This window comes from Parambassis ranga, chromosome 21 (assembly GCF_900634625.1).
Source record: "Parambassis ranga chromosome 21, fParRan2.1, whole genome shotgun sequence".
NCBI classification, from domain to species: domain Eukaryota; kingdom Metazoa; phylum Chordata; class Actinopteri; family Ambassidae; genus Parambassis; species Parambassis ranga.
Genome location: NC_041041.1, coordinates 6,956,956 through 7,028,838, shown reverse-complemented (window position 1 = coordinate 7,028,838; position 71,883 = coordinate 6,956,956). Strand labels below are relative to the sequence as shown.

General features: G+C 42.4%; 5 protein-coding genes and 1 pseudogene across 5 annotated transcripts; all 6 read right to left on the bottom strand.

Annotated features, from left to right (window-relative positions):
* Nucleotides 1-20,369: 20,369 nt before the first annotated feature.
* LOC114426170 (trace amine-associated receptor 13c-like) lies at nt 20,370-21,504 on the bottom strand. The gene is made up of 2 exons (XM_028393382.1): nt 21,341-21,504; nt 20,370-21,174 (listed from the first exon to the last, which is right to left on the bottom strand). The coding sequence occupies exons 1-2, from the start codon at nt 21,502-21,504 to the stop codon at nt 20,370-20,372; spliced, it is 969 nt and encodes a 322-aa protein (XP_028249183.1).
* Nucleotides 21,505-37,733: 16,229 nt separating this feature from the next.
* Nucleotides 37,734-46,253, bottom strand: LOC114426911 (trace amine-associated receptor 13c-like). Its single transcript, XM_028394593.1, has 3 exons — nt 45,878-46,253; nt 38,678-38,879; nt 37,734-38,538 (listed from the first exon to the last, which is right to left on the bottom strand). Exons 1-3 carry the CDS (start codon nt 46,251-46,253, stop codon nt 37,734-37,736), a joined length of 1,383 nt encoding a protein of 460 aa, XP_028250394.1.
* A 243-nt stretch (nt 46,254-46,496) lies between these two features.
* Nucleotides 46,497-47,434, bottom strand: LOC114426910 (trace amine-associated receptor 13c-like; annotated as a pseudogene).
* A 6,343-nt stretch (nt 47,435-53,777) lies between these two features.
* LOC114426169 (trace amine-associated receptor 13c-like) lies at nt 53,778-54,915 on the bottom strand. The gene is made up of 2 exons (XM_028393381.1): nt 54,752-54,915; nt 53,778-54,582 (listed from the first exon to the last, which is right to left on the bottom strand). The coding sequence occupies exons 1-2, from the start codon at nt 54,913-54,915 to the stop codon at nt 53,778-53,780; spliced, it is 969 nt and encodes a 322-aa protein (XP_028249182.1).
* A 6,611-nt stretch (nt 54,916-61,526) lies between these two features.
* On the bottom strand, nt 61,527-62,659 carry LOC114426171 (trace amine-associated receptor 13c-like). The gene is made up of 2 exons (XM_028393384.1): nt 62,496-62,659; nt 61,527-62,328 (listed from the first exon to the last, which is right to left on the bottom strand). Exons 1-2 carry the CDS (start codon nt 62,657-62,659, stop codon nt 61,527-61,529), a joined length of 966 nt encoding a protein of 321 aa, XP_028249185.1.
* A 7,475-nt stretch (nt 62,660-70,134) lies between these two features.
* LOC114426166 (trace amine-associated receptor 13c-like) lies at nt 70,135-71,264 on the bottom strand. The gene is made up of 2 exons (XM_028393379.1): nt 71,101-71,264; nt 70,135-70,939 (listed from the first exon to the last, which is right to left on the bottom strand). The coding sequence occupies exons 1-2, from the start codon at nt 71,262-71,264 to the stop codon at nt 70,135-70,137; spliced, it is 969 nt and encodes a 322-aa protein (XP_028249180.1).
* Nucleotides 71,265-71,883: the final 619 nt, after the last annotated feature.

Genomic DNA, 71,883 nt, shown 5'->3' with positions numbered 1-71,883 from the left:
TCTGTGACAGCCAGAGAGAGGAGGAAGATGTTAGTGGGTGTTTGGAGCTTCCTGCAGGGAGACAGAGAAACCAAAATGTCCACATGTCCAAATGACAAATAAATCAGTGTCATTTAAAGCAATTTATCTATTATAGTCATGGATAAAGTTAGTAAATTAATATATTCGACTAAGACTTCAGAAAACAGATCTGATGAAACATTAATCTCCACCTGAAGTGTGAGACTGAGATGATGACGAGCAGGTTGAGAGCTGTAGTGATCAGAGAGATGAAGGAAAACAGCATATTCACAAACACAGCATCAGCCCAGTGAAGTGTCGGCTTCTTGCAGGAAGCATTGAGGAGTTCTGGAAAGCAGAGTTCCTGATTCTCCATCATCAGAGAGAGGAGCTGCAGCACTGACAGCTCTCTGTCTGAAACGCATCTCAAACAACTAATTTATCTTTTTTTATTGAGTGCATTTTATCCTCCTCCTCCTCTGTGTCCCAGTTGGACCAAGATGTTCTCATGCAGTACCTCTTCATGGACAGGAGCAGGAGCTGGTCTAATAATTTAGAGGCCTCACAGACCCTCAAGCAGAAATTCAATCAGTGTTTACCCTGGTTGAGAACATTTCTTTATGACCTCTCACCACTACACCGGGCAGAGATGTTCACAAGTCATTTTTCAAGTCAAGTCTCAAGTTTGAAATGAGTGAAATGAACATTCTCTCATTAGACCTCATTAGACCATTAGGATCCTGTACCATCATCTATTATTATATAGTAGGGGTGTGTGATTTGAAAATATAGCTATCCTTCTGCTCATTCAACTCCACTCATCTCTCTCTGTCCCTCTCATTCTCATTCACACACGCTCGAGCACACAGGCACACGTGCATGCTCACACACTGACAGCTGATTCGCCGTTTCCTCTTCTCTAACCACAGTGCTTGATGCCTATAAACTATTGAAGGAAAACTAGAATGGACAGTAGGCAATATCTAGAGTTCAACGTAACAATTGAACATCCTCCACCCTAATTCAGCATAGACAGAGTGGGTAACAGAGCAAACAATGTAAGTAGTAGGCTATGTAAGGTGAAATGCGGTTATGGCTGAGATAAACTATGGTATATGCCCATAGTCAAATAAAGAGCTGTTTTTGCAATCCATTCTTTAATAAGTAAGCAAAAAATCTACTTTAATTTGGTGAGTAATTCATAAAACATGACATTTAAAAGACAGGCCTTCCTCCAATCTAAAATCCAGGTATTTGTATGAGCAAACTAATTCTACTGGCCTGCCTTGTAATGTATGGAGTTCCGGTGGGGGAAGGTCCAGGCAGGGTAGTAAAAGTATTTGTTTGTGATAAGTCAAATAAATATATAGAAATAGCTTAGAGAATTGAGATTGAACTGGATGCATTCAAACTACTTCTTGTAGCTTCAAAATGGTCATTAGATAAGCATACAGATCTATATTTAACCTATAGTGTAAATAAACAGTGTAACATATGTTCTAAACCAGGGGTAGAACAGTGCATAGCTCAGCACATTACGACCAGGCACAGTAAACATGTCACAAATTATGTGTCTCCAGTGGGAGATTTTCTTTGTGATTGAAAGTGGAAGCAGAGGTGCTTTTTGCTTATGACTAGCCTTGTGCAAAATCGTATCGTGTGCAATTAAGAAAAACTGTCACCGATTAACATCTGCCACTTATCGATTACGGCGATTAGTGCCTCGCCATGATGATGCATTTTTGTGTGCGACTTACTCTCACCATCACCCACATATGCACACGTGTGAGCCCACAATAACAATAATGGCGGAAGGCAGTGGTATTCAGTTACATGATGTGGAGCAGCACGTTCCTAAGACATCTGTCACCATAAACCGGAGTATGAAGAAACCCAAAGAAAACGCAACAAGGCCACAACGCCTGCTTAATCGGCATACGCGACATGCATTAGGTGTGAAGTGTTGGTTGTTGCCGTAGTAACTTAATGTTTGCTTGTATCAAAATGTGGCGACATGCTGGCGAGGTGACCAGCTTAATTACACGTCCAACGTACCAACAACGCCACCTCGGGAGAGGAGTGGTGAGAAGGGGACGGGAAGGGTCCAATCAAAGCAAAGATATATAAATGAGTTCACCCCACACACACGTGCCACTCACCCCAAAGTAATGTGCAAAACCTTAAGCCCGGGTCACACAGCACACCAAGAGGACACCACCGCCCAGGGCACCACTGCCACCACAGTCAGCCGCCAACGCTACTAAAACAAAAGGGAGAAAGAGAGCCAACCGTCAGGAGGGTCGTGAAAAGAACACAAGAACGGAAAAACAACAAATTATCAATAAAGAAAATGTAAAAATAAACCAAAATCAACTCATAAACTCCTGTTAGCGGTGACACCAACAGTACACCAGCCGCTAACAAATTATGATTACTTAGAACCAATAGAAATGCTGAGATAACAAAATAAGGAAACTAATAAAAACAAAAATAACCAAACAAAACCAATAGTTGCGTCCAAGCAGATATAATCAAATAAAAGAGACAAAATAATGAAAAGAAAGAAAAGAAAATTAAACCTAAGCAACAGAATCAATAAACCCACAAACAATACAGCCTAAACGACCCCCTGTACTTTAGGCCCCGTTTCCCCACATACACACACGCACGCACACACAGGCTTACTCACAGACACCGACACACGTCCACACTCCGACACACACACAGGACATGTGCGCACAATGCCCGCAACCGGGAGGACTGGGAGCCGAGTTAACGGACACCCGCTGGGCAGAGTAGCGAGCAACAGCAGTCTGTTCACACAGAGCGGGTCCGGCTGCGCGGCTAACCACTCAAACGATCAGTCTCCATTCACACACTGTCCCCGAATCAGGACAATCACAGAGCAAGCAGTCCTCGCGGTAAGCGAAGCAGGATCTTCGCAGTCGGCGAAGTAGCAGTGTTCCCACACGTATCACGTCTCATCACCTGTCTGTATCCCCTCAGGGCTAGCGTCTGACATTCAGTGCAATGAGCACCGCTATCAATCCCTCAGTGAGGAAGCCAGCCGCAACCATCAGAGCTGAACTAACAGATAACAGAGTTAGTGTCCAGTCTAAGGGAGAATTGAGAGTGCCACAGAGCCACCATGCACCTACCTGCACTCAGACGGGAAACCGGACACTACAACCAGGAAGTGACCGAGCCGTCATGCCAGGAAGTGAGAGACCCAAAGAGGAAACTACCCTCCTTTTATCCCCACTCCCCGCCCTCTAATTGGGTAAGCGCCCAGAGCAGCAAAACAGACTCACCTGAGGCCGCAGCAGAGCGCGCCGCTACAAAAAGAAAGAACTCCAACTGGAGAAGCTGCCTCCCAATCTTTACGAACTCCACAGCAAGATAAGAAAACATTACAAGCAGATATCCTCCAGCAGATACTGGAAAGAATACCACTCAGCCGAGAATCCACAATACGTTTAGTCATTGTGCTCCTTACGACCAAACTAAGCACTGGAAGAACGTAACGCAGGTTGCTTTGCACAGACATACAATTAAATGTGGAATTGTAAGGTTTGTTTGTCATGTTTTTTTTTTTCTGCTGCTGCTCTACAGTATGAGTGAAAACATGCACTAGTGTGTGACATGTTCCAGTCACAGGTTAATTTGCACAGACACACATTTTTTAACTTGAAATAATCACTGATGTGACTTTTCTGAATTGATTTGTCCTGTTTAATTTGAATGTTTCTGTCCATTACCATGGCAACCGAGAACAACAGCGAACGCTGACTTCTCGTGCCCCGCGATCCGTATTGATACCGTGCTGGTCCCCGTTCTCTCCACAGTTTGGTTCACGGGTATGTCGAAAGTGAGGGGGGACTTCATCCATGCAGTAGACGCCGAGCTGGCCAGCTTTTCTTTGTAATCCGCTGGAAGTTGCTGCGCCTGTACCATAGCATTCAGCTGATTGGTGAATTGCTGCCAGCGTACGTAGTGTACGTATTATGTAATATCCATCTGATTGGTTCATCGCTGCTAGCGTACGTAGTGTATGTATGACGTAGTGTTCAGCTGATTGGTGAATTGCTGCCAGCATACGTAGTCCGCGTCCCTGTGTCTGGTACTCAACCCATACACAAGACGCACTAAATTATTAGGCGCACGGCCGACTTTTGAGAAAATTTTAAACTTTTAGGTGTGCCTTACAGTTGTGAAAATACGGTAGTTAACTTGACTGATGAGTTGTCAGTATCGTTTTACAACAATGTGGCGGTTTAGAGTCAAAAACATCTAGGTGCATTTGTCATCGATTAACCGTTAACGGCTAAATGCCACAATTAATCGTGATTCATTTTTTTGTCCATTTTTTTTAGTCTTTTACTGCATGGCCTCTGTCACATTGTAGGAATCTGTGCAATCTTGCAATGAAATGCCACAGGTAATATTTTCCTATGTTGTCTTTTGTTATGAAAATGTTCTTCGAAAGCCATATGAAAATATACCTCAGTGTGATGTGCCATGAATGTGGTTTTGGTGATAAGCTTAGTTTTTAAGATTTATTTAGTGTGGTAAAATTTCCCTATACTTTTTACATCTGCTATCACAAAACCTTACAAAGACCAAAGACTCAAGTGTTAGATGCCACTCAATATATTTTGTTAATTTCTGCAGTTCATATTGGTTTTTGTAATATAACAGCTGATAAATCACACAGCATAACCAATACTATATCTATAGAAGTTATTCATATCCTTCATATTTGTTCCGCATGACCTCACATTATCTCAGCATGATGTGGCATGAATATGGTTTTGGTGCTAAGCTTGGTTTTTAAGTTATGTATTTTAAAGTACTTAATGGTCAATATAACCAAGACTCATTGATATTAATCAACAAGAAAATGCACACACAAAGTAAATAGTAGGATTATTTGTTCCATTTATTCCCAACATCACAATAAGATATAATATAGAATACTGATGAACACTATGTTATATTGCAGTGATTGGTAAGTACACACACATACAGCATTATGACAGAACTCGGGATATCAGCTGCAGTCCCAGTTACTTATAAGTCCTAACCACCTCCACCTCCACACCCTCGATGGAGGGCGATTTCTGACTGCTCTAAAAAACTTTTCATGCCCAGCATACTTCTTCCAATTGATCTGAAATTCACTGTGTCCACTTAAGACACCATAGGGAATAGACAAATTCCAAAACTCTTTCAAAAATATTACGATGTGGCCAGGTCACTGCCACAAAGTGCAAACTTTCACCATTACACAGAAAGTTACTGCATTTTTTGCATCTTACAGGACTGCTGTGCATCTGAGTCTGAACAAATTGACATGCTGATATGATGACACAGTCATAGTGCCACCTACTGGCAGCAGGAAATGTCTCCTGCATACATGTGTTTTGGTGTACATCTCTGGAATGAGGGGAGACGGGAGCATAGGAGAGGAGACTGTGGTGGTCCCACTGCTTGCAGCTTTAATTGTGACTTCTATAATGTCTGACATTCAAACTTAAATTTTATATATGCATTTATCTGTTTATTAAGTCCAGTCTTTACCAGTTGTGTCTTCAGTGTCTTGCCTTAAGCTGAGAGAGTTGTTGAGGTGAGGGTCTGCTGACAGGTCTGTGTGTCTTCCTTTGTTCTCAAACATTTCCTTGTGAGTAGCAGGCCAGAAGAAACCTACTACAGGAAGTGGGGTTCAGGAAGTCCAGCAGTCAATACATTCCCCCACTGCCCCCTGCAGGTTCGGAGGCTTTGTGTGAGACACTTTAATGTCTTGAGTTGGAAACTGACATGACACCTCCCACTTGACCTCCTGATTTTTAATCCAGGGAGGTCACAAGAGCTGTGGATGTGTATCATCATTCTTGATGTCTTTGTTTTGCTCTTCTGCAGGTAGTAGGACGATGACATTTCTGATGTCTTTATGCAGAACTGTAGCAGGGATCTTTGTAGGGAGTTTCTTTTCTTTCTTCTTTTGGCCCTGTTTCAGTTGGGACTGGATAACTGGGGAAGGTTCGGACCTGCACATCCCTGACGATTCCCTTTTTGTCAGCATTGACACTGACTACTCTGCCAAGTTTATATTGACCCCTCAAAGTATTTTGGTCAGCCAACCAAACAACATCTCCCACCGCCACATTTCTGTGTGCTGTGTGCCATTTACTTCTGATGAACAGATTTGGTCCAGCTTTTTAGCAGCCATGTAGAGAAAGGTTTGGAACTCACTCCATGTGAAGCATCCATCTCCTCCCAAGTTATGCAGAGCATGTTTCACTGTGCAAACAGCTGCTTCTGCAGCTCCATTCCTGTGAGGGGAATCAGCAGGGTGAATTTTCCAACTCCATTCTGTTCCATGTCTGGATGCTTCATCTTCAACTTCTGATCCTTGCAGTTGGTTTAGAAATAGATAGGTCTCTGAGAGCAGGTCTGGCCCCCACAAAGTTCTTCCCAAGATCTGACCACAGTTTCTTCGGATGCCCTCTCAGTGCTGTAAATCTCTTATAGGCCAGCAGGAAACTTTCAGATGATTGGTCACTGACAACATCTGCATGTAGAGCTCGGGATGCCATACAGCAGAAGATGATCCCCCACACCTTCAGCTTTACCTTTTTCCTCACCTAATCCTTCACTTCATAAGGGCCAAATAAATCCACAGTTGTGTATTCAATTTTTTTTGCTCTGGCTTTCCTGCAGGTCACACAGTTGTCTACAATCTTCTGAGCTAATTTCCGGCCTTTTATTACCCAGGCTTTTTTCCTTGCCCGCAGCACTGTGCCTGCGATCTCTTCATGGTTTGCACTGTGGGCTTCTTGCATTAGAAGAGTGGATAACCATGCATCATAAGGTAAGATTGGTACTGTGTTCCTCTCATCATTGAAGATCTGAAACCTTCCTCCACAGACCAAGAGTCCTGTTTCTGCATCTCTGTACACAGCAAGCCTGTTGAGGGTGGTGTCTTGAAGGGTTGAACCTTCTTGGGCTGCAAGAAAGAGATCTCTTTCTGCATTCTCACACTCCCTAAGCACAGCTGGTTTGGTTGTGGATTTTACCTCAGTGGACATTTCCTCCCACTTTAGCTTATTTGAAGCTATGGTTGAGTTCATCAGTACCATTTTCCACTTGTTTGCAGCTCTCCATACCCAGGCAATAACTCTGACCAACTTGGTTAAGCTGCTGAATTTCTTTACATCAATGAGTTTTGTCACTGCAGAGCCAGCTGGTGGTCTTTGGATCTGAATCCTGGATTCACCTCCTCCTGGACTGTGTTGCAGCACACGGGATTTGGCCCAGCTCTGTCAGATGGCACATCACCCTGATTTTTTCTAACCTGTGATCTGGTCAGTGCTGCTGACCAGAATGATTTTCTTTGGAGCTTGTCTATGCCTTCCTTGGCATAGGCTGCAACTTCTTTGGCAGACTTTTTCTGCCACTTTTCCACAGGTTGCTTTAGAAACTCTGGTCCATTCTGCCACACAGAATTCTCCTGTAAGTCCCCTGGAATTCACCACCAGTCATCAACAGATGCAGAGTTTTGAATTTCTCCAACTCTGTTTGCAAAGAAGGTTTGATAACAATAACTGTCTCTTTGGATTGCTCCCAACACAGTTTGACTGTCCAGCAGATGGAGCCATTTCTCAATTTCCATCCGACTGTGCTTTTCAATGTATCTTCTGAGGCCAACTGCGTAGACAGCTCCACAGATCTCAGCCTTGACCGGTTCACCCTTCTGATCGAGTGGTGTGACTTTGCTTTAGACTTGACCAGTCTGACTTCAACACCTTGCACTGAGGTACACAACAGCTCCATAACTCTGGTCACTTCCATCAGAGAATGTTACTCCCCATGGCTTTCTGATCCAGTCAACTGGTGTGAGGCTTCTGTGAAAGGTGATTTGGCTGAGACATGTGTACTCCTCAAACAGCTGGATGGCTTCCTCCCTCAATTTCTCAGACAGCGGTTTGTCCCAGGTGTCTCTGGTTGCATTGCCTCCAGCCTCTTGGAATGCTCTCCTGACTAGAATGGCACCCTTTTGTTTGACAGGTGTAACAAGACCTATTGGGCCATACAGACTAGCTACTTGTCTAGCAGTTGTCTCCTAGTTAGTGGGTTAGGAGTGTTGTTTTTTACCTCTTCTCCAAGGAGATTTTGGCCAACTCTCATTTTCGTTTTCCTCTTTGAGAAGTTTATTGAAGTCATTGGGTACAGTTTGTCACTTCCAACAATGTAGCCAACTCCTAAGGCTTTGTTGTCTTCTTCCCTCCTTTGGTTTGGGAGGATGAGTACTTTATCTGGTGATGCTTCTGGCACGGCCTCCTTCCTCCCACTTTGGCCTGACCGAACCCAGGGCCTAAGGAAGAACCCACCTGCCTCCAGGATCTCCCCAACTCTTTTAGTGGTCTCATCCAACTTTTTCAGGTTATTGTGGGAAGTAAGGACATCGTCAACATAAGAATCCTCTTCTAGGATCCTGCATTCTTCCTTTAAGTGAGCAAACATAGGCAGTTTGGCAGTCTCCCTCATGGCCAGCTGTGCAATGCACCCTGCTGGTCGATCGCCAATGTTAACTCGGGTGATGGCATATTCCTCAATCTCACCATCTTCTGTGTCTCTCCAGAGAAATCTGTGAAGATGCATTTCCAGTTCTTCCAACCACACAGAATTGTACATTTTCCTGATGTCCCCGAGTGCTGCTGATTTAGGACATCAGGTCCTTTCAGCAGGAGGTCGTTCATGCTGCGTCCTTTAAATTTCTGGCTGCTATTCCATACCAGGCGCACAGGTGTTGTGACAGAATGGGGATTTGGCGCCACCAAGTGACTAACATACCACACAGGCCCTTTCCAGTTGGAAATAGTCTCTTTGGTGAGCTTCTTTGCTGCTCCTCTTTCCACCATTTCATGGACCTGAGCCCCATATGCCGCTTTCCATTCTGGCTCTCTCTTGAGACGCTTCTCTGTTCTTAAGAAAGGTGGCCTCCACTCCACTTCTGTTGTTGGGTAGGGAGGCTGGATCTTCTATCCATGGATACTTTGTATCCCAGTGTGGTTTACTGCTGTGAGCATCTGCTTTGACATAGGTGAGACCTTTTCTGATTATTTCCAGCTCTCTTTCCTCACTTAATGTCATTTCCTTGCCTCCAGACTGACAGTTACCGCACCTGCACCCTCCACACTTTGGTTCGCATGCCGCTACAATGCTGTCCCATCTCCACCAGTCAAGAAATACTCTGCCAGCAAGTGTGTTCTTGGTTTCAGCTTTGAGTTCTTCAGTTTCAGTGAGCTCTTGGTATTTTACTGCTGTGGTTCTCATAGATCGGGCAAAGTGTGTTTCAGATGTGCATGCAGTCATGTCAACTTCCTCAAAGAGATCTGGATGTGCTCCACCAACAGTCTTCCCCAGTGGGCCCTCCCATAGGACAAGGTCTCCAATCACCTTCACTCTCTGTGGAGCCAGTCTTCCTTCACGGTGACTGATCAGCAGTTCAATGTGTGTTGGTCTGCGCAGGTCCTCCAGGCTGATTTCTGGGAAGAATTTTTGGAGTTGCTTTGGTTTGTGCTTTGTGCACCTTTGCAATATCATCCAAGCCATAGCAGACGAGCTCATGAGCTCTTTCTGTACCTGTGGGTGTCTTGACCCTCACCCTGAGCAGATACCTTCTGGTCCTCACCTTCATAGCCATTGCACCGACCCCATGGACGACCAGAGTAATCTTCTCACTGCGTAGATTTAATCTTCTGGCTGCTCTGTGGGTGATGTAGTTAGTGTCTGATGCCAAGTCTATGAGTGTTCCAATTTTCTGTCCTGCATTGGCAGTTACCTCCAGCAGCATCAGAATGACTGGTAGCTCACTTAGCTCCATCACATCAAGCCGGTTCTTCTCAGTGCAGTGTGTTTTCCCAGTGATGTTAGTGAAAGCTCTTCAAAATCTTTCTGCCATCTCTGGGGAGAGTTCAGACATAAATTCTTCCTGCTCTTCTGTAAGTTTGTGCTTACTCACACTTGATTTCGGTGCTCTGTCCGTTTCACTCTTCTTAGAGTCCCCTCTCCGGCAAAGAAAGAAATGGTGTGCAGGACCTCCTTTCCTACAGTTTCGATTTCTACACAGGTAAGTATCTGTACACTCGTCATCATCTTCATGACATAATAGGCACCTTTTGCATGCTCCCAGTTTCTCCACAGCATCCAGCTTTTCACTAGGCTTAAGTTCTTTGAACCGCTTGCAAAAGAAAATCTTGTCTCTGTGCTTTTCATCTCCACAGACAACACATCCGCCTTTTCTTGTGGAACGAGTTGAAGCAAACTTCTTCTCTGTGTAAGCAGGTTTTTTATCATTCTTCTCACCCACTCCAAGCTGCTCTAATTTTTCCAGAATTCCTTCTTGAGTTTTCAGGAACGTGAGGAGGCTATCAAAGTGATTGGTGTGACACCATTTGCTGAGTTAACCATGAATACAAGCCAGTCCTTTTTCAGGTTGTCTGGTAGCTTGCTCTCTATAGCTTTGATGACCAGAGGGTTCTTGAGGGCTCCTGAATTTCCAAGTTCTGTGAGATCACTGAGGGCCTTCTCTACAGATTGGGTTAGGGTTAGGTCAAATGTCTTCCTTGGCTGGTTTGAATTCAGGACAGGAATTCTCTCCAAATCCTCGATTATCTCCAAGGTAATTGCAGATTTGTTCCCATATCTGTTCTCGAGCACCCTGAACATGTCTTCAGCAATATTATAGGTGGACAACCGCAGGTCTCTACTTATCTTCTCTTCAACACTGTCTAAGATCTTCTTTGCTTCAGCTGAGCCAGTGGGCTCCCCCTGCCTTTGCAGACTCTCCCAGTCTCTCTTCCATCGATGGAAGTTCCTTCTGAATCCATGGAATTTGGGAAGGCTGATAGGCCGGATTTTTAGTAGTGCTTGCTGAACTGGCTGCCCAACTTGTGAAGGTGACTCAGGGATTGTTTCTCGTCTCTCCCCTTCTGCAACTCTTTGTGCTATGAGGAATTCTGCCTTTCTGGCCTCAAGCTTATTATAGCATGTCTTCAGCCCCTTTACTCTGCCATCCAGACTTGCCCTCTCCTCCTCTGAAATCCATATTTCCCAAACTGTAAGGCATGCAGTTGCATCTTGGACCAGTTTCTTCGCACCATCCGGACGTAGCTCATAGCCGTCTTTGTTCACAGCAGAAACTGGAATTACATGAGCTCTTTCACGGGCTGATTCTGCTTCCTGGATAGCAGACTCCACCTCATCTTCTCCGTATCTGGACCAGAGGTTGTGTTGGACTGCCTTTTTAACTTCTTCTTCCTTTCTTAAGGCCTTTAATCCTTCCTGCCACGTGGTTATCAACTGTCAAGTTATGCCTGGTTTTTTTCTCAGCTTCTGCCCAAACTTGAAAAACTGCCCGGCTGACACTTAAGGACGCAAGGGACAACTCAAAATTCTCTTCTTTTCCTTTATTTAGAAATCAGTCTGAAGAAATAATAGGTTGATAACCTTTAAAGATAAAGCAAAAAAACAATATTAAATATTTTTAAACCAACACAACACAACAGGACTTAACTAAAAAGCATAGCAATGTAGCTCTAATTGAACAAATAAACAATCTTCATTATTAAACATTCAAACTTAAATTTTCTATATGCATTTATCTGTTTATTAAGTCCAGTCTTTACCAGTTGTGTCTTCAGTGTCTTGCCTTAAGCTGAGAGAGTTGTTGAGGTGAGGGTCTGCTGACGGGTCTGCTGACAGGTCTGTGTGTCTTCCTTTGTTCTCAAACATTTCCTTGTGTATGCCAGCTGTCTATGGGCAAGAGGCAGGGTACCCCCTGGATAGGTCGTCAGTCTATCACAGGTTCTACATAGACAGATAGACAACCATTCACAACTACAAGCAATTTAGAATAACCAATTATCATAACAAACATGTCTTTAAAATGTGGGAGAAAGCCAAATTACTCAGAAACTGAGAAACGCATGCAGTACCCCTTCATGAGCAGGAGCAGGAGCTGGTTCAGTGATTTAGAGGCCTCACAGACACTCAAGCAAAGACTCATTCAGTCTTTACCCTATAACTTTGGAAACTCGCTACAATTGTTGACAGTCATTTTAATCACTTCTACAGTATGTTGGCGTCACAGGAGCCCGGCTGCAGAATCTGCAAAGTCACAATTAGTTTAACAGCTTTTCTAAACCAGGGGTAGAACAATGCATAGATCAAAGGGTTCAGACAGGAGTTAAAATAGACCAGATAACATATCAGCGCTAAAATCCAGGGATTGATTATTTGTGTCTCTATGAAACAAACTAAGTAATACGGGCAGTAACACATCAGAAACACAACCACAAGAACACCCAAAGTCCTGGCTGCTTTCAGCTCAGACTTTTTTGCCGTTACAGTCACTGAGATGGCTGTAACATGAGAGCACATGGCCCGAGCCTGAGACACAGCCACCACAAAGACTCTCATATACAGCACAACAATGACAGTAATGGGAACCATAAAGGTTAAAACAAGGTAAAAGATTAATCCAATGTAATCAGGGTAAGTGGAACACACTCCGTGGCAGTGTTTAAACATGCCTGGATGGGCCAGGTCATCCTTTAGTATAACAGTAGTGAACAAAACAGAACAGAGCCAACACAAACACACCCACAGCTTTGCTGATGTTCTGTCCAGTCTTTTGTTTTTCAATGAGTGTAACCATTTCCAAAGTACAGCGCTTTGAAATGTCATGTATTTTTGTCATTTATTTTTTGGTTAATTTGTTTTAGGCTGTTTAGTCTTTTACTGTATGGCCTCTGTCACATTGTAGGAATCTGTGCAATCTTGCAATCAAATGCCACAGGTAATATTTCCCTATGTTGTCTTTTGTTATGAAAATGTGCTTCTTCGAAAGCCATATGAAAATTACTCAGTGTGATGTGCCATGAATGTGGTTTTGGTGCTAAGCTTAGTTTTTAAGATTTATTTAGTGTGGTAAGATTTCCCTATACTTTTTACATCTGCTATCACAAAACCTTACAAAGACCAAAGACTCAAGTGTTAGCTGCCACTCAATATATTTTGTTAATTTCTGCAGTTCATATTGGTGTTGTAATATAACAGCTAATAAATCACACAGCATAACCAACACTATATCTATAGAAGTTATTCATATCCTTCATATTTGTTCCGCGTGACCTCACATTATCTCAGCATGATGTGGCATGAATATGGTTTTGGTGCTAAGCTTGGTTTTTAAGTTATGTATTTTAAAGTAATTAATGGTCAATATAACCAAGACTCATTGATATTAATCAACAAGAAAATGCACACACAAAGTAAATAGTAGGATTATTTGTTCCATTTATTCCCAACATCACAATAAGATATAATATAGAATACTGATGAACACTATGTTATATTGCACTGATTGGTAAGTACACACACATACAGCATTATGACAGAACTCGGGATATCAGCTGCAGTCCCAGTTACTTATAAGTCCTAACCACCTCCACACCCTCGATGGAGGGTGATTTCTGACTGCTCTAAAAAACTTTTCATGACCAGCATACTTCTTCCAATTGATCTGAAATTCACTGTGTCCACTTAAGACACCGTAGGGAATAGACAAATTCCAAAACTCTTTCAAAAATATTACGGTGTGGCCAGGGCACTGCCACAAAGTGCAAACTTTCACCATTACACAGAAAGTTACTGTATTTTTTGCATCTTACAGGACTGCTGTGCATCTGAGACTGAACAAATTGACATGCTGATATGATGACACAGTCATAGTGCCACCTACTGGCAGCAGGAAATGTCTCCTGCATGCATGTGTTTTGGTGTACATCTCTGGAATGAGGGGAGAGGGGAGCATAGGAGAGGGGAGCATAGGAGACTGTGGTGGGCCCGCTGCTTGCAGCTTTAATTGTCACTTCTATAATGTCTGACAAAGTATTTCATAGTATGGGTTTCTTCTACAAACAGTTTTCATGTGTGGATCATACATCCACCTTCTGAACCTGCTTTGTCCTGTAGTACAGGGTCACAGGGGCTGGAGCCTATCCCAGCTGTCTATGGGCAAGAGGCAGGGTACCCCCTGGATAGGTCGTCAGTCTATCACAGGTTCTACATAGACAGAGAGGCAACCATTCACAACTACAAGCAATTTAGAATAACCAATTATCATGACAAACATGTCTTTAAAATGTGGGAGAAAGCCAAAGTACTCAGAGAGAAACTGAGAAACTCATGCAGTACCCCTTCATGAGCAGGAGCAGGAGCTGGATCAGTGATTTAGAGGCCTCACAGACACTGAAGCAGAGATTCATCAGTCGGTACCTTGGTTGAGAAAAGTGATTTTTCACTACCTCTCACCTCTACATCACGCCGTGAAAAGTCTCAAATGCTCTGCTTATACTTGATATTACTTTACTCCACAACTGTTGACAGACATTTTAATCACTTCTACAGTATTATGGTGTCACAGGAGCCTGGCTGCAGAATCTGCAGACTCACAATGAGTTTAACAGCTTTTCTAAACCAGGGGTACAACAATGCATAGATCAAAGGGTTCAGACAGGAGTTGAAATAGACAATATAATATACAAAGGATGCAAACGAGGGACTGAACCAGCTAGTCCTTGTAAACATAAGACAGTAATGTGGGCAGTAACACATCAGAAACACAACTACCAAAACACCCAGATTCCTGGCTGCTTTCAGCTCAGATTTTTTTGCTGTTACAGTCACTGAGACGGCTGTAACATGAGAGCGCATGGCCCGAGCCTGAGACACAGCCACCACAAAGACTCTCATATACAGCACAACAATGAAAGTAATGGGAACAATGAAACTTAAAACAAGGTCAAACATTACTGCAATGTCGTCAAGGTAAGCGAAACACACTCCACTGCAGTATTTATACTTGCCTGGATAAGTCAGGTCGCCTTCATTATGAGACTACTGTACAAAACAGCATAGAGCCAACACAAAGAGACCCACAGCTTTGCTCTCCTCTCTGTGACTCTGGTGGGGTAATGCAAAGGGTCACAGATAGCCATATAGTGGTCCACCGATATGAGAACCATTATTATCACTGAGGAGCACATGATGATAATGACTACATAATTTTACAGAGCGCACAAAAGATCACCAAAATACCAGCACTTTGTTCTCAAGTAGATTTCTGCTGTCATGATCACACCATGAACACCCACGAGAAAGTCTGAGACAGCCAGAGACAGGAGGAAGATGTTAGTGGAAGTGCGGAGACACCTGCAGAGAAACCAACAGGTCCACATGTCCAAATGATAAATAAATCAGTGCCATTCAAAGCAATGCTTCCATCATAGTCAGGGTTAAAGTTAGAAAAATAAAACTTAGGCCATGGCTGAACCAAACTAAGACTTCAGAAATCAGATCTGATGAAACATTAATCTCCACCTGAAGTGTGAGACTGACTGGGCCAATCCAGAGAATGAATCCTCTTTCTCTGAAGCCATTCCAATGTAGTTTTGCTGGAATGCTTTGGTTCATTGTCTTGTTGCATAATCCATGTTCATCACAGCTTCAACTGTCTGACTCATGGCAGAAGGTTCTGGTCAAGAATTTGGTGATATACTTGGGAATTTATGGTGACGTGAATAATATGGAGTCATCCAGTACCAGAAGCAGAAAAGCAGCCCCAGACCGTCACATTTCCACCACCATGCTTCACTGTTGGGAGGAGGTTCTTTTCTTCATTTGCAGTGTTAGCTTTTCTCCAAACACGGCGGTTTTGATTGTGACCAAATAACTCTATTTTGGACTCATCTGTCCAGAGAATGGACTCCCAGAAGGCCTCTGGTTTGTCCAAGTGCTCTCTGGCAAAGTTTTAATTAGTCAGCTTTTTCTTTTTTGAGAGCAGAGGCTTTACTTCTAGCAACCCTCCCATGAATGTCATGGGTGTTCAATTTTTGTCTGATCGTAGACGCACGCACATTGGTCCCAGACGTGCCAGAGAGGTCTGCAACTCTGTAGAGTTGATGTGTGGGTTGGCCTTGACCTTGGCCTTGAGCCTTAACTGACTTATTATTTTTCTGGTGGCTCTGGGTGATAGTTTTGCTGGGCGCCCACTTCTAGGCAGTGTTGCTGGCATATTGAAGGCCCTCCATTTGTAAAGTATTTGTCTTACAGTCAATGGATGGAGCTGGAAACTTGTTGAGATGTTCTTATATACCTCCCCAGACTGATGGGCTATCACTACCCTCTTCTTCATGTCTTCAGATATCTTCTGTCCTCTTGGCATTGTTGATGTGTATGGGACCATCTTGGCTTGGTTAGTTTCCTCTCTCTATTGAATATTGCAGACCAATTCCTTTCCCAATGATGTCTCATTTTATTGGTCTACTTTAATGATTCTTTAAGCGCTCACCTGAGTCTGTTTGACTTAATCAATGCAGCTAGGGGTTCACTTACTTTTGCACATACACTAATTCCAGGTTTCATGTAGTTTTTGGGCTACTTAAACAAGTTCCACTAAACAAGTACATGTGTAGTGGGGTGTGTACTTTCTTCTGCGTTGTGTAATTAAAAACCAACTTCTCTCTTGGCTCAGCACGCCATTTATTAGTGCCACACTGAAAACACAGGAAAACGTCTTGTGTCCCGAGTTTTAACAAGCTCCACAGTGACACACACGCGGACAGCACATTTAAGACTGGTGACAAGGGTGGAGTATAAAACAACTTATTTGGATATGTACCTGGAAACACAGGAAAACGTCTTGTATCCCGAGTTTTAACAAGCTCCACAGTGACACACTGGAAAATAAACCAAAAATTAGCATATAGCACCGTACTACAAGACAGCACTGCATTTAAGCTAGCAGCTAACATTTTGTAAACCGGACTGCTTAATTTACAACACTTAATAACCCAACGTTAAAAGGAAACTTAATGTTACTATGCCTAACAAGATATAACAATAGGAGCATGGACGTAAAGCAAAACAACAAAGTAAATTACTTATTTCTGTGGAGCTTACTAGACTCGGACTTACCACGCGGACAGCACATTTAAAACTGGTGACAAGGGTGGAGTATCCCTTGCCAAGTCTGCAAAGACCCTTTAGTACAGATTAAGGAATATGCAGATATGGACTATGTAGACCAGGGGTCTCAAAGTAGCGGCCGATGTTTTGTGGCCCCCCACTTGACATCAAAGTTTAGTGTTAGTGCGGCCCGCACATTTTTCTCACACGCACTTTTTTGCTGAGGCTCGCCCTGTGCGTTTTATTTTTATTATTAATTGCCCGTCAGTATTTCTCTGATATTTAGTTTGAATTTTTTTTGAGGAGTGACAGCCTCCGTTCTGCTCGCCGTGTCGTTTCTGTCTCTGCATGCTCGCGCATTTCTCCGCTGCAGAGGAGTTCCGCCCCAACTCTTCTTTCTTTCTTTTTAATCAGGATGCTAGTTGAATAGAACACATGTTCTCAGTAGCTGCCCTCACTGTAAACAAGCTGCACATGCCTGACTCCTGACATGTGTCTGTGTGAGGAGCCAGTGAACAACTTATTTTCATGTTAAAGCAGCTGGACATATTTTATTCAATTTCTATTCACAATAGATTTTGTTATACTAGCCTACATAAATGTCATTGTACTGTCTGTACTCTCCAATGGTACAACAAATCACTCATTAAGGAATATGACATGCAGTTTATTTAGTAAACAATGTTTAGATTTTAGTCTTAGTGAAACTGAGGGAAATTCAGGCCCAGCCGCTTATCAATTAATTGTTAATCGATCGATAAGGTCATTCAACTAATGAGTATTGAATTAATCAATAATTTACATCCCTGTTCTGGCCTGTTATTAATAAAGATTGAGACGATTGGACCAGTTGTACTTTTTTGGAATATTTGAAACCCTTTTTTTTAATGCGGCCATAATGCGGCCCAGCCTCACCCAGACTCTACCCCCAGCGGCCCCCCGGGTAAGTTGAGTTTGAGACCCCTGATGTAGTAATAATCAGCTGCCTGATCAGTCCTTTTCTCCACCACTGAGACCAAACGGTCCAGCTCTGTGCCCACCACAGACCCTGCCTTTTGGATCAGTCTGCCCAGCCGCTTCGCATGTGTTTTCTTAATGCTGCCTCCTCAGCACACCACAGCATAAAAAAGAATGCTGGCTACAGCAGTCTGGTAGAACATCACCAGCAGTGTCTTGGAGATGTTAAAGCCCCTCATCAGAAAGTACACGACAGCTCTAGGCTTTCTTGTGGAATGTGTCGATGGTTCTCTAACCCAGTGTTTTCCAACCAGTGTGCCATTAGAGATCATCTGGTGGAAAACTTTCCAATTTCACTTCCAAATCCAAAAATTATTCTTTGTTTACAGTAAATAATTTGTCTTAGTTCGTCTATGCCAGCAACATATAGTGTCGGCAGAAGAATGAAATACCCTTAGAATTAGATAAGTTAACAGACTTTTCAGTCAGTGCATATATTGTGTTGTGTTGTATTGTGTTTACAGTGCAATCACATCACTAAAAGACTGCACATACTTTAACTCCCTGAGTACTTCAGGTCGCGGAGGAGGCATAGCGACTGTTTACAGGGATAGCTACATTTGTAAACAGGTCTTGTCGACACTATCTAGTGCCAGCTTTGAGATGAACTTATTTGAGCGTGGCTCTGTCCTCTGAGTTGTGTGCTGTGATATACAGACCTCCTACAGCGTAACAAAGACTTTATTGGTGACTTTGTTGATTTCTTGACAGAATTATGCCTAAAAATGACCATGTTTTAATAGTTGGAAATTTTAATATCCTTGTGTGCCATCCCGTGAAGCTGTTGGCCAAAGACTTTTTATATCTCACTGACTCTCTTAATCTTGTACAGCTTGTGTCTAGTCCTACACAAGAACGTGGGCACACTCTTGATCTGGTTTTAACACATGGTTCTAGCTTAGAGGTTTGTGATGCTGTGTTCCTCAGACCACACATCTGCTGTATTTAAGAATCAGAAATATTGCTTAAAAACTATGGCAGTCATCAGAAAACCACTGTCTGGTAGCTGAAGTAACGGTTAGGGTTGGCATTGTGCAGCGGAGTCATGTTAATAACTCTTCCATAACTAATATAATTATATTAATAATTCTCCACAGCTTTGTTCAGCCCAACTAAATCTCCCAGCTCTACTTCAGATGTAGAGGCTCTCTCCTCTCACACTTTAACTCAACCTGTCGAACTGTATTAGATGCTGTGCCTCTGCTCAAAACAAGGCCTTCCAAATCTGTACCTGAGTACCTTGGGAAAATTATGCAATGCGTGCTGTCAGCACTGACATGAGTGAGCAAAAGTGGAAGAACAAGTCTGGTTGACATCTGTGCCACTGTGTATGTCACAAATGGTATTTTCTTTGTGTTGTTGTGACAGCAGACAGGGCTCATGCTCATGACAGGGCCAAGCATTGGTTGGTTTTTAATCAGCAATAGAAATTTAATTAAACAAATTCCAATAAATAAACACTTGTGGTGGAAACATTGTAGTTATAACTTCCTTTTCTTACATACAACAAGGCAACAGTTTTGTTTATGTATTCTGTACTTATAGTATATACATAAGAATGCTACATAGTCAGACAGACATTCATATACCGTCAGGTACAGTCCTACATAATATTAGACATCCATGTCCTACAATGTGCCAAAGGCTCAGCAGCACTAAAATAATAATATTCTGTTTGCATTAATCAATAGATACGCATTAAACATTTAAAATACGTTGTGGACAATAATTTGTTTTGTAACAATAATTTTAAGGATTTCTTTGTAACTTACAAGCAATGTTTTGCTATCTGTGTTTCACAGCTCTCAAATTGAAAGACATGTTCCTGCTGATAAAATTTTTTGTCCTTAAAGCAGGTCTGATTCCATAGCTTCTCTGCAGAATGCTTTCTTTTCAGCTTTGGAACAATAATTGTTTTAATAGAAATAATGCACCACGTTTGCAATAACTGAAGTTTACTCTAAATTCTGAAATCTAAGATCTAATAACCATTCACAAAACTGTGCATGCTCCACAGAAATTCCAAAGCAAGAATAGAACCAGCAACCTTCCACCCTGCCACCATGTCTGAATTGTTTCTAAAAAAAATCTGAGACTCATGTAGTACCCCTTCATGTGCAGGAGCAGGAGCTGGTTCAGTGATTTAGAGGCCTCACAGACACTCAAGCAGAGATTCATTCAGTTTCTACCCTGGTTAGGAAAATTAATTTTCAATACCTCTACATCAAGCCCTGAGAAGTAATCACTAAAATCTTCTACTTATACTTGATATTACTTTGGAAACTCGCTACAATTGTTGACAGTCATTTTAATCACTTCTACAGTATGTTGACGTCACAGGAGCCCGGCTGCAGAATCTGCAGAGTCACAATGAGTTTAACAGCTTTTCTAAACCAGGGGTAGAACAATGCATAGATCAAAGGGTTCAGACAGGAGTTAAAATAGACCATATAACATATCAGAGCTAAAATCCAGGGATTGTTTTTTTCCGTAGCTATGAAAAAAAATAAGTAATACGGGCAGTAACACATAAGAAACACAAACACAAGAACACCCAGAGTCCTGGCTGCTTTCAGCTCAGACTTTTTTGCTGTTACAGTCACTGAGACGGCTGTAAAATGAGAGCGCATGGCCCGAGCCTGAGACACAGCCACCACAAAGACTCTCATATACAGCACAACAATGACAGTAATGGGAACCATAAAGGTTAAAACAAGGTAAAAGATAAATCCAATGGGATTAGGGTAAGCGGAACACCCTCCGTGGCAGGGTTTAAACTTGCCTGGATGGCCCAGGTCGTCCTTTAGTATAACAGTGGTGAACAAAACAGAAGAGAGCCAACACAAACAGACCCACAGCTTTGCTCCCCTCTCTGTGACTCTGGTGGGATAATGCAGAGGGTCACAGATAGCCACATAGCGGTCGGCCGATATGAGCACCATTATTGCCACAGAGGAGCAGAGGATGATAACGTGTACATAACTATACAGAGAACACATAATATCACCAAAATACCAGCACGACGTTCTCAAGTAAATTGTTGCTGTCATGACCACAAGGCCCACAAGAAAGTCTGTGACAGCCAGAGAGAGGAGGAAGATGTTAGTGGGTGTTTGGAGCTTCCTGCAGGGAGACAGAGAAACCAGCAAGTCCACAAGTCCAAATGACAAATAAATCAGTGTCATTTAAAGCAATGTATCTATCATAATCAGGGATAAAGTTAGTAAAATAAAACATTGGACCAAACTAAGACTTCAGAAAACAGATCTGATGAAACATTAATCTCCACCTGAAGTGTGAGACTGAGATGATGACGAGCAGGTTGAGAGCTGTAGTGATCAGAGAGATGAAGGCCAGCAGCATGTTTACAAGCACAGCATCAGCCCAGTGAAGTGTCGGCTTCTTGCAGGAAGCATTGAGGAGTTCTGGAAAGCAGAGTTCCTGATTCTCCATCATCAGAGAGAGGAGCTGCAGCACTGACAGCTCTCTGTCTGAAACACATCTCAAACAACTAATTTATCTTTTTTTATTGAGTGCATCTTTGCCTCCTCCTCCTCTGTGTCCCAGTTGGACCAAGATGTCCTCATGCAGTACCTCTTCATGGACAGGAGCAGGAGCTGGTCTAATAATTTAGAGGCCTCACAGACCCTCAAGCAGAAATTCAATCAGTGTTTAGCCTGGTTGACACCGACAGCACCTCTTCTCTAACTGCAATGCTTGATGCCTCTAAACTACTGAAGGAAAACTAGAATCAGCGCATATTTGCACAGAGAAGACAGTAGGCGATCTGGAGTTCACTCAACGTTACAACTGAACATCTTCCACCCTAATTCAGCATAGACAGATAGAGTAGGTAACACAGCAAACAAGCAGACACAGCTTTTTAAGGTGAATTTCGGTTACGGTTGAGATAAACTATGGTATATGCCCATAGTCAAATAAAGAGCTGTTTTTACAATCCATTCTTTAATAAGTAGGCAAAAACTCTACTTTAATTTGGTGAGTAATTCATAAAACATGACATTTAAAAGACAGGCCTTCCTCCAATCTAAAATCCAGGTCTTTGTATGAGCAAACTAATTTTACTGGCCTGCCTTGTAATGTACGGAGTTGTGGTGGAGGAAGGTCCAGGCAGGGTAGTAAAAGTATTTGTTTGTGATAAGTCAAATAAATAGAGGTTCAACGTCTGTCACCATAAACCGGAGTATGAAGAAAGCCGAAGAAAACACAACAAGGCCACAACGCCGGCTTAAGCAGTATACGCAACATGCATTAGGTGTGAAGGGTGGAGCGTTGTTGCCGTAGTAACTTAATGTTTGCTTGTATCAAAAGAAAGAACTCCGACTGGAGAAGCTGCGTCCCGATCTTTACGGACTCCACAGCAACTAGGGCTGAATGATCTATCGTTTTAGACTGAAAATTGCGATCTCAGACAACGTGATTTTGAGATCGCCAAAGTCACGTTTTTTTGCACTGCTCCTAACTGAATCAGGTTTTGTTTGTGTGGAATTATTTAAAGATACTTATGCACTGACATGATACAGAGCACATATTTCCTCGTATGTATGTTTTCACTCTGAGAAAAAGGGAGACTCTCTACACACACACACGCACACACACACACACACACACACACACACACACTCCCTTATAGAGAGTTAGGGGGAATGTTTACATTCCAGGACCCCTTTTCTCTGGTGAAGGCTAAGATAAATCATCCAACATAGGAGGGAAACAGAGTGTTTCACAGTCATAAATATGTTAGACCAATTATGATAATGAGTAGGTGGAGATAAAAGTGCAACATGTCCCAATATGGGAATACCTACGAAGGACTTGACAAGTTGTTTATCTATTATGCAAATGTACCTCAACTTTCAATAAAACTAGCCTGTATCCAGGGAGGGGCCAGAACACATATGGACGGGAGTGAAGCAGACTGAAAGGCCTGTGTTCACTGTGTGTTCTCCCTTTATAAAGGTGAAACTATAAAACCCAGGGTATTTTCTTTCACTCAATGTTCTGATTATAGACGACGGAGTCTGACGATCCGGGGTGACCAGGGAAGGTCACGACATTTGTCAAATGTTTTACACATGTATGCCCTACTTGCAATGCTAACAACCTCACCAATCAGAAGCGGCATTCTGCGTGTGGACAGGTCACGTGTTCTTGACTCCAACCAGTGTTGCTGGTCATCCATTTGAGAAATGGCTTCAGCGGGACTAGATGCGGAGTCTGGGTTTTGAACCCCCCAAAAAAAGCACATCGGTAATCTGGCATTATTTTGGGTTTGAGGCAGCAGATGAACAACAGAAACAGGTGCTGTGCAAAACATGTCATGCCAAGGTTGCTACATCTAGTGGAAACACGACGAATTTATACCGCCACTTAAAAGTTCACCATGTGCATTTGCATGATGAGTGCATAGCGAGAAAGTCCAGTGAGACCTCGTCTAGTGAAAGTAATACTGGGGCCAAACAGACAACAATTACATCTTGTTTCGCCAGTGTAACTCCGTATGACAGAAGCAGCCGAAGACACCGGGAAATAAAGACTGCCATAACACACTACATTGCCAAGGACATGGTGCCTGTAAACACGGTCACCAAAGAGTCGTTTAAAAGTCTCCTCCGCACGATGGATAAGAGGTATATACTTCCCTCCTGCACGTACTTCAATCAGGTTGCCATCCTACAGACGTACGCAGAATGTAAAGAAAAGGTGCTAAAAGAGCTGGAAAATGTGGTGTATTATGCCACAACTACTGATGTGGTCAAGCAGAACGACCGAACCATATATGAGTTTGACTGTGCATTTTGTAAATGGCAACTTTGAGTTGAAAAGTCGCTGCCTGCAGACAGCATACTTCCCCACTGACCACACTGGAGAGAATATCGCCATGGGATTGAGAGAGTGTCTATCAAGCTGGGGTCTAAAAGAAGAGGCCCAGACGTGCACCACAACCGACAATGCAACAAACATGATCAAAGCAATGGAATTTAACCAGTGGACCAGACTTCAATGTTTTGGACACAGGCTGCATCTTACAATTGGTAAGTGTAAGAATGTGTGTTTGGGGGAGCGTGTTTGTGTATTAATCCATTCATACGGATTTAATATGATAATGTGTCTCCAGTAGGCTGTTAGCAAAGCCCTTCTATTTAGAAAGTCTCTGCCTATTGTCAGCAGTACTCTGCCCTCATTGTTTCATAAAGCAATCAAACGTAGTTTGCCTTAAGTAGGTCTTTACTTTGTTTTGCAAAACTGAAACAGTTTAAAAAAGACAGAAAGACAAATAAATTAGCTGTCAAACTGTTGTTAGCTGACAAACTGTTAGCATAAGGCTACATGTTGATGAAGATTCTCAGTCATCCAGGTCATCATACGTAGAGAAGATTGAAGCAAGGCGTCTGGACTTGCAGAGTTTCCTTGAAGACGTTTTGCTGCTCATCCAAGCAGCTTCATCAGTTCTAACTGTTTGGTGGGGAAACATGGTTTATATGTGGTTGCAGACCTCAGTGGGTGGGTCTGGGTAAAACTTAAAAAAACAATAGCACTAAATGTTTCCATAATTACCTGTGATGATCTGGTGAAAGCGGTCATTTGGCAGCCTTTTCAAGGGCAAGGCTGTCCCTGCTCCCTCTTCAACTGTGCAGTTGGAGGATACCATTAAAGCAGAACTGGACAACTAACTCATAACTCCTACTATTGATAGAGAGCAAGATCCATTGGCCTGGTGGAGAGCGCACAATGTTAACTTTCCATGGCTGAGCAAATTGCCTCGTAAATACCTTTGCATACCAGCTACAAGTTGACCATCAGAGAGATTGTTTAGTGCCAGTGGCAATATCATCACGTGTCAGCACTCAAGTCTAAAACCATCAAAGGTTGACATGCCGGTTTTCTTTGCAAAAATCTGTAAGGTGATGTAGAGATGTCAGGGACACAGTGTTGATTGTGTTTGTTCTGCACTTTACCCTGACTTGTGGTTTAAAGTCTTTGTTTAAAAAAAAGGCGTTTTTTGTTTTTGAAATGCTATATTTTTTACAAAATAGACGTGCAATATTTTGGTGCTGCTCAGCAATCAATGATCAACCCACCTATTTTAATGTCTTACCTTTTCCCATCTATGAAAAAGGTAGGGTCATTTTATTTTAGTAAAAGTTTTTTTTTATTACCACTTCAGATTTCTTAATACAGGGTTGAATTCCTTTGTTTTAAAAAGCTGTTTACTATTTTGCTGTAATTTATGCTATATTTTTTTACAGAAGTGCAATATTTTGGTGCTCGATGTCTGACATGTTTTGTAGATGAGAAAAGTTTACTTTAAGTTAAGGCATAGTTATAATAACTGTTGTTGGTCAAGCACACTCATGTACACTAAAACTTGATTTGAAAAAAAATGTGGATGAAATCGAAATCGCAATATTTGCCAGAAAAATTCTTAAATTCTTAAACTCGTTCAGCCCTAACAGCAACATAGGAAAACATTACAACAGCGAAATATCCTCCAGCAGATAGGTGGAAAGAATTCCACTCAGCCGAGAATCCGCAATACGTTTAGTCATTGTGCTCCTTACGACCAAACTAAGTAACGGAAGAACGTAACGCAGGTTGAGTTGCACAGACATACATTAAATGTGGAATTGTCCGGTTTTGTAATATACATACATGTTTGTAATATTTTTTCTGCTGCTGTTCTACAGTATGTGTGAAAACATGCACTAGTGTGTGACATATTCCAGTCACAGGTTAATTTGCACAGACACATTTTTTTTTAACTTGAAATAATCACTGAACCTATTAGTCCTGTTAAATTATAATGTTGATATGCACTGCTTTGTGGCCTTAAGATAAGAACATTTGAAGGACAAAGTTACTAAATGTTTGCTTCATTATTATTTTGAAGCAGTTTGTGAAATGCATCTGTTATCAATAAATATTTCAAACATGGCTGGTTTGTGCCTAATCACTACTCACCAGCTTAACCTGTTAGAATGAAGTAGTTAACTTGACTGATGATTTGTCAGTATAATTTTAGAACAATGTGGCGGTTTAGAGTCAAAAACATCTAAGTGCAATTGTCATCAATTAATCGTTATCAGCTAATGTCATAATTAATCGTGATTCATTTTTTTGCCATTATCGCCCAACCCTGCATTGGTCACTATTTGTTATTTCTTCAGCACCAGAAATTCAATTGATCAAATTCCAAGAAAATAAATGCTTTACGTCTCTTTGCAATTAGAAAACCACGTCGTCATATCATCACCAGCAAAAGGAATAAAGCAATAAGCATTATGTAGAAAAACATCTATTTTGTTTAACCCTTGTTTTGACCCTTTCGTGTTGGCTTTAAGTTTCAATTGTACATGTAGTTGGAATTTTACCATACACCACATCAAAGTATTCTTATCATTTTAGAAACTTACTTTTGTGTATATATTTCTGAAGAAGCACACTTACAGTGGAAACTTATGCCTTTTCATATGTTAGGCCAGTTACAGTTGATACTTATGTTGTTATCATAACTTATAGGCTGCATCATTGCAGAACTACATGTTGTGAAATGAGGATTATAGTTCACTTTTCTCACATATATCAGGGCAACACTTATGTTTGTAAATAACAAGCATGTATATAGTTTTACTTTATGAATTTGACAGCTCGATTGAAAGATGTGTAATGTTGTGGGTGTCCCCAAAGGAAACTTAGCAAAATTACAGATTAATAAATTGGGCACCAGACAAGAATCAGCTTGTCAATTTTGAGCTAAAGAGAGTACCCCTAGGACCACCCCTGCCCCACACAACTTTAAAAGAGAACACAGGAATGTTGTGATCATTGTCAAGTTATTATTATTTTCTATTCATTCAGATTAAATCCAAGACATTCAAAACTAACTTCCAGACTAAGGGAGAGTCCATGAATACTTAAATAAAATACAAAACATCAAAACATGGACCAGGAGGATTCATTTTCATAAATTAATGTCCATTACAAAAAACAAAGATCAAGAAAATTCTTGCAAAACAGAACCCAAACAAGGTCAGGGAAATCATAGAAGTGAGGGGAGTTCAGGTTGCCACGCAAAGCTTTGTCCCACATGCTATGAGAAGCCACCACCACCCCTAGTACATCCACTGTATTATTACTTTCATTTATGTTGCCAAAGAGCACTTAGGTTTCCACACCTGCTCCTCTGTGCCATTGAGCCTCAATGTTGAGGTGATTTTGTGGTTTTTGTGCTGGTTCAGGCCTCCTCTCTCCATGCACTCTATTTCCGGCTTCTTTCTCTGCTGCTGCATGCACTCGCTCAGACACACTCAGGTGCACCCAGTTCTTCATTATGCCTGCTCTCTTCTCCTCTCTTCCCCTTGACCACACCCCTCCATCAACTCAAAAGGAGCGGTCCTGCTACACATGTTCCTGCTACTGTATGCTGTTTTTTAAGCAAGTCTGATTCCACAGCTTCTCTGCAGAATTATTTATTATTTATTATATATTTTTTTGACTTTAGAACACTCAATATTTTTAATAGAAATAATGCACCACATACACTTTAAGCAGTGACTGAATTCTTTCTACAAACAGTTTTCATGTGAGGTCATTTCAGAGGAACGCATGCAGTACCCCTTCATGTGCAGGAGCAGGAGCTGGTTCAGTGATTTAGAGGCCTCACAGACACTCAAGCAAAGACTCATTCAGTCTTTACCCTATAACTTTGGAAACTTGCTACAATTGTTGACAGTCATTTTAATCACTTCTACAGTATGTTGGCGTCACAGGAGCCCGGCTGCAGAATCTGCAGAGTCACAATGAGTTTAACAGCTTTTCTAAACCAGGGGTAGAACAATGCATAGATCAAAGGGTTCAGACAGGAGTTGAAATAGACAATATAATATACCAAGGATGCAATCGAGGGACTGAACACACCAGTCCTTGTGAACATAAGACAGTAATGTGGGCAGTAACACATCAGAAACACAACTACCAAAACACCCAGATTCCTGGCTGCTTTCAGCTCAGACTTTTTTGCTGTTACAGTCACTGAGACGGCTGTAACATGAGAGCGCATGTCCCGAGCCTGAGACACAGCCACCACAAAGACTCTCATATATAGCACAACAATGACAGTAATGGGAACAACAAAACTTAAAACAAGGTCAAACATTACTGCAATGTCGTCAGGGTAAGCGAAACACACTCCACTGCAGTATTTATACTTGCCTGGATAAGTCAGGTCGCCCTTCATTATGAGACTACTGTACAAAACAGCATAGAGCCAACACAAAGAGACCCACAGCTTTGCTCTCCTCTCTGTGACTCTGGTGGGGTAATGCAGAGGGTCACAGATAACCACATAGCGGTCCACCGATATGAGTACCATTACTATCACTGAGGAGCACATGATGATAATGACTACATAATTATACAGAGCGCACAAAAGATCACCAAAATACCAGCACTTTGTTCTCAAGTAGATTTCTGCGGTCATGATCACAACACCCACGAGAAAGTCTGAGACAGCCAGAGACAGGAGGAAGATGTTAGTGGAAGTGCAGAGACACCTGCAGAGAAACCAACAAGTCCACATGTGCAAATGATACATAAATCAGTGCCATTCAAAGCAATATTTCTATCATAGTCAGGGTTAAAGTTAGAAAAATAAAACTTAGGCCATGGCTGAACCAAACTAAGACTTCAGAAATCAGATCTGATGAAACATTAATCTCCACCTGAAGTGTGAGACTGAGATGATGATAAGCAGGTTGAGAGCTGTAGTGCCCATAGAGATGAAGGACAGCAGCATGTTCACAAACACAGCATCAGCCCAGTGAAGTGTCGGCTTCTTGCAGGAAGCATTGAGGAGTTCTGGAAAGCAGAGTTCCTGATTCTCCATCATCAGAGAGAGGAGCTGCAGCACTGACAGCTCTCTGTCTGAAACACATCTCACACAACTGAGGTATCTTTTTTATTGAGTGCATCTTTTCCTCCTCCTCCGTGTCCCAGTTGGATCAAGATGTTCTGTCCAGTTTTTTGTTTTTGTCTTTCCTACATATACAGGTGTCATCTAGCTTGCATTACACCAACAGTGTGAATTGATGATCAGTTTTGTGCTGTCTCTAACTTCACACCATGTCTATGTGAAAATATGTATGTATTCATTAAAAATGCCTTTTAAGTCATTTGGTCAAAAGCATTAACCACAATAAATATTCCAACACCAATGATAACCTATAGGCCCAAATAAACACACCTATTATCTATTAACCAAAAATAAAATAAAATAAAATAATGAAAAAACTGTTTAACCAGAACTGTAGTCTAAACAAAATGGCTCCTTCAAGGCAAAAATTGTAATGCAGCGTAGACTTAGAACAAAAAATTACAAGACGAAACTAAAGGTTTGACGATTGAAAAGGTTTAGTGGATTAAAAAAAGTAAAAACAATACATGCTGACATGCGTATACAAGAGAACAGCTAATCAATGCCGGCTCACCAAAACAACAACACAGAACACCTGAAAATGTTATGTTATGACGTTGTACGTCTCTTAGCTCCTAGAGCATTATGGGTAGTGAAATACCCTCAAACAGTCTAATACCTATAAATATTATTCTACACTCTAACTAAACATTTAAACCAACTCTACTGTATACCTTTAACTGGTTATGTATCACATATTAATTTCGATTAAATTAATTCATTAACTAGACAACTAGATTTTCCTTAAATAAAAATTCTCAACATCCTCCCCCCGATAAACTACAGTTTATCTAAATTTCCAAAGGATATAGCAGTTGAATTTGTCTCTTCAACACAGTCCCTGAAGTAGTGCGAACTGCACATGACCTCACAAGACCATCACGACCTGGAAACAGTTCCTCAATTCGTCCCAGCTTCCAGCTCTGCCTTGAGGTATTATCCTCTCCAATAGGTGCAACGTCCCCCACTTTCAGCAGCGAAGGCTGTGGTGTCTCACATCAATGAGCTGACTTTAAGTCCAGCAAATATTCTTTCCGCCAGCTGTTCCAGAAACTGGTCATGAGTCTCTGTCTTGGCGCCACCTCCGTGTCACCTCCTTGTTTGCTGTTAGATGGTTGGTGTCAGCTGGAAATGGCCTAGGGGGCAGGCAAGTCAGTCTCTGACCCACCAAGAAGTGAGCAGGTATTAGCGGCTGGGGCTCATCCATGTCGTTATGCACATAGGTGAGTGGCCTTGAATTTATTACAGCTTCAGCTTCAGTCAGGATAGTGCACATTTCCTCAAACTTAAGTTTAGCTCTGCTGAGCACTTGCCTCAGAATGACTTTGACTGACCTTACAAGCCTCTCCCAAAATCCACCCCACCAAGCTGCTCTTTTAGCAATAGCAGGTGATGCCCATTTCAGAGAAGAAAGCTCGTAACTGTGGATCTTTGATGCTCTTCCAAAGTTCCTTCAGATCCTGATCAGCTCTCTTAAATGTCTTGGCATAATCTGAATATATGACCCTGCATAGCCCCCTTCCTGATATAAATCTTTTGGTGGTTGTTGGGCAGAATCCATGGGTGCTTTTCTCTGTATGAGAAATCAGAATGCTGGAGCCTTCCTCCTACACTGAGGAGCTCATCTTCATCCAGAAACGGCTTCAGCTCTCGGATTCTGGAATCAGTGTTGGGGCTTTTTCCTGCTTTCAGGAGAGTAATTTCAGGGCTGAAACTCTGACTCTGAGTTATCTTAATCCAGTATTTTTCTGCTTCCTGTAGCTTTTCTGCTCTCAGTTCACCACACATTTTTGTGCTGGAGCATGTGTTGGTGATAAACCTCTTTATTCAGGCTGTCACTCTGAACACAGTTTTAAGCTTACTGTATCTTTCCAGACAAAAGACAGCGTTCACCTCATCTTCTTCAACAGCATCCTGAGTGTTCTCTGAATGGCCAGGTAATATCAGAAAATAATGACCATTCCACCATAATGCACTCTGCTGCAGGTCCTGTACAGTTAGACCTCTGGAAGGAGGGTCAGCTGGGTTCAGTTTACCTTTACAGTGTGACCATGACTGTGGGTTGGTTAGAGACTGGATTTCTGTCACCCTGTTTGATACAAACTGTTTCCACTTGTGAGCAGAACATTGGATCCAGTGTAGCACAATCATTGAGTCTGTCCATAGTCTGATTTGCCTCCTGTCCATCTGCAGTGCTTTTATGAGGGTGCTCCTGAGCCTGGCTGCTATTTCAACTCCCATCAGCTCCAGGCGTGGCAGAGTCATTGTTTTGAGAGGGGCCACCCTGGACTTGGATGCAACCAGGCTTGTTGCCACTTCTCCATCCTTCGTTTCTCCCTGTAGATAAACAACTGCGCTGTAGGCCTTTTCACTGGCATCACAGAATACATGTAGTTTTAAATCCTTTCTGTTCTGTGGCTGCAGGTGTGTTCTGTACCACCATGGGATTGACAGCTGGTGCAGTTGAGGAAGCTCTGAACACCACTGCTGCCATGTGTTTGTCAGATCAGGTGGTAATTCCTTATCCCACTCAAGCCCTCTCTTCCACATTTCTTGAAAGAGACACTTTATCCTGATGGTGAAGGGTGTCAAAAATCCCAGAGGATCGAAAATCTGAGCAGAGGACTGGAGAACACTTCGTTTGGTGTTTTTTCTCTTTCAGAATGATAAGCAGCCCTCTAAGGTCGAACACAAAGTCATCAGTTGGTGGTCTCCACACTAAGCCCAGTACCTTCAGCACTGATCCGTGTGTTTCTGGTTCTGTAGTGAAGAATTTGTCATCCATTTGCATAGATCCATTCCTTCAGCTGACATAATGTTCTTTGCTGCTGTGGTTACAGCATGGGCCTCTGTCACCTCACATGCACTTGCAATAAAGTCATCCACATAAAGTGAGGAGCTTATGGTTTCTACCACGTGTGGATGTTCTGACTCATATTGTTTCAAACATCATTGTTTCTGCGAGCAAGAATGGGCTTGATGAAGCTCCAAACACCACTCTTGTCATCCTCAGCACACGTAGCTTCTCATCCTGCTCCTCTGTTGGTTGTCCTGTGAACCACAGAAACTTACAGAATCCTGGTCTTGTTCTGACAGTGATATCTGCAGAAACGCCTTCTTGATGTCTGCCATGTATGCAATTTCATGCACTTAATCAAAACACTCATCAGTACACAATTTTGGGGTCACAACTGCCTCTATTTCAACACGCTGCTGGTTATCCCAGACATTCTCCAAACTGAGTTTCTTTAGCTTCATGTCACGGGCTGAGTATGATTTGCTACATGTTTTGTGTACAGACTCACTGTCTCTCTGATTGCAAGATCTTGTAATTTGTGAAGCTCTCTCTCGGCTCCGAACTTCCTTTTGCAGAAACATGAGCACATGAGGAACCTTCCACTCATTATTATCTCCCTTCTGATGGCTGTACTCAAGAGCCATGTCCTCTGGCATCATCTGGAGCAGTATTGGGCATAACATGCCTCCATACGTGTCTGATACCACTCCCAGAGACTCCAGGCTCCTGATCTGGATCTCACAGTCATCATATAATTTCAGGCATTTACATCAGATGATTTTTTCACTGGAGTGAGATTAAGCAACTTTGACATGTGAGCATTTACAATGAGATCTTTCCTTCCAAATCTAGTTTGGGTATATCCACTGCAGCATCGTAATTACTGTCTGTTAACGTGAGCCCTGCTACTGCCTTTGCAGCCGTTCCTGTGAGGTAAGTTTTCAGGTAAGTAAACTTCTCTCTCTTACAAAGGGCATCATTGCAGTGAATAGCAGTCTCATAATGGCTCCAAAATTCCTGCCATAAACTTACATCTCAGTTAAACTTCTCACTAATAACGTCCGCCAGCGAAGTGTGTTCTTCCATCACACGATCAAGTTCGCACAAACTGTCCTCCTTTGCCGCTAATACAGCGAGCATCTCTCTCACACGGCCAACATCCGGATCTTCCTTTAGTAATTCACTATCCATATTATTCAACAGTTTTGTAGTAGAACTCCGTATTGGCTGACGCTTTGTCTTTAACTTTTCAATACATTGTCCCTCAACGTCCGACCGTTGTCCTTTATTTCTTTTTTCGTCTGCCATTACCGCAGCAATCCCGGGTTTTGGCACCATGTAATGCAGCGTAGACTTAGAACAAAAAATGACGAGACGAAACTCAAGTCTTGACGATTGAAAAGGTTTAGTGGATTAAAAAAAGTGAAAACAATACATGCTGACGTGCGCATACAAGAGAACAGCTGATCGATACAGGCTCACCAAAACAACAACACAGAACACCTGAAAACGTTATGACGTTGTACGTCTCTTAGCTCCTAGAGCATTATGGGTAATGAAGTACCCTCAAACAGTCTAATACTTATAAATATTATTCTACACTCTAACTAAACATTTAAACCAACTCTACTGTATACCTTTAACTGGTTATGTATTACATATTAATTTCGATTAAATTAATTCATTAACTAGACAACTAGATTTTCCTTATATAAATAAATTCTCAACAAAAATACATTGGTACCTGTACTGATGTGTCCGCTTGTGCGCACAGTGCAATTCAACAGAAGAGGGAGGGAGAAGAGGAAAGAAGATTCACGCAGCAGACCATGTAACACAGACAATTCAGCCACACTGTCCAGTTCTGTTGGGGTCTCTGTAATCGTCGTCATTGCTTACAGCTTCACACAGGCTCTACTTGAGTGTGCTGGTCGCAGGCTTCTTAGCAAAGAAGTGCTAGCCACCATCTTAGCAGCTAATCCAGCCAAACTGTTATGATCCTGTGTTTGTTCCTGGTTTTGTATTCATATTGTTTATCCCTTTTGTTATTTATTAGTATTTTTGAGATTTGGTTCCTCTTTCTCTGCTCTTCCTCAGTCCTTCCCTCTCTCCTTCTGTTCCTCCCTCCTCCTTCTCTGCTCCTCCTCAGTCTTTCCCTCTCTCCTTCTGTTCCTCCGCCCTGATTATTAGCTCCCCCCTGATTGTGTTCACCTGTGTTTCACCCTCCTTATTTAAGCCTTGTGCTTCCCTTTGTCTTCGTCTGATCATTGTGTTTGTCACTCCCCGTGCCATGAACTTCTTCTCCCCAGGTTTGTTGTTTTGCTTGTATTTTTTTGTTGCTCAGTCATAGTTTAGTTTGGTCCTTCTTGTACCCTGGACGGTGTTTTTGGCTTCATTAAAGCTCACCTTTGGTTAAACGCTACTTTGGTCTGCATTTGGGTCCAATTTCCGCACTGAACACAAACGTGGTTTCTCGCTGAGTAGTCCACCCAAACTGAAAAACTTCATCACCATTCAAGTTCCTAAAGAGTCTTTTACTGAAATGATGGTAAAAGTTAACTTTACAGTCCACAAAGCCGTCAACATGCCTCCGACACACACCACCGTACTCTTTTCTTGTCTCTCTCCATCTTGCCACTCACTACATTCTCCCCTGGTTCACAAACTAAGCCCACTTACTTGTCATTGTATGAACCCTTGTATTAGTAGCTACTAGTACTTGTAGCCCTTCATTTTGCAACCATTACTTCAAATAAACATCTTCTGTAACCTCTAATCAGTCTCTCGCATCTGCTTTTGGGAATTTTGGCCCAATCCTCCTTGCAGAACTCAGCCACTTGATAGAGGTTGGAGGGACATCTGGCATGTACCTTCTTCTTTAAGTGTTGCCACAACATTTCAATAGGATTAAGATCTGGACTTTGACTGGGCCAATCCAGAGAATGAATCCTCTTTCTCTAAAGCCATTCCAATGTTGGTTTGCTGGAATGCTTTGGTTCATTGTCTTGTTGCATAATCCATGTTCATCACATCAAGAATTTGGTGATATACTTGGGAATTTATGGTGACGTGAATAATATGGAGTCGTCCAGTACCAGAAGCAGAAAAGCAGCCCCAGACCATCACATTTCCACCACCATGCTTCACTGTTGGGAGGAGGTTCTTTTCTTCATTTGCAGTGTTGGCTTTTCTCCAAACATGGCATTTTGTGACCAAATAACTCTATTTTGGACTCATCTGTCCAGAGAATGGACTCCCAGAAGGCCTCTGGTTTGTCCAAGTGCTCTCTGGCAAAGTTTAAATGGGCAGCTTTGTTCCTTTTTGAGAGCAGAGGCTTTACTTCTAGCAACCCTCCCATGAATGCCATGGGTGTTCAATTTTTGTCTGATCGTAGACGCACGCTCATTTTTTCCCAGACGTGCTAGAGAGGTCTGCAACTCTGCAGAGTTAATGTGTGGGTTGGCCTTTAGTTGACTTACAGTCGATGGATGGAGCTGGAAACTTGTTGAGATGGTCTTATATACCTCCCCAGACTGATGGGCTATCACTACCCTGTTCTTCATGTCTTCAGATATCTCCTGTCTTGGCATTGTTGATGGGTATGGGACCATGTTGGCTTGGTTAGTTTCCTCTCTCTATTGTATAGTGCAGGCCAATCCCTTTCCCAATGATGTCTCATTTTATTGGTCTACTTTAATGATTCTTTAAGCGCTCAACTGAGTCTGTTTGACTTAATCAATGCAGCTAGGGGTTTACTTAATTTGCACATACACTAATTCTAGGTTTCATGTAGTTTTTGGGCTACTTAAACAAGTTCCACTAAACAAGTACATGCAACTGATAAAACATATATCTGAGATTTCATACATAAAAACTGGTATATATATATATATATATATAAGAAAATCATGGTAAAACAACAGAAACATCCAAACTGCTCAAGGGGTTCACATACTTTTAAGCAGCACTGTATATACTACAGTACTAGTGCTAGTGTACTAGTACTAGTACAGTACTAGTACTACTGTACAGATTAAGGAATATGCAGATATAGACTATGTAGACAGTAATAATCAGCTGCCTGCTCAGTCCTTTTCTTCACCATTGAGACCAAACAGTCCAGCTCTGTGCCCACCACAGACCCTGCCTTTTGGATCAGTCTGCCCAGCCGCTTCGCATGTCTTTTCATAATGCTGCCTCCTCAGCACACCACAGTTATGTTACAGTAAATAATTTGTCTTAGTTCGTCTATGCCAGCAACATATAGTGATCGGCAGAAGAATGAAAAACCCTTAGAATTAGATAAGTTAACAGACTTTTCAGTCAGTGCATATATTGTGTTGTGTTGTATTGTGTTTACAGTGCAATCACATCACTAAAAGACTGCACATACTTTAATTCCCTGAGTACGTCAGGTCGCGGAGGAGGCGACACATGGTTTAACTGTTTCTAGCTTAGAGGTTTGTGATGCTGTGTTCCTCAGACCACACATCTGTTGTATTTAAGAATCAGAAATATTGCTTAAAAACTATGGCAGTCATCAGCGGAGTCACGTTAATAACTCTTCCATCGCTGCTCAATTCTCCACAGCTTTGTTCAGCCCAACTAAATCTCCCGGCTCTACTTCAGATGTAGAGGCTCTCTCCTCTCACTTTAACTCAACCTGTCGAACTGTATTAGATGCTGTGCCTCTGCTCAAAACAAGACCTTCCAAATCCGTACCTGAGTACCTTGGGAAAATGATGCAATGCGTGCTGTCAGCACTGGCATGAGTGAGCAAAAGTGGAAGAACAGGTCTGTCCAGGAGTTGTTGTTTGGTTCTGTTGGACCTAACAACGACCTGTCATACTGTGGACCATCAGATCCTCCACATAAGAAGACTTTAAATAATAAACATCTGTGCCACTGTGTATGTCACAAATGGTATTTTCTTTGTGTTGTTGTGACAGAAGAGGGGCTGTTTGCTCATGACAGGGCCAAGCATTGTTTGGTTTTTAATCAGCAATAGAAATTTAATTAAACAAATTCCAATAAACAAACACTTGTGGTGGAAACATTGTAGTTATAACTTCCTTTTCTTACATACAAGGCAACACTTTTGTTTATGTATTCTGTACTTGTAGTATATACATAAGAATGCTACATAGTCAGACAGACATCATTCATTCATACTGTCAGGTACAGTCCTACATAATATTAGACATCCATGTCCCACAATGTGTCAAAGGCTCAGCAGCACTAAAATATTAATATTCTGTTTGCATTAATCAATAGATACGCATTAAACATTTAAAATACGTTGTGGACAATAATGTGTTTTGTAACAATAATTTTAAGGATTTCTTTGTAACTTACAAGCAATGTTTTGCTTTCTGTGTTTGACAGCTCTCAAATTGAAAGACATGTTCCTGCTGATAAAATTTTTTGTCCTTAAAGCAGGTCTGATTCCATAGCTTCTCTGCAGAATGCTTTCTTTTCAGCTTTGGAACATTTATTGTTTTAATAGAAATAATGCACCACATTTGCAATAACTGAAGTTTACTCTCAAATCTGAAATCTAAGATCTTATAACCATTCACAAAACTGTGCAAGCTCCACAGAAATGCCAAAGCAAAAATAGAACCAGCAACCTTCCACCCTGCCACCAAGTCTGAATTGTTTCTAAAAAAAATCTGAGACTCATGCAGTACCCCTTCATGTGCAGGAGCAGGAGCTGGTTCAGTGATTTAGAGGCCTCACAGACACTCAAGCGGAGATTCATTCAGTTTCTACCCTGGTTAAGAAAATTAATTTTCAATACCTCTACATCAGGCCCTGAGAAGTTATCACTAAAACCTTCTACTTATACTTGATATTACTTTGGAAACTCGCTACAATTCATTTTAATCACTTCTACAGTATGTTGATGTCACAGGAGCCCGGCTGCAGAATCTGCAGAGTCACAATTAGTTTAACAGCTTTTCTAAACCAGGGGTAGAACAATGCATAGATTAAAGGGTTCAGACAGGAGTTAAAATAAACTATATAACATAGAAGAGCTATCATCCAAGTTTTGTTACTTTCTATATTTATGAAAAAAAATATGTAATACGGGCAGTAACACATAAGAAACACAACCACAAGAACACCCAGAGTCCTGGCTGCTTTCAGCTCAGACTTTTTTGCTGTTACAGTCACTGAGACGGCTGTAACATGAGAGCGCATGGCCCGAGCCTGAGACACAGCCACCACAAAGACTCTCATATACAGCACAACAATGACAGTAATGGGAACAATAAAGGTTAAAACAAGGTAAAAGATAAATCCGATGGGATCAGGGTAAGCGAAACACCTTCCGTGGCAGAGTTTAAACTTGCCTGGATGGCCCAGGTCTTGGCTTAGTATAACAGTAGTGAACAAAACAGAAGAGAGCCAACACAAACAGACCCACAGCTTTGCTCTCCTCTCTGTAACTCTGGTGGGATAATGCAGAGGGTCACAGATAGCCACATAGCGGTCGGCCGATATGAACACCATTATTGCCACAGAAGAGCAGAGGATGATAACGTGTACATAACTATACAGAGAACACATAATATCACCAAAATACCAGCACGACGTTCTCAAGTAAATTGTTGCTGTCATGACCAGAAGGCCCACGAGAAAGTCTGTGACAGCCAGAGAGAGGAGGAAGATGTTAGTGGGTGTTTGGAGCATCCTGCAAGGAGACAGAGAAAACAAAAAGTATCATTTAAGCAATGTATCTATCATAGTAAGGAATCAAGTTAGTAAAATAAATCATCATTGGACCAAACTAAGACTTCAGAAAACAGATCTGATGAAACATTAATCTCCACCTGAAGTGTGAGACTGAGATGATGACGAGCAGGTTGAGAGCTGTAGTGATCAGAGAGATGAAGGACAGCAGCATGTTCATAAACACAGCATCAGCCCAGTGAAGTGTCGGCTTCTTGCAGGAAGCATTGAGGAGTTCTGGAAAGCAGAGTTCCTGATTCTCCATCCTCAGAGAGAGGAGCTGCAGCACTGACAGCTCTCTGTCTGAAACACATCTCAAACAACTAATTTATCTTTTTAGTGCATCTTTGCCTCCTCCTCCTCTGTGTCCCAGTTGGACCACGATGTCTTCATGCAGTACCTCTACATGGACAGGAGCAGGAGCTGGTCTAATGATTTAGAGGCCTCACAGACCCTCAAGCAGAAATTCAATCAGTGTTTACCCTGGTTGACACTGACAGCTGATCCGCCGTCTCCTCTTCTCTAACCGCAGTGCTTGATGCCTCTAAACTATTGAAGGAAAACTAGAATCAGTGCATATTTGCACAGAGAAGACAGTAGGCGATCTGGACTCTCTCAACGTTACAATTGAACATCCTCCACCCTAATTCAGCATAGACAGATAGAGTAGGTAACACAGCAAACAAGCAGACACAGCTTTTTAAAGTGAAATGCGGTTACGGTTGAGATAAACTATGCTATATGCCCATAGTGTCAGGGTTTGAGGATGAGAGGACACAGGTGCAGGAACCAGAGCGTTTCAAAGTTCAAACAGTCTTTTATTTAAGCCAGGAGGGCAAACAAAACAAACTAAAAATCACACTTGGCATGGTCAAAAGTAACAAACTAAAAGTCACACTTGTTGTGGCAAAAACTCTCCAAGACAAAAACAGAGTCACTTACAAAGAATCGTGAAGGCAGGTTCAAAAGGCATGGCATGGCATGGCAAGGTAAGCTAGGCTAAACGAGAACAAACCCCGGGAGTGACAACGAGACAAATTGGCAGAGAGTGCAGGGAAGACAAAGACTAAAAACACAAGACCAGGGAAGACAACGAGACACAGGTGACACACATGAGGGCAGGGCAGGTAATCAACAAGGAGGGAAAACACAGGAAGTAAAACACAAGACAATACACAGGGAGGACAGGACTACCAAAGTAAAACAGGAAACACAAGACAAGACTAGACAACTAAACACAAACCCAGGAAAACAAAACACCAGGACTACAGGAAAATAACAATAACTAAGCACAGATTAAACTAAAAACCCAAAACAAGGAAAACAAAACCATAAATAAACACCAGGTCGTGACACATAGTCAAATAAAGAGCTGTTTTTGCAATCCATTCTTTAATAAGTAAGCAAAAACTCTACTTTAATTTGGTGAGTAATTCATAAAACATGACATTTAAAAGACAGGCCTTCCTCCAATCTAAAATCCAGGTATTTGTATAAGCAAACTAATTCTACTGGCCTGCCTTGTAATGTATGGAGTTGAGGTGGAGGAAGGTCCAGGCAGGGTAGTAGAAGTATTTGTTTGTGATAAGTCAAATAAATAGAGGTTCAACGTCTGTCACCATAAACCGGAGTATGAAGAAAGCCGAAGAAAACGCAACAAGGCCACAAGACATGCATTAGGTGTGAAGTGTGGAGCGTTGGTTGTTGCCGTAGTAACTTAATGTTTGCTTGTATCAAAAGAATGAAATCCGACTGGAGAAGCTGCCTCCCGATCTTTATTTATGGACTCCACAGCAAGATAGGAAAACATTACAACAGCGAAGTCTCCTCCAGCAGATATTGAAAAGAATTCCACTCAGCCGAGAATCCGCCATACGTTTAGTCATTGTGCTCCTTACGACCTAACTAAGCGCTGGAAGAACGTAACGCAGGTTGAGTTGCACAGACATACATTTAAATGAATTGTCCGGTTTGTCACATTTTTTTCTACTGCTGCTCTACAGTATGAGTGAAAACATGTACTAGTGTGTGACATATTCCAGTCACAGGTTAATTTGCACAGACACATATTTTTTAACTTGAAATAATCACTGATGTGACTTTTCTGAACTTATTTGTCCTGTTTAATTATAATGTTGATATGCACTGCTTTGTGACCTTAAGCTAAGAACATTTGAAGGACAAAGTTACTAAATGTTTGCTTCATTATTATTTTGAAGCAGTTTCTGAAATGCATCTGTTATCAATAAATATTTCAAACATGGCTTGTTTGTGCCTAATCACTACCTACCAGCTTAACCTGTTAGAATGAAGTAGTTAACTTGACTGATGATTTGTCAGTATAATTTTAGAACAATGTGGCGGTTTAGAGGCAAAAACATCTAAGTGCAATTTTCATCAATTAATCGTTATCAGCTACCGCCATAATTAATCGTGATTCATTTGTTTGCCAATAAAGCCCAACCCTACTTAGGACATAGCCAAGCATCGGTCACTATTTGTTACTAGAAATTCACCCGAAATTCAATTAATCAAATTCCAAGAAAATAAATGCTTTACGTCTCTTTGCAATTAGAAAACCACGTCGTCATATCATCACCAGCAAAAGGAATTAAGCAATAAGCATTATGTAGAAAAAAGATCTGTTTTGTTTAACCCTTGTTTTGACCCTTTCGTGTTGGCTTTAAGTTTCAATTGTACCTGCTTAGTTGGAATTTTACCATATACCACACTAAGGCATTCTTATCATTTTAGAAACTTACTTTTGTGTATTTATTTCTGAAGAAGCACACTTGCAGTGGAAACATATGCCTTTTCATATGTTAGGCCAGTTACAGTTGATGTTGTTATCATAACTTATATGCTGCATCATTGCAGAACTACATGTTGTGAAATGAGGATTATAGTTTACTTTCCTCACATATATCAGGGCAACACTTATGTTTATACATTATGTATTTACAGTATATACATATGAGAATACTGCAATGTCAGACAGACATCATTCACTCATACTGCTGGGTACAGTCTTACATAATATTAGACAGCCATGTCCCACACTATCACAGGCTCAGCAGTACTAAAATAATTTTGAAGTTGATTGCATGAATTACCATGTACGCACCGGAAATTATACCAAAACGTATTTTCCCAAAATCAACTAAACAGTAACTGTTTGAAACTATAAATTATATTTCTTTTTAAATAAGAGCATTATGTGGATTACAGTTTATTTTCTCATATGTCAGGGCAACACTTGTTTGTAAATAACAAGCATGTATATAGTTTTACTTTATGAATTTGACAGCTTGATTGAAAGATGTGTAATGTTGGGGTGTCCCCAAAGGAAACAGCAAAATTACAGATTAATAAATTGGGCACCAGACAAGAATCGACTTGTCAATTGTGGGCCTAAAGAGAGTACCCCTAGGACCACCCCTGCCCCACACAACTTTAAAAGAGAACACACGACTCAGGAATGTTGTGATCATTGTCAAGTTATTATTATAAGTTATTATTATTTTCTATTCATTCAGATTAAATCCAAGACATTCAAAACTAACTTCCAGACTAAGGGAGAGTCCATGAATACTTAAATTAAATACAAAACATCAAAACATGGACCAGGAGGATTCATTTTCATAAATTAATGTCCATTAGAAAAAACAAAGATCAAGAAATTTCTTGCAAAACAGAACCCAAACAAGGTCAGGGAAATCATAGAAGTGAGGGGAGATCAGGTTGCCACGCAAAGCTTTGTCCTACATGCTATGAGAAGCCACCACCACCCCTAGCACATCCACTGTATTATTACTTTCATTTACGTTGCCAAAGAGCACTCAGGTTTCCACACCTGCTCTTCTGTGCCATTGAGCCTCAATGTTGAGGTGATTTTGTGGTTTTTGTGCTGATTCAAGCCTCCTCTCTCCATGCACTCTATTTCCGGCTTCTTTCTCTGCTGCCGCACACACTCACTCACACACACTCAGGTGCACCCAGTTCTTCATTATGCCTGCTCCTAAGCCTCTCTTCTCCTTTTTAAGCAAGTCTGATTCCACAGCTTCTCTGCAGAATTATTTATTATTTATTATATATTTTTTTGACTTTAGAACATTCAATATTTTTAATAAAAATAATGTGGTACGTACACTTTAAGCGACTGAATTCTTTCTACAAACAGTTTTCATGTGAGGTCATTTCAGAGGAATGCATGCCGTACCCCTTCATGTGCAGGAGCACATCAAGCAAAGACTCATTCAGTCTTTACCCTATAACTTTGGAAACTCGCTACAATTGTTGACAGTCATTTTAATCACTTCTGGCGTCACAGGAGCCCGGCTGCAGAATCTGCAGAGTCACAATGAGTTTAACAGCTTTTCTAAACCAGGGGTAGAACAATGCATAGATCAAAGGGTTCAGACAGGAGTTAAAATAGACCAGATAACATAGAAGAGCTAAAATCCAGGGATTGATTATTTGTGTCTCTAAGATTAAGATTAAGATTAAGATTAAGATTAAGATTAAGAAACCTTTATTAGTCCCACAATGGGGAAATTGCATTTTTGCAACGGCATACAGACAGCAAGGGATAAGTTAGGAAAAAGATATATACAATATAAAATAGGCTACCAATAAAAGATATATACATTATAAACAGTTTACATATTTAACAGTTATTGCACAGGTGAGTGGAGGTAGAAATGGTATATAAACTGTACATAGTGCAACTAAATAAATAACAGTAAAATAAAAGCACACTGTGGTGTGTAAGTATTGCTCCTATCAGAAGTGTTTATTATAGAGTCTGACAGCAGCAGGAAGGAAAGACCTTCTGTATCTCTCCTTCACACACCGAGGGTGGAGCAGTCTGCCACTGAAGCTGCTCTGCAGGGCTGACAGGGTGTCCTGCAGGGGGTGGGACTCATTGTCCAGCATGGATGTTAGTTTTGCCAGGACCCTCCTGTCACCCACCTCCTGCACTGAGTCCAGAGAGCAGCCCAGGACAGAGCTGGACTTCCTGATGACTCTGTCCAGCTTCTTCCTCTCCCTCTCAGTGATGCTGCTGTTCCAGCAGACCACACCATACATGATGACTGATGCCACCACAGAGTCATAAAAGGTCTTCAGGAGTGCCCCTTTCACTCCAAAAGACCGCAGTCTCCTCAGCAGGTAGAGCCTGCTCTGGCCCTTCCTGTACAGTGCGTCTGTGTTGTGAGTCCAGTCCAGTTTGTTGTTGAGGTGAACACCCAGGTATTTGTAAGAGTCCACCTGCTCAATGTCCATTCCCTGGATGTTCACCGGTAAGGGGGGGGCTGAGTGTCGTCTGCGAAAGTCCACCACCATCTCCTTGGTTTTCCCTGCATTGATCAGGAGGTGGTTTCGCTGACACCAGTCCACAAAGTTCTGCGTCAGTCCTCAGTACTCCGCGTCATCGTCATCTCTGATGAGACCAACAATCACAGTGTCATCAGAGAACTTCTGCAGCACACAGCCGTCAGTGTTGTGTCTGAAGTCCGACGTGTAGAGGGTGAAGAGAAAGGGGGCCAGGACGGTCCCCTGAGGGGCACCCGTGTTACAGGTGAGCAGGTCAGACACACAGTTCTGGGCTCTCACAAACTGTGGTCGGTTTGTGAGGTAGTCCCTGATCCACTCTGACAGCAGGTGGTCCACCCCTGTCTGCTCCAGTTTGTCCTTCAGGATCGCCGGCTGGATGGTGTTGAAAGCACTGGAAAAATCAAAGAAGGTGATTCTCACAGTGCTGCCGGGCTTCTCCAGGTGAGAAAGAGCTCGGTGTAGCAGGAAGGTGACAGCATCCTCCACTCCAACATTAGGCCTGTAGGCGAACTGCAGCGGATCCATGGAGGAGCCCACTGTGGAGCGGAGGTGTCTCAGGACCAGTCTCTCCAGTGTCTTCATGAGGTGGGATGTCAGAGCCACTGGTCTGTAGCTGCTGAGGTCTTTGGGGTGCGGTGTTTTAGGCACTGGTACCACACAGGAGGTCTTCCAGAGCTGTGGTACCACCCCCAGCTTGAGGCTCAGATTGAAGACATGCTCCATAACGCCACACAGCTGGTCTGCGCAGGACTTAAGGAGCCTGGAGCTAATGGCATCAGGTCCAGCTGCCTTCCTTGTCTTGGTTTTCCTGAGTTCTGTTCTCACCTGGGCTGCTGTGAAGGACAGGGGTGGGGGTGGGGGATGAGTGTCACTGTGTGGGTGTGAAGTGGTTTGATGTTGTGATAAGCTAAGAGTGTGGGGGGCTGTGGGAGAGGAACAAAGGCCAGGAGTCAGAGAGTGGAGGTGCGACTGCAAGGGGGGAGGAGTGGGTGCTACATCAAACCTATTGAAGTGTAGGTTTAGGTCATTGACCCACTTCTGATCCCCCTCAGCCTGTGAGTGGGGTGTGTTGTAGCCAGAGATGGTTTTCAGGCTTCTCCACACCCCGCTGACGTTCTGCTGCTGCAGCTGCTCCTCCATCTTCTTCCTGTAGCTGGCTTTTCCCTCTCTGATCTTCCTCCTCAGCTCCCTCTGTGCAGCCCTCAGCTCATCCATGCTCCCTGACCTGAAAGCTCTCTTCTTCTCCTTCAGGAGAGCTTTGATTTCAGGGTTAATCCACGGCTTGTTGTTGGAGAAACACCGTACCTTCTTGGAAGGAACAGTGTTCTCAACACAGAAGTTAATATAGTCCGTTATGCAGTCCGTTATTGTGTTAATGTCCTCCCCATGTGGGTCATAAAGCTCTGTCCACACAGTGGTGTTGAAGCAGTCCATGAGAGCAGCCTCACTCTCCTCGGTCCATCTCTTCACTCTGCGTGAGACTGCCAGTTGCCTGTGCACAACAGGAGTGTACACAGTCTGCAGATGGACTATGTTATGGTCAGCTCTTCCCAGGGGAGGGAGGGGGGATGCAGAATATGCCTCCTTGGTGTTGGCATAAAACAAGTCCAGTGTTCTATTGTCTCTAGTGGGGCAGGTGACATACTGAGTGAATGTGGGCAGAACAGATGAGGGAGACGCGTGGTTAAAGTCTCCAGAGATGAGGAAGAGGGCCTGTGGGTGCTGTGTCTGCAGCCTGCTGGTGACTGAGAGCAGGGTGTCACAAGCTGTGTCGGCGTTAGCAGAGGGAGGGACGTACACCACCGTTACAATCACATGTGAGAACTCCCGTGGCAGATAGAAAGGCCTCATGCTAACTGCTAACAGTTCGATGTCCCTGTTGCACAGCTGTTCTTTAATAGTGCAGTGTCCCGGTTTGCACCACCTCACGTTCACACACACAGCCAGCCCCCCTCCTTTCCCCTTACCGCTGTCCGCCGTTCTGTCCGCCCGCAGCAGGTGAAAGTTTTCCAGCAGAAGAGTAGAATCCGGGATGTTCTGTGTGAGCCAGGTCTCGGAGAACAGAAGGACGCTGCTCTCCATGTACTCACGCTGATGGGGAGTTAGTGCCGCTAGCTCATCCATCTTATTGGGAAGAGATCTCACATTTCCCATAGTGACGGTGGGGAGAGCCGGTCTGAAGCATCTCTTCTTATCCCGACGTTTCTTCCCGGCACTGCAACCCCGGCGGGTCTTCCGAACCAGTTCCGGGGGTATTTGGTGTCTGTCCCTGGGGAACACTACAGCGCTGCGCAGCGCAAACAGCTGTTCCCGACTGTAAACAACGCGAGCCGCTTCATGCATTGTTGCGCTGGATGTGGTTGTAAAAGCAGAAAAACAGCGAGAATCCTGATAAAAAACTGCAGGGACACAGTACTATACCCTACAAGTGTGTAGAGAGAAGTTTTGTACAAAAATAAAAGTGAAGAATAGCAAAAAGTAGGAAAAAAAGAGACAGTAAGCAGGAGCCGTTGCAAACAGCAGCCGGTCTCCACCAGCGCCGGAAGTGGTCTATGAAATAAAGTAAGTAATACGGGCAGTAACACATCAGAAACACATCAGAAACACAACCACAAGAACACCCAGAGTCCTGGCTGCTTTCAGCTCAGACTTTTTTGCTGTTACAGTCACTGAGACGGCTGTAACATGAGCGTGCATGGCCCGAGCCTGAGACACAGCCACCACAAAGACTCTCATATACAGCACAACAATGACAGTAATGGGAGCAATAAAGGTTAAAACAAGGTAAAAGATTATTCCAATTCTATTAGGATAAGCGTAACACACTCCATGGCAGTATTTAAACATGCCTGGATGGGCCAAGTCTTCCTTCAGTATAACAGTAGTGAACAAAACAGAACAGAGCCAACACAAACAGACCCACAGCTTTGCTCTCCTCTCTGTGACTCTGGTGGGATAATGCAGAGGGTCACAGATAGCCACATAACGGTCAGCCGATATGAGCACCATTATTGCCACAGAAGAGCAGAGGATGATAACATGTACATAACTATACAAAGAACACATAATATCACCAAAATACCAGCACGACGTTCTCAAGTAAATTGTTGCTGTCATGACCAGAAGGCCCACGAGAAAGTCTGTGACAGCCAGAGAGAGGAGGAAGATGTTAGTGGGTGTGTGGAGCTTCCTGCAGGGAGACAGAGAAACCAACAAGTCCACATATCCAAATGAAAAATAAATCAGTGTCATTTAAAGCAATGTTTCTATAATAGTCAGGGTTAAAGTTAGTAAATTAAAACATGATTTGACCAAACTAAGACTTCAGAAATCAGATCTGATGAAACATTAATCACCACCTGAAGTGTGAGACTGAGATGATGACGAGCAGGTTGAGAGCTGTAGTGATTAGAGAGATGAAGGGCCAGCAGCATGTTAATAAACACAGCATCAGTCCAGTGAAGTGTCAGCTTCTTGCAGGAAGCATTGAGAAGTTCTGGAAAGCAGAGTTGCTGATTCTCCATCATCAGAGAGAGGAGCTGCAGCTCTAAAAGCTCTCTGTCTGAAACACATCTCAAACAACTAATTTATCTTTTTTTATTAAGTGCATCTTTTCCTCCTCCTCCTCCATGTCCCAGTTGGACCAAGATGCTCTCATGCAGTACCTCTTCATGGACACGAGCAGGAGCTGGTCTAATGATTTAGAGGCCTCTCTGACCCTCAAGCAGAAATTTGATCAGTCTTTACTAGGGCTGGGTAAAAAAATCGATTTAATCGATTTCGGATCGATTCCATTTAAATTTTGCACTATCGATTCACAGGGCATGAGATCGAGTTTTTTTGTGTTGTGTGATTTTCCTCCCTCAGCGCTCTGGTGCGTGATGACGCAGCTGCGCAGTCGTACGTCGCGTCATTCAGGCACGCAGCCAAAATGGCTAAGGCAGGGAAAACACCGCTCGGCAAGCCATCCCAAATGAAATCCGAAGTGTGGAATCATTTCAAGTTTAAAAGGACAAAGGACGAAGAGCTTGATAAAACCAAGGTAGTTTGCAAGATATGCCAATCAGAGCTCAGTTATTGTAGGTTTACTACAAACCTCAGAAACCACCTGACAAGGTACCACACTACGCTAAACTTAGCTTCCGACAGTACACCGCCCGGAGCAAAACAAAAGAAACTGAAGGACCTGCCAGCATTACCGTCAGAGTCTCCGTGGCCCATAAAGACAACAGAGGCCATCGCAACTTTTGTTTGCAGAGATTTACGCCCATACTCGGCAGTGGAAACTGAAGGATTCCGGCAGCTCATTCAGGTGCTCGAACCACACTACGTTATGGTGCAGCGTAAACATCTGAATGAAACTGTGATCCCCGTGATGTATACATCTGTGAAAGATGTGACACGAATGAAAATACAGTCAGCAAATGTCAATGAGCTCCTTTTCCTCAACAAGGATCTCTGTGTGACAGTTTAAGTTTACTGTCTACGATTGTTAATATTTAATACTAATACTAATTTTTTCATGTAAAAAGTGCAATTTTCTGCAACATTCATATGAGCACTTTTTACATTTGCACTTTTTTTAATACAATAGGATAAGACAGTTTTGTTTACAGTTACATGTGAACTGTCAAATTTACAAAATAAAGACGTGTATTTTGCAACGTATTGTATATTTTCATTATTTAAGAGCAGATTGAATCGATTCAGATTGAATCGAATCGAATCGAATCGAATCGAATCGTGATTAATCAATTTAAAACCCTAAGAATCGAAATCGAATCGATCTAGGAAATTGATGGTAATACCCAGCCCTAGTCTTTACCTTGGTTGAGAATATTTGTTCATGACCTCTCACCACTACACCAGGTAGAGATGTTCACAAGTCATTTTTCAAGTCAAGTCTCAAGTTTGAAAGGAGTGAAATGAACATTCTCTCATCAGACTGAAAGGAACCCGTTTCATCATCTATTATTATATAGCAGGGGTGTGTGATTTGAAAATATAGCTATCCTTCTGGTCATTCAACTGCACTCAACTCTCTCTGTCCTTCTCATTCTCATTCACATGCTTGCGCACACAGGCACACGTGCATGCTCACACACTGACAGACTGATTCGCTGTCTCCTCTTCTCTAACCGCAATGCTTGATGCCTATAAACCATTGAAGGAAAACTAGAATCAGTGCATATTTACACAGAGAAGACGGTAGGCGATATCTAGAGTTCACTCAACATTACAATTGAACATCCTCCACCCTAATTCAGCAAAGACAGAGTGGGTAACACAGTAAACAATTAGGCTATGTAAGGTGAAATGCGGTTGAGATAAACTATGGTATATGCCCATAGTCTATATAGAGAGCTGTTTTTGCAATCCATTCTTTAATAAGTAAGCAAAAACTCTACTTCAATTTGGTGAGTAATTCATAAAACATGACATTTAAAAGACAGGCCTTCCTCCAATCTAAACTCCAGGTATTTGTATGAGCAAACTAATTCTACTGGCCTGCCTTGTAATGTATGGAGTTGAGGTGGAGGAAGGTCCAGGCAGGGTAGTAAAAGTATTTGTTTGTGATATGTCAAATAAATAGAGGTTCAACGTCTGTCACCATAAACCGGAGTATGAAGAAAGCCGAAGAAAACGCAACGAGGCCACAACGCGGGTGTCGAGATTTAGTCTTCGTTAGTCTCCCCTCTGGACGGGTTGTCGGAACAAGCACGGCGGATACAACTCGTAGTTTCCACAATCTTTATTTCACACAGACACACATACTACGTGAACTATCAGCTGAACTAACTTTCAGAAACTTTTAGTTTCTATTACGAACTTTCAGAAACTTTTAGAAACCATTAGGTTGTAAACCTACAATAAAACACATGAACAAACTGTTATTAACGGCTAACATTTTGACTGTACCAATACATTTCAAAACTAATAATGCCCACTCACCGACACGGCGTATGAGTCCCGACGGGCAATCAGAAATAATAAACAAACCGTTGCTGTAGCTGCACTTCAAAGCAACAAGCGTTGCTATAGCTACACTACAACTGCGCATGCTCCGCAGTTGCGTCACTCATGCATACATCCAACAGTCATGAACAACTATTACAGTCAAACACATAACACAGTACCTTAGACTTCCCACACCCACATCAGGAAGTAAAGTTATCGACTGGAAAATCAGCTGCTTCAGCCGCCCCATTTCGGTGGGGAGAGTCTGCTGGATGAAATTCCCACGTCCAATTAGTTCCTGTAGCTGCTGCCTTCTTCTGAGTCTGATCCCTGTTAATGTCCGTTAGAAACTCATACAGTTCCTGTAACATCGGTCTGGTACCCACGAAGTTGGTGCCTTGATCCGACCAGAGCTTCAGTGGGTGGCCCCTGTGGGCTGTGAAGCGCTGATACATTTTTAGGAATCCTTGTGTGGACAGATCTTCCACTATGTCTGCATGCATAGCTCTGGAAGTCAGAGTTCTCCGTTTTACAGCATCTCTGATGACATATGGGCCGAAGAGGTCCAGTGTCGCGAACTCGAAAGGCACAGCAGGCTTGGTCCGTTCGAGTGGAAGCTCACTCATTACCTGTTTGCACATTTTGCTTTGGTTTTCCGTCATGCAAGTGTCAATGACGTTCCTTGCAATCCTTGGCCCTTGTACCACCCATGCTTTAGATCTTACCCAAAGAACTGTACCAGCAACACCTTTGTGGTTAGTTTCATGGGCTTCCCGTGAAGAGTGCTGATCCACGCATTGTAGGGGACCAGGGGTACATTAACCCCCTCATGGGTAACAGCGTGAACCCTGCCATAGCATTTAAGGAGCCCTGAAGCTTCATCCCTGCTAACAACAAGCCTATCCAGTGTTGTCATAGGAAATGTTACACCTTCCTGGGCTGCCAGGCACAAGTCTTGGAAGGCAGACTCGAGTTCTTCCACTGTCGGTACTACCTCCCACTTTGACGGTATGGAGGCTCTCCCAATACAGGCCAACCACTTCTTTACAGCTCTGCGGACATAACTGACTACTACACAGAGTTTAGTTAGAGAACTGTACCTCGATGGGTCCACTTGATCTACAAGACCAGCTTGCCACAGATTCTTTATCCTTTTTATACCAGCTGAGATTTTCCCATTTCCTGAGGACTCAGAAGCTCTGTTACCACTATCCTTAACCGCTGTAGCCTTGCCACCAGGATCATCTGGGTTAGAAGCTTTCTTGATCTGAGCTCTGGTTAGGACTGCTGAAAAAGCCTTTCTTTGGAGTTTGCTTACCGTCTCTCTAGCACCAGCCGCCACCTCTGAAGCACACTTCATGGGCCAGGTTTCATCTCAGATCAACCGAGGCTCCAAGGCTGACCCCTCTCTTTGCTGTGACAGGCACGGGCATCATAAGGACTGGATGCTCCCTTAAACCTCTCTGTTCTACGTGGCCTTTGCCGGAACATGCTTTTGTCATTGCCTTGTTTGTACAGGCTCTTCGGACAGCTTCCAACTGGTGGGGAATCAGTCCTAACTCGGCGAACACTGCTTCTTGTTCCTCTGTTGGACCACATGGTCCTCCTTTTTCTTCTGTTTTGGTTTCCCTCCCAGTGGTCTCCTTCCTTTTTGATGGTGAGTGTCACCTTTCTTACACTCCTTCTGGCAGAGAAACTTAGGAGGGCAGATGTTGTCTCTGACTCTCCGCTCAGGGCTTGTGTACTCTCCTGCACGGCTCCGACCACAGTTTACAACTTCCCACACCAACATCAGGAAATAAAGTTTTCTACTGGAAAATCCTACAGCCGGCTTAAGCAGCATACGCGACACGCATTAGGTGTGAAGCGTGGAGCGTTGGTTGTTGGGGTAGTAACTTAATGTTTGATTTTATCAAAAGAATGAACTCGGACTGGAGAAGCTGCCTCCTGATCTTTACGGACTCCACAGCAAGATAGCACAACATTACAACAGCAAAGTCTGGCTAACTGCCACAATTAATCCTGATTCATTTTTTTTGCCAATATTGGCCAACCCGACTGATGACATAGCCAAGCATTGGTCACTATTTGTTATTTCTTTAGCAACAGAAATTCAATTAGTCAAATTCCAAGAAAATAAATGCTTTACGTCTCTTTAAAATTAGAAAACCACATTGTAATATCATCACCAGCAAAAGGAATTAAGCAATAAGCATTATGTAGAAAATGATCTGTTTTGTTCAATCCTTGTTTTGACCCTTTCGTGTTGGCTTTAAGTTTCAGTTGTACCTGCTTAGTTGGAATTTTAACATATACCATACCAAGGCATTCTTATCATTTTAGAAACTTACTTTTGTGTATTTATTTCTGAAGCACACTTGCAGTGGAAACGTATGCCTTTTCTTATGTTAGGCCAGTTACAGTTAATATTGATGTTGTTATTGTAACTTATATGCTGCATCATTGCAGAAATACATGTTGTGAAATGAGGATTATAGTTTACTTTTCTCACATATATCAGGGCAACACTTATGTTTATACATTATGTATTTACAGTATATACATATGAGAATACTGCAATGTCAGACAGACATCATTCACTCATACTGTTGGGTATAGTCTTACATAATATTAGACAGCCATGTCCCACACTATCACAGGCTCAGCAGCACTAAAATAATTTTAAAGTTGATTGGATGTACGCACCGGAAATTATACAACAACCTATTTTCCCAAAATCAACTAAACTATAACTATTTGAAACTATAAACTATATTTTTTTTAAACAAGAGCATTCTTATCATTTTAGAAACCTACTTGCAGTTTGTGTATTTATTTCTGAAGAAGCACATTTGCAGTGGATGCCTCTTCTTATGTTAGGTCAGTTACAGTTGATATTTAGGTTATGGTATCATACTTTAACTAACTAACATATGTTAATTATTATTAACACTTCCTTAAATTATTTAGATATTAACTGAGACATCACATTTAAAGTGCACATGCAGTGGCAGTTCGGCCTTTGCTGAAATGACATGTATGTCAAGATGTCTGACTTCCTGCATCATTGCACAACTACATGTTGTAAAATGAGGATTATAATTTACTTTTCTCACATATATCAGCCAACACTTGTGTTTGTAAATAACAAGCATATATATAGTTTTACTTTATGAATTTGACAGCTCCCATTGAAAGACGTGTAGTGTTGTGGGTGCCCCAAAGGAAACCTAGCAAATTTACAGATTAATAAATTGGGCACCAGACAAGAATCAGCTTGTCACTTTTGAGCTAAAGAGAGTACCCCTAGGACCTGCCCGACACAACTTTAAAAGACAACACACGACTCAGAAATGTTGGAAGGTTTCCACACCTGATCTTCTGTGCCGTTGGGCCTCACTGTTGAGGTGATTTTGTGTTTTTTGTGCTGCTTCAGGCCTCCTCTCTCCATACACACACACAGGTGCACCCTCCTCATTATCCCTGCTCTTGCCATCCCTGCGGTCCTGCTACACATGTTCCTGCTACTGTATGCTGTTCTTTAAGAAAGTCTGATTCCACAGCTTCTCTGCAGAATGATTTATTTTTAACTTCAGAACATTCAATATTTTAAATAGAAATAATGCACCACGTTCACTTGAAGCAGTGACTGAATTCTTTCTACAAACAGTTTTTATGTGAGGGTCTTTTCAGGGAAATGCAGTACCCCTTTATGTGCAGGGAAAGGAGCTGGTTCAGTGATTTAGAGGCCTCATAGACACTCAAGCAGGGATTCATTCAGTTTCTACCCTGGTTGTGAAAATTGATTTTTCACTACCTCTCACCTCTACGTCAGGCCTTAAAATGTAATCACTCAAATGTTCTGCTTATGCTTGATATTACTACTGTTGACAGACACTTTTATCACTTCTACAGTATGTTGGCGTCACAGGAGCCCGGCTGCAGAATCTGCAGAGTCACAATGAGTTTAACAGCTTTTCTAAACCAGGGGTAGAACAATGCATAGATCAAAGGGTTCAGACAGGAGTTAAAATAGACCAGATAACATAGAATAGGTAAAATCCAGGGATTGGTTACTTCTGCCCCTATGAAAATATTTAAGTAATACGGGCAGTAACACATCAGAAACACAACCACAAGAACACCCAGAGTCCTGGCTGCTTTCAGCTCAGACTTTTTTGCTGTTACAGTCACTGAGACGGCTGTAACATGAGAGCGCATGGCCCGAGCCTGAGACACAGCCACCACAAACACTCTCATATACAGCACAACAATGACAGTAATGGGGACAAGAAAGGTTAAAACAACGTAAAAGACCAATCCAATGTAATTAGGATAAGCCAAACACACTCCGTGGCAGTCTTTAAACATGCCTGGATAGGCCAGGTCGTCCTTTAGTATAACAGTAGTGAACAAAACAGAACAGAGCCAACACAAACAGACCCACAGCTTTGCTCTCCTCTCTGTGACTCTGGTGGGATAATGCAGAGGGTCACAGATAGCCACATAACGGTCAGCCGAAATGAGCACCATTATTGCCACAGAAGAGCAGAGGATGATAACATGTACATAACTATACAGAGAACACATAATATCACCAAAATACCAGCACGACGTTCTCATGTAAATTGTTGCTGTCATGACCAGAAGGCCCACGAGAAAGTCTGTGACAGCCAGAGAGAGGAGGAAGATGTTAGTGGGTGTTTGGAGCTTCCTGCAGGGAGACAGAGAAACCAACAAGTCCACATGACCAAAAGATAAATAAATCAGTGTCATTAAAAGCAATGTTTCTATAATAGTCAGGGTTAAAGTTAGGAAATTAAAACATGATTGGACCAAACTAAGACTCCATTAATCAGATCTGATGAAACATAAATCTCCACCTGAAGTGTGAGACTGAGATGATGACGAGCAGGTTGAGAGCTGTAGTGATCAGAGAGATCAAGGACAGCAGCATGTTCATCAGCACAGCATCAGCCCAGTGAAGTGTCGGCTTCTTGCAGGAAGCATTGAGGAGTTCTGGAAAGCAGAGTTCCTGATTCTCCATCCTCAGAGAGAGGAGCTGCAGCACTGACAGCTCTCTGTCTTAAACACATCTCAAACAACTGATTTATCTTTTTTTACTGAGTGCATCTTTTCCTCCTCCTCCTCCATGTCCCAGTTGGACCAAGACGTTCTCATGCAGTACCTCTTCATGGACACGAGCAGGAGCTGGTCTAATGATTTAGAGGCCTCACAGACCCTCAAGCAGAAATTCAATCAGTGTTTACCCTGGTTGAGAACATTTCTTTATGACCTCTCACCACTACACCGGGCAGAGATGTTCACAAGTCATTTTTCAAATCAAGTCTCAAGTCTGAAATGAGTGAAATGAACATTCTCTCATTAGACTGAAAGGATCCTGTACCGCCATCTATTATTATATAGCAGGGGTGTGTGACTTGAAATTATAGCTATCCTTCTGGTCATTCAACTGCACTCAACTCTCTCTGTCCTTCTCATTCTCATTCACATGCTCGCGCACACAGGCACACGTGCATGCTCACACACTGACAGCTGATCCGCCGTCTCCTCTTCTCTAACCGCAATGCTTGATGCCTATAAACTTCTTGTAAAAAACTTCTTGTAGCTTTAAAATGGTCATTAGATAAGCATACAGGTGTATATTTAACCTATAGTGTAAACAATGAGTTTAGCATATGTTCTAAACCTGGGGTAGAACAGTGCATAGCTCAGCACATAATAATGACCAGGCAGAGTAAACATGTCACAAATTATGTGTCTCCAGTGGGAGATTTTCTTTGTGATAGGAAGTGGCAGCAGAGGTGCTTATGTTATGTTATGTTATGTTTGCTTATGACATAGCCAAGCATTGGTCACTATTTGTTATTTCTATAGCACCAGAAATTCAATTAATCAAATTCCAAGAAAATAAATGCTTTACGTCTCATTGCAAATTGAAAACCACATCGTCATATCATCACCAGCAAAAGGATTTAAGCAATAAGCATTATGTAGAAAACGATCTATTTTGTTTAACCCTTGTTTTGACCCTTTCATGTTGGCTTTAAGTTTCAATTGTACCTGCTTAGCTGGAATTTTACCAAATACCATACCAAGGCATTCCCATCATTTTAGAAAAAAGTAATTTTAATCACTTCTACAGTATGTTGGCGTCACAGGAGCCTGGCTGCAGAATCTGCAGAGTCACAATTAGTTTAACAGCTTTTCTAAACCAGGGGTAGAACAATGCATAGATCAAAGGGTTCAAACAAGGGGTTGAGAGCTGTAGTGATCAGAGAGATGAAGGCCAGCAGCAAGTTCACAAACACAGCATCAGCCCAGTGAAGTGTCGGCTTCTTGCAGGAAGCATTGAGGAGTTCTGGAAAGCAGAGTTCCTGATTCTCCATCATCAGAGAGAGGAGCTGCAGCACTGACAGCTCTCTGTCTGAAACACATCTCACACAACTGACTTATCTTTTTTATTGAGTGCATTTTTTCCTCCTCCTCCTCCATGTCCCAGTTGGACCAAGATGTTCTGTCCAGTCTTTTGTTTTTCAATGAGTGTAACCATTTCCAAAGTACAACACTTTGAAATGTCATGTATTTTTGTCATTAATTTGTCATCAATTTGTTTTAGGCTGTTTAGTTTTTTACTGCATGGCCTCTGTCACATTGTAGGAATCTGTGCAATCTTGCAATGAAATGCCACAGGTAACATTTTCCTATGTTGTCTTTTGTTATGAAAATGTGCTTCTTCGAAAGCCATATGAAAATATAACTCAGCGTGATGTGCCATGAATGTGGTTTTGGTGATAAGCTTAGTTTTTAAGATTTTTTTAGTGTGGTAAAATTTCCCTATACTTTTTACATCTGCTGTCACGAAACCTTACAAAGACCAAAGACTCAAGTGTTAGCTGCCACTCAATATATTTAGTTAATTTCTGCAGTTTGTATTGGTGTTGTAATAACAGCTATAAATCACACAGCATAACCAATACTATATCTATAGAAGTTATTCATACCCTTCATATTTGTTCCGCATGACCTCACATTATCTCAGCATGATGTGGCATGAATATGGTTTTGGTGCTAAGCTTGGTTTTTAAGTTATGTATTTTAAAGTACTTAATGGTCAATATAACCCAGACTCAATTATATTAATCAACAAGAAAATGCACACACAAAGTAAATAGTAGGATTATTTGTTCCATTTATTCCCAACATCACAATAAAATATAATATAGAATACTGATGAACACTATGTTATATTGCAGTGATTGGTAAGTACACACACATACAGCATTATGACAGAACTCGGGATATCAGCTGCAGTCCCAGTTACTTATAAGTCCTAACCACCTCCACCTCCACACTCTCGATGGAGGGTGATTTCTGACTGCTCTAAAAAACTTTTCATGCCCAGCATACTTCTTCCAATTGATCTGAAATTCACTGTGTCCACTTAAAGACACCATAGGGAATAGACAAATTCCAAAACTCTCTCAAAAATATTCTGATGTGGCCAGGGCACTGCCACAAAGTGCGAACTTTCACCATTACATAGAAAGTTACTGCATTTTTAGCATCTTACAGGACTGCTGTGCATCTGAGACTGAACAAATTGACATGCTGATATGATGACACAGTCATAGTGCCACCTACTGGCAGCAGGAAATGTCTCCTGCATACATGTGTTTTGGTGTACATCTCTGGAATGAGAGGAGAGGGCAGCATAGGAGAGGAGACTGTGGTGGCCCCGCTGCTTACAGCTTTAATTGTCACTTCTATAATGTCTGACAAAGTATTACATAGTATGAGTTTCTTCTACAAACAGTTTTCATGTGTGGATCATACATCCACCTTCTGAACCTGCTTTGTCCTGTAGTACAGGGTCACAGGGGCTGGAGCCTATCCCAGCTGTCTATGGGCAAGAGGCAGGGTACCCCCTGGATAGGTCGTCAGTCTATCACAGGTTCTACATAGACAGAGAGACAACCATTCACAACTACAAGCAATTTAGAATAACCAATTATCATGACAAACTCCGACGCTTCCGGCGCGGCCTCGCGGTAGCAGCCAGCCAGAGAAGCTCCGCACACCGCGGGTGTATTAAGTTGTTTTTCGTAATTTATTCCTACTCTACACACTCTACTTCGTACTAAATCGAAGTATAAGCGGTCAGGCACTGCAATAATGCGTCTTTTTCGGACTTTCTTCGTGGTCTTCATCGCTTTTGGAGCACTTTTATCATGCCACGTCTTGGCCGTGACGGAAACACGCCAGGGCTCCATTGTTTACACCAGGGATCAGCTGATGAATCTCCAGCACAGTGGGATGTATGGCCAGCGACACGAAATCCCCAAAGAGCTAAGAAGGAAACAACGCGGAAGCAGAGGGGGCAAAAGAAGACAGCTGAGGAAAAGAAGATACAAGCCGTATCTTCCTTCTATCGTCATGGGTAATGTTAGATCACTGGGTAATAAGATGGAAGAGTTAACATCTCTCACAAAGAGCGAGTGTGTGTTTCGTGAGGCGTCTGTAATGTGCTTTACAGAGACGTGGCTGCACGCAAACATACCAGACTCTACCGTGAGTTTAGCCGGCTTTCAGTTGGTACGGGCGGACAGGAACTGCACCGAGAGTGGCAGGAAGAAAGGAGGGGGACTTGCGCTCTACGTGAACAACCGGTGGTGCAGCCCGGGACACGTTACGGTAAAGGAGCGTGTGTGCAGCCCGGACATTGAACTGCTAGCGGTGAGTCTACGTCCATATTATTTGCCCAGAGAGTTCTCTCACGCCATTGTACTCGTTGTTTACATTGCTCCCTCGGCTGAGGCGTCGCGGGCTACTGACGTCATCAGCTCTGTGACCGCGAGGCTTCAGACCCAGCACCCTAATGCCTTCATAGCGATTTCTGGCGATTTTAACCATGTTAATCTGAAATCAACTCTGCCCACTTTCAAGCAGTTTGTGGACTGTAAAACAAGAGAAAATAAAACTCTAGATTTACTGTATGCTAATGTTAAAGAGGCATACAGCTCCATAGCTCTCCCTCCCTTGGGCAGATCAGACCATAGCCTAGTCCACCTCAAACCCCAGTATATACCAGCAGTACAGCGGCAGCCGGTGACCACCAAAACTGTACGGAGGTGGACACCGGAAGCCCTGGAGACCCTGCAGGGATGTTTTGAGGTGACTGACTGGGATGTGTTCTGTGACACCCACGGTGAGGATGTAGACACACTCACAGACTGTATCACAGAATATGTTAATTTTTGCACAGATTCTCTAATCCCCACCAGGTCAATACGCTGCTTTCCAAACAATAAACCATGGGTGACAAAGGACATCAAGGCATCACTCAACAGAAAGAAGACAGCCTTCTTGAGTGGAGACAGAGAGGAGATGAGGAGGGCCCAGGCAGAGGTGAAGGAGAAGATTGGAGAGGGCAAGGAGAGCTACAGGAGGAAGCTGGAGAGCCAACTTGCCCGGAACAACTTGAGGGAGGTATGGAGTGGCATGCGAACCATCACCGGCCACAATAGGATCTCTGACCAGCTGATGGATGGAGATCTGCTGGAGGCCAACCAGCTGAACCTGTTTTTCAACAGGTTTGATAGTCCACTCCCTGACCACCCTCCCCCTCCCCCTCCCTGTGATGCACCATTAACACCTGTCTATAACAACAATGTACCTCCTCCTCCTCCCCCTCCCCCTAACCATACTAACCAGTTTCACCTCCCCATCAATAACATCACCCTGCCCCCCTTACCCCACCTTCCATTAACAACCCCCCACCCTCCCCCATCAGATCTCTCTCTCTGCTCTTCTGTGTCCACAGTTACCATCACCACAGAAGATGTGAGGAGGGAGTTCAGTCGCCTACGACCGGGAAAAGCTGCAGGACCGGACGGACTCAGCCCCAGAGTACTCAGGGACTGCGCCACACAGCTGTGTGGGGTCTTCCAGCACATCTTCTCCCTGAGTCTGAGCCTGATGACTGTCCCTGCCCTGTGGAAGACAACATGCCTTGTTCCTGTGCCCAAGACCAAACATCCAAGCACACACAGCGACTACAGACCAGTAGCTCTGACTTCACATGTGATGAAGTCTCTGGAGAGGCTGGTCCTGAAACACCTGCGTGCTGTTGTGGAACCATCGCTGGACCCCCTGCAGTTTGCTTACCAGCCCCGTATTGGAGTGGAGGACGCCATCATCTACCTGCTGCACAGAGCACACACCTACTTGGAGGAGGCAGGTAACACTGTTAGAATCATGTTCTTTGATTTTTCCAGTGCGTTTAACACCGTGCAGCCTGCCCTTTTGAATAGGAAGCTCCTGGACATGCAGGTAGAGACCCCACTGGTCACCTGGATCACTAACTATCTTACAGGTCGACCACAATTTGTGAGGCTGAGGAACACCGTCTCGGACACGATAGTGAGCAGCACGGGGGCACCCCAGGGCACGGTACTGTCTCCATTCCTGTTCACACTCTATACATCGGACTTCAGACACTGCTCACAGTCCTGCCACCTGCAGAAGTTCTTGGATGACTCTGCCATTGTGGGCTGTACCAGCAGAGGTCGGGAGGCGGAGTATATGAGTGTGGTGGACAGCTTTGTGGAGTGGTGCGGACAGAACCACCTGCAGCTGAATGTCACAAAGACAAGAGAGCTGGTGGTGGACTTCAGGAAGCACCAGACACTCCCAAACCCGGTCAGCATCAAGGGTACCAACGTGGACATTGTGGACAGCTACAAATACCTGGGTGTCCACCTTGACCACAAACTGGACTGGTCCACAAATGCAGAGGCAATATACAGGAAGGGACAGAGTCGCCTTTATCTACTGAGGAGACTCAGGTCCTTTATCGTCTGCCAGACCATGCTGCAGATGTTTTACCACTCGGTGGTCTCCAGCATCATCTTCTACGCTGTAGTGTGCTGGGGCAGCAGGATGAAGACGGCCGACACCAACAGACTCAACAAGCTCATTAGGAAGGCTGGCTCGGTGCTGGGAGTGGAGCTGGAGTCTGTGGTGGAGGTGACGGAGAGGAGGATACTGAGGAAACTCCTCAGTATTCGTAACAACACGTCTCACCCCCTGCACGACACACTGCTGTCCTACAGGAGCACATTCAGCGGTAGACTGAGACTACCGAGGAGCAGCACAGAACGCCACAGGAGGTCCTTCCTGCCAGTGGCCATCAGACTGTATCTGATGGCCACTGTAACTCCTCCCCTTTCTGTAGGGAGAAGAGCTAGATAATCATGTCAGGCATCACTGTCATTCCCTCCACTTGTCTATATTATGTTTACTTAGCACCTTACATCTCCATATTTGTATCCATGTATCATATATTGTGCTCATACTGCGTACTGTACTCTTTTTTGGATTATAGTGACACTTATACTTATACTCTGTACTTTACTGCATTTATGGTGACTTGATACCTCTGGCACAAGAATTTCCTTCGGAATTAATAAAGTTTTATCTTATCTTATCTTATCTTATCTTTTCTACCCTGGTTAAGAAATTTAACTTTCAATACCTCTACATCAGGCCCTGAGAAGTAATCACTAAAATATTCTGCTTATGCTTGATATTACTTTGGAAACTTGCTATAATTGTTGACCAACATTTTAATCACTTCTACAGTATGTTGGCGTCACAGGAGCCTGGCTGCAGAATCTGCAAAGTCACAATTAGTTTAACAGCTTTTCTAAACCAGGGGTAGAACAATGCATAGATCAAAGGGTTCAGACAAGAGTTAAAATAGACCAGATAACATACAAGAAGTAAAATCCAGGAATTGGTTATGCTGTTCCCTATGTAAATAAGTAAGTAATACGGGCAGTAACACATCAGAAACACAACCACAAGAACACCCAGAGTCCTGGCTGCTTTCAGCTCAGACATTTTTGCTGTTACAACTGAGACGGCTGTAACATGAGAGCGCATGGCCCGTGCCTGAGACACAGCCACCACAAAGACTCTCATATACAGCACAACAATGACAGTAATGGGAACAAGAAAGGTTAAAACAAGGTAAAAGATTAATCCAATGCGATTAGGATAAGCGTAACACTCCCCATGGCAGTTTTTAAACATGCCTGGATGGGCCAGGTCTTCCTTTAGTATAACAGTAGTGAACAAAACAGTACAGAGCCAACATAAACAGACCCACAGCTTTGCTCTCCTCTCTGTGACTCTGGTGGTGTAATGCAGAGGGTCACAGATAGCCACATAACGGTCAGCCGATATGAGCACCATTATTGCCACAGAAGAGCAGAGGATGATAACGTGTACATAACTAAACAGAGAACACATAATATCACCAAAATACCAGCACGACGTTCTCATGTAAATTGCTGCTGTCATGACCACAAGGCCCACGAGAAAGTCTGTGACAGCCAGAGAAAGGATGAAGATGTTAGTGGGTGTTTGGAGCTTCCTGCAGGGAGACAGAGAAACCAACAAGTCCACATGACCAAAAGATAAATAAATCTGTCATTTAAAGCAATGTTTCTATCATAGTAAGGGTTAAAGTTAGTAAATTAAAATATCATTGGACCAAACTAAGACTTCAGAAAACAGATCTGATGAAACCTTAATCTCCACCTGAAGTGTGAGACTGAGATGATGACGAGCAGGTTGAGAGCTGTAGTGATCAGAGAGATGAAGGAAAACAGCAAGTTCACAAACACAGCATCAGCCCAGTGAAGTGCTGGCTTCTTGCAGGAAGCATTGAGGAGTTTTGGAAAGCAGAGTTCCTGATTCTCCATCCTCAGAGAGAGGAGCTGCAGCACTGACAGCTCTCTGTCTGAAACACATCTCAAACAACTGATTTATCTTTTTTTGAGTGGATCTTTTCCTCCTCCTCCTCCATGTCCCAGTTGGACCAAGATGTTCTCATGCAGTACCTCTTCATGGACACGAGCAGGAGCTGGTCTAATGATTTAGAGGCCTCACAGACCCTCAAGCAGAAATTCAATCAGTGTTTACCCTGGTTGAGAACATTTCTTCATGACCTCTCACCACTACATTGAAGAAAACTAGAATCAGCGCATATTTGCACAGAGAAGACAGAAGGCGATATCTGGAGTTCACTCAATGTTACAATTGAACATCCTCCACCCTAATTCAGCATAGACAGAGTGGGTAACACAGCAAACAATTAGGCTTTTTAAGGAGAAATGCGATTACGGTTGAGATAAACTTTCGTATATGCCTATAGTCAAATAAAGCGCTGATTTTGCAATCCATTCTGTAAAAAAGTAAGCAAAAACTACTTTATTTGGTGAGTAATTCATAAAACATGACATTTAAAAGACAGGCCTTCCTCTAATCTAAATTATTTCGTTCATTTGTAGGAGCAAACTAATTCTACTGGCCTGCCTTGTAATGTATGGATTTGAGGTGGAGGAAGGTCCAGGCAGGGTAGTAAAAGTATTTGTGATAAGTCAAATAAATAGAGGTTCAATGTCTGGCTGACTGGGCCAGGTGTGTCTAACGACTATGAAACTGCCAGAGGTGGACTGGTTGACAGCCCTTTGTTCTTTCTGTGAGTATGTGCAAACTTCCTGGGAATGGATGGAATCACTGCATTGTATGTGGTAGAAAGATGATGTCTGAGGCCACCACCTCTGTTAAGGGAAGGTTTTTCCATTTGCTTTGAGGTGGAAGTCAGCCAGATCATCACAGGTAATTATGGAAACATTTTTTGAGTTTTACCCAGACCCACCCACTGAGGTCTGCAACCACATATAAACCATGTTTCCCCACCAAACAGAACTGATGAAGCTGCTTGGATGAGGAGCAAAACGTCTTCAAGAAAACTCTACAAGTCCAGACGCCTTGCTTCAATCTTCTTTAGCATAGGGCTATTTTACCATAAACCACAGACCACAAACGCCATAGAAAGACTATCGCGATTAGCATTGCTATATTTAACGTTTAAGTTGCATTCATTTTCAAACGTTTCAAATGTTATTTACAATATACAAAGATGTAACTTGTCAACACGGATCATCTGCATTTTAAGACAGGTTGTGAAAGAAGAGAATTGTATAGGGAGGAAACTTCACCCTTATGGTTAAACTTTGTGGTCTCCAGGCAACGGTTTATCTACGGCAAGTCTGACCCAAGAGTGAAAGGGGCCACAGGACTTTGCAAACAGATAGTTGGTGTCTTCTCTCACAGCTGGAAAAAAAGATGGCAATAAAACAGGCACAGCAAGACTTCAACTTACCAGAGCACTCACTGAAAACAGAATGTCCGACAAGATGGGGTTCAAGGCAAAAAATGATTGGGAGGATGTTGGAGCAGAGCAAGGCATTGTCTCAGGTTTTGTCTGAAGACAAGAAGACATGTCACCTAGTCCCCACTTGGCAAGACACAGATGTCCTTGAGTCAATAAACAATGCCCTTGGTCCTTTTCAGGAGTTCACAAACGCCCTTTCAGGTGAAGCCTATGTAAGTGTATCATACCTCAAGCCAGTTCTCCATCTTTTGAGAACATCAACTCTGACTGAAAGTGACCTGGACAAATAAAATAAAATAAAATACAATGACCCAGTCACACAGGAGCTCCTGGACATTACTTCTTTCCTTGATACCAGATTCAAGGCCGACTACATAAGTGCAGAAAATGTCCCATACATCAAAGAAAGTGAAGTTGGAAATGGAACAGGTGGCACAAAACGTAAGTTGTCCTGTTTGTGTTTGATTTTTTTTTTTTTTTTTTTTTTTTTTTTTTACACACAATGCCCAGTTGGTCTTAATCACACCACAACAGCGATATGTTGACAGCTCTCATCTCTGTGTTTTGCAGGAGAAGAAGGCTTGTGTCAGCACCACAGATCCCATGCCCCAGAGTGTAAGAAGAAGAACCATCCACCTCAGGAAAGCAAAAGCGGCCATTTGGCAGCCTTTTTGAGGGCAAGGCTGTCCCTGCTCCCTCTTCCACTGTGCAGTTGGAGGATACCATTAAAGCAGAACTGGACAACCTCATAACTCTACTAAAGTAACGTATAAAGTTACTAAATGTTTGCCTCATTATTATTTTGAAGCAGTTTGTGAAATGCGTCTGTTATCAATAAATATTTCAAACATGGCTGGATTGTGCCTAATCACTACTTACCAGCGTAACCTGTTAGAATGAAGTAGTTAACTTGACTGAGGATTTGTTAGTATCATTTTAGAACAATGTGGCGGTTTAGAGTCAAAAACATATAAGTGCAATCGTCATCAATTAATTGTCAAATTAATCGTTATCGGCTAAATGCCACAATTAACCCTACTTATGACATAGCCAAGTATTGCTCACTATTTGTTATTTTTTCAGCACCAGAAATTCAATTAATCAAATTCCAAGAAAATAAATGCTTTTACGTCTCTTTGCAATTAGAAAACCACGTCGTCATATCATCACCAGCAAAAAGAATTAAGCAATAAGCATTATGTAGAAAAAGATCTGTTTTGTTCAAACCTTGTTTTGACTCTTTCGTGTTGGCTTTAAGTTTCAATTGTACCTGCTTAGTTGAAATTTTACCATAACCTACTCAGCATTCTTATCATTTTAGATACTTACTTTTGTGTATTTATTTCGGAAGAAGCACACTTGCAGTGGAAACTAATGTAGCTCTTAGCGTAAGTTCAATCAGGAAGACTCTGTTTCCCATCATTCACCATTTATCCCTATCTGCTTCCTAATCTTTCTCCATCTATCCCTCACTCCTCTGCTCCCCCCCTCTTCCGCTCTCTTAGTCAGGTGCTTAATAGAAAGCACCTCCCTTACCAATCAGCTGTCGCTTTCCATCCCTCTCCTGACCAATCACAGCTTAGCACAAAATTTAAAAGTTTTCGTCTCTTCTCCAGCTGTCTTCTGATCGAACCCGGCAACGATTCTGCGCTGCTCTATGCTGCAATCAACTGGCATTATTCCTCCTCCCAAACTCACTTAATCCAACCTCAGATCCAAATTCCTTCTCCCCCGCACCCGTGCCGGCAGCGGCTCCCGCGGCCGGTAAAGGGAGCGAGAAGTCAGCCTCCTCTGCTCCCAGGGCTAAACGAAGGAACGCTTCTCATTCTCCTGCAGCTGCTACTCCACTTATTCCCTCGACACGCTCAATCAGTCACTCAGTCACACGTCAATGCCAGTCTTTGTTTCTTCAATCAGTCGACCTCCACCTGAAGGCAGTCGTAGAGTCCACATCTCCTGCTCCTGCGGTCTCTGCCGATCCAGCCACTTGATCTCAGCTGCTGATCTCCCGTTCTCCTACACCATCTTCCACTGCTACACTCTGGCGTCTGCTCGGCCTTCCCCTCCTATAGGTAGGCCCTTCATTTCGCAATCCGCTAACATGATTTGAAAATCGTACTGCACACTGACCTGGGGTGCGTATCCTTGTAGGCGCTACAGATGTGGAGAGGTGACAGCCATTCATAATATTAAATTTTTTTTTCATCTGTGCCAGATTGAGAAAAGGTTGAATGCTGAATGCCACGGTGGTAGGCTGAAGCACGAAGGGACACGGAGCAGTGAGCCCACAAGCGCCACATGAATTGCCGAGATCATTTGGGACCCATAATAGCTATTTTGCTATGTTTAAATTCACATGGTTTGATAGGACAAACGGTTATATTATTACGAATACTTGGATTACTCACACATTGAATTGCATTTTAAGTAATTGGATGCAGCCATCAGCCCCTGCTGACTACAAAGGACGCAATAAAACATTCAATAGAAAATGTCCAGATTGTTCCATCAATGTTATTCTATTTAGAGAAACAGAAACTGAACATAATGATGAATGTAATGAACAATATTTTTAAATAATGCAACCAAAGTCATTTTACACACATAATCAATGTTTGAATACATACATCAAACAGACACATGTATAAAACCAGCTGACTGCAGCCACTCATTCATACTTAAATGTTAATCAGCATCAGGTCTGGACGGAGTTAGCTAGCAGCTAACAGCTAACTAGTTCGCTTATCGAAGTGATGCTAACGGTGAAACGCCATCATGACATGCTCATGGCCTAGCTGGTAGGATTGTTAATCATATTATTATGTGATTTCCTCATTATGTCAGTTTTCATCATACTACTGGTGGTGGTGTAATGCTCAAGTCACGTATGTTATCTCCATGCCCTCTTTTTCTCTATCCTCTCAGCTTTCCATCAAGCTTTATAATTAATGTATTGTCAGCCAGTGGGCTTTGGATCATGCAAGGCCATTTAGCTATGCTTTCACAGCAGCGAGTTTTATTTCAGACAGGTTACAATCAATGCCATCATGCCAGCGGGCTTAATTCATACTAGGCAATATATCTAAGATATTCCTGCCAATGATTACGCTCCATCATATCTCACCACTCGCCCTAGCTGATATGCTTATTAATCATATTGTTGGGGTGATTCCGTTATGTAAGTTTTCATCATTTACTGGTGGTGGTGCAAATCTTGAACCATGCTTAATTTCTGATTAGGCTGTATAAATAACACAATTTCAGCCTGTGGGCTTTGTTTTAGGCTTCATTCTAACACAATCTCAGCCGTTGGGCTTTGTTTAAACAAATTCCTTTTTCCATGCTTTCCCGTGCTTCTTTAGCTTGAGCACATGCTCGTTAAACTCTCTCCAAGTTTTCATCAGCTCGAGCTCACGCTCGCTTAACTCTTCTTCACTTCCTTGACTTCCTCTCCTCTTGTGTTTTCCCCCCCTTTCCGGATGTGGTCTTCATGATGGGGTCTAGGACGCCAATGCACATTCAAACTTTGTACTTAATAAATCTTTCTCATTCAGTTCGCTGAGTCTCTCATGATTGAAATGCCTTTTCTTATGTTAGGCCAGTTACAGTTGATATTCATGTTGTTATTATAACTTATATGCTGCATCATAGCAGAACTACATGTTGTGAAATGAGGATTATAGTTTGTTCCTTTACTTCTCACATATATCAGGGCAACACTTACATTTATACATTATGTATTTACAGTATATACATATGAGAATACTGCAATGTCAGACAGACATCATTCACTCATACTGCTGGGTACAGTCTTACATAATATTAGACAGCCATGTCCCACACTATCACAGGCTCAGCAACGAAAATAATTTTAAAGTTGATTGCATGAATTACCATGTACGCACTGGAAAATATACAGAAACCTCTTTTCCCAAAATCAACTGAACAATAACTGAAGCTATCAATTATATTTCTTTTTAAATAAGAGCATTCTTATCATTTTACAAACTTGGAGTTTGTGTATTTATTTCTAAAGAAGCACATTTGCAGTGGATGCCTTTTCTTATGTTAGGCCAGTTACAGTTGATATTTATTTTATCATATAGCACTCAGGTTTCCACACCTGCTCTTCTGTGTCGTTGAGCCTCACTGTTGAGGTGATTTTATTGTTTTTGTTGCTGGTTCAGGTCTCTCCTCTCCATACCAGGGCTCTAGACTAACTTTTTGCACTGGTTGCACTGGTGTGCCTACCTTTTTTTCTTAGGTGCACCGGCCCAAAAGTTAGGTGCACCACATCAGACCTGCTACTGTTTGCTGTTCTTTAAGCAAGTCTGATTCCACAGCTTCTCTGCCGAATTATTTATTTTTAACTTCAGAACATGCAATATTTTTAATAGAAATAATGCACCACATACACTTGAAGTAGTGACTGAATTCTTTCTACAAAAAGTTTTTTTTTTAGAGAAACTCGTGTAGTCCCCCTTCATGTGCAGGAGCAGGAGCTGGTTCAGTGTTTTAAAGGCCTCACAGACACTAAAGCAGAGATTCATTTAGTTTCTACCCTGGTTAAGAAAATTGATATTCAATACCTCCACATCAGGCCCTGAGAAGTAGTCACTCAAATGTTCTGCTTATACTTGATATTACTACTGTTGACAGTCATTTTAATCACTTCTACAGTATGTTGGTGTCAAAGGAGCCCGGCTGCAGAATCTGCAGAGTCACAATGAGTTTAACAGCTTTTCTAAACCAGGGGTAGAACAATGCATAGATCAAAGGGTTCAGACAGGAGTTAAAATAGACTATATAACATAGAAGAGGTAAAATCCAGAGATTGGTTGGTCCTATCGTTATGAAATAATTTAAGTAATACGGGCAGTAACACATCAGAAACACAACCACAAGAACACCCAGAGTCCTGGCTGCTTTCAGCTCAGACTTTTTTGCTGTTACAGTCACTGAGACGGCTGTAACATGAGAGCGCATGGCCCGAGCCTGAGACACAGCTACTACAAAGACTCTCATATACAGCACAACAATAACAATAATGGGAACAATAAAGGTTAAAACAAGGTAAAAGATAAATCCAATGTGACTAGGGTGAGTGTAACACTCTCCATGGCAGTTTTTAAACATGCCTGGATAGGCCAGGTCTTCCTTTAGTATAACAGTAGTGAACAAAACAGAACAGTGCATAGATTAAAGGGTTCAGACAGGAGTTAAAATAGACCATAAAATATACAACAGATGCAATAGAGAGATCGGGTATTTCAGCCCCTGTGAAAAAAAGGAAGTAATACGGACAGTAACACATCAGAAACACTGTGTCACAGGCTCAGCAGCACTACAATTCAATCAAATTCTGTTTGCATTAATCAACAGATTTGCATCAGACATTTAAATGAATATTGTGAGCAATCATTTGCTTTGTAACAATAATTTTAAGGATTTCTTTGTAACTAACAAGCAATATTTTTCTTTCTGTGTTTCACAGCTCTCACATTGAAAGACATGTTCCTGCTGATGTATGAAATTATTTGTCCTTAAAGTAGGTCTGATTGAACAGCTTCTCTGTAGAATGCTTCCTTTTCAGCTTTAGAACATTCAAAATCTTTAATAGAAAGAATGCACCATTTTTGGTGGAACTGCAGTTTACTCTTATCTAAAATGTAACAAAAATCACAAAACTGTGCAAGCTCCACAAAAAGGCCACAGCCAAAATAGAAACAGCAACCTTCCACCCTGCCGCCTTGTGTGGATTGTTTGTGAGAAACTCTAAGAAACTCATGCAGTACCCCTTCATGTGCAGGAGCAGGAGCTGGTTCAGTGATTTAGAGGCCTCACAGACACTCAAGCGGAAATTCATTCAGTTTCTACCCTGGTTAAGAAACTTACTTTTCAATACCTCTACATCAAGCCCTGAGAAGTAATCACTAAAACCTTCTACTTATACTTGATATTACTTTGGAAACTCGCTACAATTCATTTTAATCACTTCTACAGTATGTTGACGTCGCAAGAGCCAGGCTGCAGAATCTGCAGAGTCACAATGAGTTTAACAGCTTTTCTAAACCAGGGGTAGAACAATGCATAGATTAAAGGGTTCAGACAGGAGTTAAAATAAACTATATAACATAGAAGATTTATAATCCAGTATTTGGTACTTCTCGTATTTATGAAAAAAAATAAGTAATACGGGCAGTAACACATAAGAAACACAACCACAAGAACACCCAGAGTCCTGGCTGCTTTCAGCTCAGACTTTTTTGCTGTTACACTCACTGAGACGGCTGTAACATGAGAGCGCATGGCCCGAGCCTGAGACACAGCCACCACAAACACTCTCATATACAGCACAACAATGACAGTAATGGGAACAATAAAGGTTAAAACAAGGTAAAACATAAATCCAATGTATTTAGGGTAAGCGTAACACTCTCCATGGCAGTATTTAAACTTGCCTGGATGGGCCAGGTCTTCCTTTAGTATAACAGTAGTGAACAAAACAGAACAGAGCCAACACAAACAGACCCACAGCTTTGCTCTCCTCTCTGTGACTCTGGTGGTGTAATGCAGAGGGTCACAGATAGCCACATAACGGTCAGCCGATATGAGCACCATTATTGCCACAGAAGAGCAGAGGATGATAACGTGTACAAAACCATACAGAGAACACATAATATCACCAAAATACCAGCACGAGGTTCTCAAGTAAATTGTTGCTGTCATGACCAGAAGGCCCACGAGAAAGTCTGTGACAGCCAGAGAGAGGAGGAAGATGTTAGTGGGTGTTTGGAGCTTCCTGCAGAGAGACCAACAAGTCCACATGACCAAAAGACAAATAAATCAGTGTCATTTAAAGCAATGTATCTATAATAGTCAGGGTTAAAGTTAGTAAATTAAAACATGATTGGACCAAACTAAGACTCCATTAATCAGATCTGATGAAACATTAATCTCCACCTGAAGTGTGAGACTGAGATGATGACGAGAAGGTTGAGAGCTGTAGTGATCAGAGAGATGAAGGACAGCAGCATGTTCATCAGCACAGCATCAGCCCAGTGAAGTGCCGGCTTCTTGCAGGAAGCATTGAGGAGTTCTGGAAAGCAGAGTTCCTGATTCTCCATCCTCAGAGAGAAGAGCTGCAGCACTGACAGCTCTCTGTCTTAAACACATCTCAAACAACTGATTTATCTTTTTTTTTTATTGAGTGCATCTTTTCCTCCTCCTCCTCCATGTCCCAGTTGGACCAAGATGTTCTCATGCAGTACCTCTTCATGGACACGAGCAGGAGCTGGTCTAATGATTTAGAGGCCTCACAGACCCTCAAGCAGAAATTCAATCAGTGTTTACCCTGGTTGAGAACATTTCTTTATGACCTCTCACCACTACACCGGGCAGAGATGTTCACAAGTCATTTTTCAAATCAAGTCTCAAGTCTGAAATGAGTGAAATGAACATTCTCTCATTAGACTGAAAGGATCCTGTACCACCATCTATTATTATATAGCAGGGGTGTGTGATTTGAAAATATAGCTATCCTTCTGGTCATTCAACTGCACTCAACTCTCTCTGTCCCTCTCATTCTCATTCACATGCTCGCACACACAGGCACACGTGAATGCTCACACACTGACAGCTGATCCGCCGTCTCCTCTTCTCTAACCGCAATGCTTGATGCCTATAAACTATTGAAGGAAAACTAGAATCAGCGAATATTTGTACAGAAGGACGAGGCGATATCTG

Bases quoted from the DNA above. Each gene is read 5' to 3' on its own strand.
- LOC114426170 (XM_028393382.1), bottom strand. From the start codon at position 21,504: ATGGAGAATCAGGAACTCTGCTTTCCAGAACTCCTCAATGCTTCCTGC. The intron at 21,175-21,340 runs GTGGAGATTAAT...GTCTCCCTGCAG, and splicing joins ATCTCAGTCTCACACTTCAG to GAAGCTCCAAACACCCACTA.
- LOC114426911 (XM_028394593.1), bottom strand. From the start codon at position 46,253: ATGCATGAAGCGGCTCGCGTTGTTTACAGTCGGGAACAGCTGTTTGCG. The intron at 38,880-45,877 runs GTAAGGGGAAAG...GATGTGTTTCAG, and splicing joins GGACAGAACGGCGGACAGCG to ACAGAGAGCTGTCAGTGCTG. The intron at 38,539-38,677 runs GTGGAGATTAAT...GTCTCCTTGCAG, and splicing joins ATCTCAGTCTCACACTTCAG to GATGCTCCAAACACCCACTA.
- LOC114426169 (XM_028393381.1), bottom strand. From the start codon at position 54,915: ATGGAGAATCAGGAACTCTGCTTTCCAGAACTCCTCAATGCTTCCTGC. The intron at 54,583-54,751 runs GTGGAGATTTAT...GTCTCCCTGCAG, and splicing joins ATCTCAGTCTCACACTTCAG to GAAGCTCCAAACACCCACTA.
- LOC114426171 (XM_028393384.1), bottom strand. From the start codon at position 62,659: ATGGAGAATCAGGAACTCTGCTTTCCAAAACTCCTCAATGCTTCCTGC. The intron at 62,329-62,495 runs GTGGAGATTAAG...GTCTCCCTGCAG, and splicing joins ATCTCAGTCTCACACTTCAG to GAAGCTCCAAACACCCACTA.
- LOC114426166 (XM_028393379.1), bottom strand. From the start codon at position 71,264: ATGGAGAATCAGGAACTCTGCTTTCCAGAACTCCTCAATGCTTCCTGC. The intron at 70,940-71,100 runs GTGGAGATTAAT...GTCTCTCTGCAG, and splicing joins ATCTCAGTCTCACACTTCAG to GAAGCTCCAAACACCCACTA.